The sequence below is a fragment of the Dinoponera quadriceps genome, unplaced genomic scaffold (assembly GCF_001313825.1).
Source record: "Dinoponera quadriceps isolate SergipeBrazil2010 unplaced genomic scaffold, ASM131382v1 scaffold586, whole genome shotgun sequence".
Classification (NCBI taxonomy): Eukaryota; Metazoa; Arthropoda; class Insecta; order Hymenoptera; family Formicidae; genus Dinoponera; species Dinoponera quadriceps.
Window position 1 is genome coordinate 1766814 of NW_014554764.1, and position 69745 is coordinate 1836558.

At 46.2% G+C, this 69745-nt stretch overlaps 6 protein-coding genes and 1 non-coding gene across 10 annotated transcripts in view; 5 read left to right on the forward strand and 2 right to left on the reverse strand.

The window, feature by feature from the left end:
* Window positions 1–23464: 23464 nt before the first annotated feature.
* LOC106741658 (tetratricopeptide repeat protein 17) lies at window positions 23465–32121 on the reverse strand. Of its 3 annotated transcripts, none has more exons than XM_014613887.1 (16): window positions 31657–32120; window positions 30693–30949; window positions 30485–30596; window positions 30082–30308; window positions 29440–29715; window positions 28999–29351; window positions 28427–28640; window positions 27723–27966; window positions 27406–27627; window positions 27092–27272; window positions 26266–26424; window positions 25548–25708; window positions 25126–25358; window positions 24808–25033; window positions 24158–24421; window positions 23465–24031 (listed from the first exon to the last, which is right to left on the reverse strand). In XM_014613887.1, exons 1-16 carry the CDS (start codon window positions 31765–31767, stop codon window positions 23876–23878), a joined length of 3396 nt encoding a protein of 1131 aa, XP_014469373.1. In that variant the 5' UTR covers window positions 31768–32120; the 3' UTR covers window positions 23465–23875. The 3 variants fall into 3 exon arrangements, with proteins under 3 accessions (XP_014469373.1, XP_014469375.1, XP_014469374.1); XM_014613889.1 differs by having other exon boundaries at window positions 23876–24031; window positions 27092–27229; window positions 27402–27627; window positions 31657–32121; XM_014613888.1 differs by having other exon boundaries at window positions 23876–24031; window positions 28999–29336; window positions 31657–32117.
* Window positions 32122–34237: 2116 nt separating this feature from the next.
* On the forward strand, window positions 34238–37090 carry LOC106741630 (soma ferritin-like). The gene is made up of 3 exons (XM_014613830.1): window positions 34238–34333; window positions 35013–35234; window positions 36287–37090. The coding sequence occupies exons 1-3, from the start codon at window positions 34238–34240 to the stop codon at window positions 36476–36478; spliced, it is 510 nt and encodes a 169-aa protein (XP_014469316.1). The 3' UTR covers window positions 36479–37090.
* Trnaa-cgc lies at window positions 35587–35658 on the forward strand. The gene has a single exon. It is a non-coding gene; the product is annotated as a tRNA-Ala (tRNA).
* Window positions 37091–37296: 206 nt separating the features above from the next.
* LOC106741629 (ER membrane protein complex subunit 10) lies at window positions 37297–39070 on the forward strand. Its single transcript, XM_014613829.1, has 4 exons — window positions 37297–37564; window positions 37691–37954; window positions 38342–38608; window positions 38756–39070. The coding sequence occupies exons 1-4, from the start codon at window positions 37505–37507 to the stop codon at window positions 38846–38848; spliced, it is 684 nt and encodes a 227-aa protein (XP_014469315.1). The 5' UTR covers window positions 37297–37504; the 3' UTR covers window positions 38849–39070.
* Window positions 39071–39353: 283 nt separating this feature from the next.
* On the forward strand, window positions 39354–43483 carry LOC106741627 (Bardet-Biedl syndrome 2 protein homolog). 2 transcript variants are annotated; one of them, XM_014613827.1, is made up of 11 exons: window positions 39354–39581; window positions 40145–40264; window positions 40324–40512; window positions 40825–41007; window positions 41231–41453; window positions 41595–41806; window positions 41924–42094; window positions 42357–42461; window positions 42545–42857; window positions 42941–43195; window positions 43389–43483. In XM_014613827.1, the coding sequence occupies exons 1-11, from the start codon at window positions 39354–39356 to the stop codon at window positions 43481–43483; spliced, it is 2094 nt and encodes a 697-aa protein (XP_014469313.1). The 2 variants fall into 2 exon arrangements, with proteins under 2 accessions (XP_014469313.1, XP_014469312.1); XM_014613826.1 differs by having other exon boundaries at window positions 42941–43475.
* A 13-nt stretch (window positions 43484–43496) lies between these two features.
* On the reverse strand, window positions 43497–48565 carry LOC106741628 (ras-related and estrogen-regulated growth inhibitor). The gene is made up of 4 exons (XM_014613828.1): window positions 48373–48565; window positions 46523–46745; window positions 46024–46210; window positions 43497–44184 (listed from the first exon to the last, which is right to left on the reverse strand). Exons 1-4 carry the CDS (start codon window positions 48518–48520, stop codon window positions 44002–44004), a joined length of 741 nt encoding a protein of 246 aa, XP_014469314.1. The 5' UTR covers window positions 48521–48565; the 3' UTR covers window positions 43497–44001.
* A 19047-nt stretch (window positions 48566–67612) lies between these two features.
* LOC106741669 (insulin-like growth factor I) overlaps window positions 67613–69745 on the forward strand; it is a 6091-nt gene continuing 3958 nt past the window's right edge. Inside the window, exon 1 of the mRNA XM_014613902.1 lies at window positions 67613–68324. Coding sequence (XP_014469388.1) covers window positions 68002–68324 — 323 coding nt within the window. The 5' untranslated portion in view covers window positions 67613–68001. The remainder of the gene's footprint in view (window positions 68325–69745) is intronic.

A 69745-nucleotide genomic window follows, 5' to 3' on the forward strand; every position in this document is an offset into this window, starting at 1 on the left:
GCTGTTGAACGTGCATGCATTCTCGAACCGAGACGGCGGATGACACACGATCGATGTCACTTCCCCGAGGACGCTTACCCGTCGAGCACGCGGCCCCCGTCCGTCGGGAGCGGGACGCGCTCTCGAGCGTTGAGGGTCCGCGTCGTCGATCGTTAAGACCCGACTTCTTAACTGTGTTACATCGAGCGTACTTAGCCGCCGTACGCTCGACGGTACGCGCCGGTTTATTCTTACACGCTGTCTTCCGCCCCTCCTGCCCTGGTTTCGCGCCTCTCCTCTCTCGCCGCCACCACCTTCCGCGCGACCTCGCTCTCCCTGGCGCAACTGGGTTCACTGGCCCTCCTGCCGTGTTTCCTTCTGACGTCATCGAGCCACCCGCGCGCGCGTCATCGAGCCGCCTGTGACATTGTCGTTATACACACGCGAACGTCGATAATAAATGAAAATAATCTTTCGAATAATGACGTCAAATATATCGCGCCGATGCCTCACTTCAAAGGGACGACCTCATCGTTAACGTGTCGCCGGCCAAGGAAGGATCTAACACGGTCCTCGGCCGTTATAAATACGGAAAGTGTGCGCTCTCATCCTCTCCTCCCTCCCCTCTCTTCCTTTCTCTCGATCTGTTGTCGTCGATGGTAGATAACCTCGCATCAGTCGCACTTTCCGCAGTCGGAAAACGCTCGGACGAAACTGCAGTACCGATGTGCGGGTCGGTAGAGTACTGTGCATTGGTAATTCGAGTGTCGGGGGTGGCGCACCCCTTACCGGGCGCAAAACGCGGAGCTGCTTGGCCGGGGGGTTTCCCTTCGAGGTAAAACGTTTTACTCGCCGAGTCTCCCGATCGCGTGTATGCAATTGTCCGACCAAACGCGCGGCTTCTCCACTTGGGAGACCCTGAGAGACCCTGATTTTCGTCAACTCGGGTTAAGCTGATCGACGAGTAACAGGAGGTATCGCCAACACTCATTTCTAGTTCTGCCGCTTCTCGATGCGACGATAATCGAAAGTTCGATCATTTCCCTCTGCGCCAGCAATAGATAGAGCAGATTAGAATTCGAGATGTTAATAGAGAAGCGACATTGAACGGGATCGGTTCGATTGGCTGTCTGCATTACATCACCGAGGCGCTGTTTTTTTTCACAGTGAATAAGAGCGAACGATGCGCTAGTGAGTTATCATATTTTCCTATTATTTTAGCATATCACGACTCGGGAAAACAATCTCTCTTTGACTTATAACGAGTAGTTGCAACCTGATCCACCTTTCGCGATTATCTTCCTTCTCCCACTTCCTCACTCACCTTATCCTCAGGCCTGCCAGGAAGCTGAGGCCGCCTGCGTGAAATTTCAAGCCGGCCATTTTCTCACACCGTCTTCTGCTCCTTTTGCCCTGATTTCGCCTCTCTTTCCACCACCATCTTCCGCGGCCTCGCTCACCCTGGCGCAACGAGTTCACTGGCCCTCCGGTTGCAAGGGTGTTTCCCTCTGACGTCATCGACCACTCGCGCGTCATCGAGCGCTGCTGACATTGGCTGCATCCAATGCTGCGATCGCTCGGTAGGTACCCGATGCGCTTTCGGATTTAATTAGTTTTTCGCCTTCGGATCTTCGTGAATTTTGAAAGTGCGCCCGAACGATCGATCAGCTCTTCGGTCCAATCGGCGTGTACTTTCAGATTCGATCGGGATCCAAAGGAGGCGCAAACCAATCAGTTTCAAAAGCTCACCGAGCGCTTAGCGAACGGTTGCAGCGTTAAAACGCAACGCAATTGGCTACGTTCAGAGAACGGTTACACAACGGTTAGACAACGGTTGAGTAATTCGTTAACGTAATTGGTAATTTAAGGATCTGACAGTAAGGACCAATAATCACTGATCGCTTCAGTAAGAAAATTTCTGCTTTCGGCACGGCTTATGCGAAGCTCGTCGAGAAGAAAAGTATTGCAGTCTTGAATTCGCCAACTGTGTGTACGTGTACGCGCGACGTCGATGATAAAAACATATCTTTCGAATGACGATGACGTCAAATACTTCGCCCCGATGCGTTACTTCAAGGAACAGCCTCACCGCTTCACATGCTGGCAGAGAAAAATCTATTAACACGTCTTTAACCGTTATAAATACGAAATGAGAGTTCTCTCCCTCTCTCTCTCTCTCGTTCGCTCGTTGCTTTTGAATAATTTTCAGGAAATATATTTTCCTATTGAATACGAAATGAGTTGCGAGACTCGGAAGTGCAACCTTTGCAACCCTTAATTACCTGACTGTAGATAACACCGTTGGCGTGTCAACGTCGATCGCACTTTCCGCGGAGGAGACAACGGGAAAATGTAGCCGGGGAAACGATGCTCGGACGAAACTGCAGTACCGATATGCGGGTCGATATAGTACTGTGCATTGGTAATTCGAATGTCGGGGGTGACGTGGCACACGACTACCCCTTTACCATACGCAAAGTGTCGAGGCGGTTGGCCGAGAGGTTTCCCTGCGCGCTGAAACGCCGCTGTTACTCGCCGAGAGGAAGTGGACGGTCTCAATCGCGAGCGTCGCTCGTCCGACCGAATACGCGGCTTTTTCACTTGCGAGGCCAGATCTCGGGCTCGCCATGAGGCGAAATCAACGGGATGATATTTCGCTGTGAAACTTATTAAGGACCGTCGTTGACTTGTCCGGTCGGTGATTTTACGTTGGGCAGAGGTTAAAACATTGCAACATTGATGATTGATTTAGCATCTCCTATTTAAGATATTCCTTATGAATCTCTTGTTCCTTGAGCGAAATTACTTTTCTATCAATTTATTTCTGAGTAATAAATAAATAAATGTTAATTTCAAGCAAAGTGAGATCGGTATACTTACCTTAATGAGCGTTATCGAAACGTTAAAACGATTTGAAACGTGTGTTGTGTGAAAATAGCTCAAGGTTGAGGGGGTTGATTAAATATACATGTATATAAGTAATATTATATCGATATGAAAATATTCGTTGTTTCCTGATTTTTCTCTTATTAGTGCTTCATTTGGGCGTCGATTAACCTGATGGAGATACGTAGATAATAGGAAAAGGTATATTTCAATGTTTAAAGTAGAGTAGTCGTGAGAGTAGGAATAACATTTCTCCGCGAGATGATTTGGCAAAACATTAACGTACGTAGGAGTAATCGATATTTTTCCACCGCTCACTGTACGAATATTAATCAACCGGCTTGAACTACTTTTACACGACACGTGTCTCAAATTATTTTAATGTTTCGATGACGCTTTATTAGACGTTAATTCCGCGGTAATTAGTGGTTGATTCCGCGCGCAAGTGACTATCGGTAGAGACTACAAATTTCGCATTGGCATCGGTCGTTTAATGAATCATGCGAGCACTGTGCGGGAAACGATACGTCGTTGAAAAATGAATTGATATTGACTTGAAAGGGTAATTCGTACACCTGTAATATTACGTTCACTAGCTAAAGCTCGGTCTATGTGTATTCAACGCGCTTATCCCGCTGAACACATCTAATTCTCGAGTTCCTTTGACGGACTACCCTCTGCAAATGGCAACGGAAAAACCACAGTTACCCAGACTCTCACCGGAAGTCGAAGATTCTATTTCCGAACTGAGCCCGTATTTTCGTACAATATGGAGGCTGTACTAGCAGAAAGATATTTGATAAAAATATTTTGTAATTGTAATCGTCGTAGTGATATGATTGCAATCGGGAGAATTATTTCTCTAGTAAATGTTATTACAGTGTCGGTGACGATAATCTGTACAGTAAACATTTCAGAAAGGCGCCTCGAAGACGCGTTCAGGTGTCTAAAAAATATAAGACGTCATTCATCTAAAAAACCCGTGTAACCTTACGTTAGCATATTGCTACTATTTTTATGGTCCAAGCCATAAGAAGGGTATAAGTTGAGACCGAAAGTAACTATAATTTCCATCAATAACGTATAGGGAGTTTTTTTCACGTGTGACGCTCTCTCCTCTTTTGAAAGAAGCAACAGCTATGACGGAGAATCGCGATCAGCCCGAGGTGATGTCCGAGCGACGACGAGAAAACGATCGAACATGATCGCGTCGTGACTTCACCGAGCCGACACACCGAGCATCATTACATAACACCTGTGTTATAATCTCGCGCTGAACAATGTAAACGCAATACAGCGCCGCGTGTTGTATCACGATTGCATTGCCGAGTGCGAATTTGTAAGACATAGAAATGACGCTCGGCGTGTCGACCGGCCCGGGAGCTTTTCCCCGACGATGGTGGTTCCGGGACGAGGCCGTCAATCGCAAGTCTTTCGAAATTCGTCGCATCGTGCGAGGAACCGCGCTCGATCGCGCAAGATCGCACGACGGCCGACGAGATCAGCGGGCTCAAAGACGCCCGATCGCAAACATTTTGAACAACAGAAAAGCCGCTAGTGCTGCATCCGCGTACCAGATGGCAGGGCAAACTCCGAGAAACTGGCAAATTGATCTGCCGCACGCTCGTATACGGGCAGTCGCCTCGCGACGAGCATCTGCTATGTCAATTATCTGGAAAAACCGCGCGGATCCGGCGCGATCGTCACGCGGGATCGGCCGGGCCGCGGTTCCGCCGCGATTTCGCCCGCAATTCGACGCGCCTCCGGTGAGCCCGCGCCGCGTGATCGCCGAAATCGTCGCCGCTGGTGAACGACGTGTCGCAGGTGGCCGCCGCCGTCGGACGGCGTCGCGTCGCCGTCGCTCCGCGATTCACCCCTCGGCGCTCGCTTCGCGCCTGTAAATCACGCTAAATCGACGGATCCACGATCGTTTCCCGGTACGTATCCTGCTAGACACCTGCTCGATCTCGCGCGAGTTCTCACGTTCGTCGCCGTCGAGAGAATCGCGGCACCGACGGAAATTCGGAGATCCTCGGGGAAATCTCTTTCTCTCTCTCTCTCTCTCTCTCTCTCTTGTGCGCGATCTTCGATCGCTCGATCGAGCGAGGTCGCTTTGCCCGCGATTTAAATGAGACATTTGCCGGAGAGGATGTTGACCACACAATTAATTCCCAGTGTTCGCACGAGTCGTCCTGCGCGCGCGAGATCCTCGCGAGATTCGAGATTCCGATCTTCGAATATTCTCGCGATTTTCTAATTGATCGGCCGAATCATTTACTTATTCCTTCCTTCTTATTCTCGGCCGATCGTGAACGAGGATAATTCAGAAATGAAACGATCGCCCGATCACCTCGCGCTTTTCTTCCTCGTAGTATCTTCGCGCGCAACTCGTTTCGGTATTCGATGTCTGGTTGACGAAGAAAACGCTTGTTGCTTTCGGCATGAATTTTAGGAGACGCAGGAAATAAGACGTCCTTCTTTTTTTCTCTCGTATCGAGCGTTTCCGATTTTGCATGTTGACGTTTCTAATTGTTAACTGTGAGTTGCATGGTAATTTAATTAATGCCGCATGCTGTGCTTTTGCCGGGGGAAGTGGGTTTTGTTTTGCGAAGACACGCAGTTAGCGAACGAAACGTAATTGCGGCTTTTCGAAAATAAGACGTTTCCCTTTATGTCGCAACACTGCTGAAAATCGCTTAAACGGCGTCTTCGCCGGCTCGGGTGTCGACAAATTTTATTTGACAGATGCATATCTGCCAAAGATACGCTCGAGTAATATTTTAACGCTATTCGTTTCATTATTTATACTATTTTTTGCGTATTTTTTGCGTAAACGCGGCAAAAAGAAGGTCCAACCTACGTACGAGGGCAACATGCCGAGATTCGATTCAATAATAACAATTGCATATCGAAACCAGAAGAAAATATTAATAATTTCTGAGATAAGGACTTTAACAATCAATTTTTCGGCACTTTCGATTACATTCAAGGGGAACCACAGTTGACATTTGTCGTTTCCGCATTACAGGCGATGGCAACCGACGGAGACGCATTTACTTAATAAATTTTGTTACTTTTCACTGACTTTTGCAAATTTCCTTCTGATTTTTATGTAAAAATATGCTATAAACTAAGTTTCATCCCGGTATTTGTCGAATCTCGAGCGATCGCCCCTCCCGTGTCCCTTTTTTCCAAGTACTCGCCGTACTTGACGTTTGCGCAAAATGTAAATTAGTACATTAGACTATATAAAACGTCGGGAAAAGATTGATTCAATTTTCTTCGCGAAATGTTTCACGATTGCCAAGATACGAAGCGTTTTGTTCAAGCGCGTCGCAATGCACGTAGGCCTAAAATTTACGAAGCGTTTTCCACCGCAAACGTAGGAAATCTACAACATTTCTGAACAATTTCAGCCAACAATATGGAATAATAGGAAAATGTACCTCCCGAGAATAATTAAGAGACAATTTCTCCTGTTGGGTACGGAATGCGTTGCGAAACTTATCGGGGATAGGTGTCGGCCCTTACATAAATATTTCACTGTTTTTAGCTTGCTAAAACTTTTAGTTTGGGCAGCGAAAAGCGTGCATTCGGCACTTTTCCGTAACAATGAGTGATTATAGCGAATTGCATACGAGTATATCCGAATGTTAACGTACTATCATGAGTATTTTGGAGCAGTAAATGCGTACAGTGCTGTGTAAATTTGAGGTGTGTAAAACTTGAGATAGTGTAAAATTTGAGGTGTGTAAACGTACATTCGGCTACGAGTACAAAATACGAGTACAAAACTTGTTTAACGCTCACAAAATACATTGCACATTCTCAGGTAGCACAATTAAATGCACGACTCTTTAAAGTGCTTCTTTCCATATTGAAATGCAATTGAATAAAAGAGCCCGAACTCGAAATTTCAGTTCCATATTAAGTCTACTTAGTTCTACATTAAGTCTTCAAAGGTCTTGTATTTTATTCCCTTTGATGCTACAAATAGGAATTTATTCCCGTTTCCTCCGCTTGATGACTTAACGCAGGACCAAAATTTCGACTCGAACGCCCCAAATCGAAATTTTAGTCCTACATTAAGTCTATTTAATTCTACATTAAGTCTTCAAGTGGGAAAGGCGGAAATAACTTCTTATTTGCAGCACGAAAGGAGCACTAATAGAGTCCCTTTGATGCTACAAATATGATACTACAAATTTGATGCTGCAAAGGGAATTTGGACCTTCCGGGCGGGGAATTTTAAATTCTACATTAAGTCTTCAACTGGAAAAAAAGGGAAATAACTTCCAAATTGTAGCGTGAAAGAAGTACAATATAAAATCTAACGGAAACTTAATGCAGAACCAAATAGACTGAATGCAAAATTAAAATTCCGGCTCGGTGTTACTCATGAGTTGGAAAACGACTATTAAAGACGGTCGATCTGCTCAAAAGTACTCATATATTCGCGTGTACTCGACATGTTCACTTCTTTTAATAGACTACGCATACCTGAGAGTGCAAGAAACGGGCATAGGAATTATAGAACTGGTCGTAAAAATGGGCCGAAAACTGACCACATGCGAGGAGTAAAAGCAATATTTTCGTAAAGGACGACTCTTAATCAACCAACCGGAGGGAGAATACTTAACGCGTTCGTTACCAACGTCACATATATATTAGACAGCGTTCATCTTATTTTATTATCCACACGATAAACGATGAACGATAGACGAAGCTGGCTTTACACAATTACGTAGAAAGAAGGGCAACGTGGTCCGTGGGGAGAGTTCGCCGAACGAAGCGTGGTAGCGAACGTGTTAACGATAGGCCTCGAAGACGGCACGATAGGTCGGAAAGAACAGTGTCTGAATGCGCCGATACCACGTGGAAAATGGCGATTCTGTCATCGAACGATCAATGTGTCGAGACGCATCGCGCGCTAACCGACGACCACGTTCGGCAACGACGAGCAAGGTCGAGCGTGGAAAACGGAAGAAACGTTGACTTCCAGGGAAGACGATATTTCTACGCCAATGAGATTGAGCATGGCTTCGCGTGGGGTGGACGGGATTAATCCCGTTTACCTCTTCGGCAGATTTAAGGCTTCTTATGCAACTCTCTTCGTACCTACGCACGCATGCGGCCGTCTTGCACGCTCGTGTACACACAGTCTACGAAACTACGTCCCGTTTCGGATCCCATGACAGTCCCACGAACAGTCTTTCTCCTCTCCTTCCGGCTCCTATGCGAAAACGCTGATTTCTCAGCACGGTATAATCGGTCCGGCGAATCTACCGACGAGTCCGAAGATTCTGAAGTTTAATCGTTCGAAGGGCACAGTTACCCTCTTATCGGTCGTCTCATCAGTTTTCATGCAGGAGATTCATCGTTCTTCTATTAATTTCTGCTTTGTCACAGCCGATATTAATCTTTTGGTTACCATGCTGTATAGCGTGGTCCTTCCAAACCATTTTCCGGGACCAAGCGCCGCTAAAATGGCTATCTTCTGTAAATGTCCGAAACTACTATGTATCGTTGCCAGGCAGAAATGTTTTCAATAAAATATCATAAAAATATTATGAATAGTGCAGCGATGCAGCTTTTTGCACAGTTCTGTGGTAGCTAAAGGTTTAATGATCGTTAATTGAAACTTGCCAGATTTGAATTCAGAGTTAAATGTGAGTTTCTCGGTTGAGTCGCTATGACGAATCCGTCAAAAATTGCGAAAAGTCCCGAAACTCGAAATTTGTTGCTACTTCGACGCTCTTAAGAACAGTTTGCGCTTACTTAAACGGCCTACAAACTGATAAAAATCTATCCATGACGATACCAAATTCATTAACTTCTCTCTCTCTCTCTCTCTCTCTCTTAAACCTTTAATTCCAAAGATTTTAATTTAATACTCGAAACTATAAACGCTCTCGATATTCCGATTATTAAATTCACACGAATATTCAAGACTTGACGCAAAAAACAGCAAAAATGGAAATTTAAAATATCATCCTGGTCAAAGTAGGAGTAAATTATATCATTAGGTTTGGAATCATTATTTTGCTATCTTAGCTTCTATATAGTGAAACATTTTATAAACGGTCTACCTAAAATGTTGAAGCAACGCAAAAATTTAGGTGGACAGTTTGTAACACAAATTTTTGTACTGTATATTGTGTTGCAGAATTGAAGGTTTAACATACAGCCGCAATTTCCATTCTTCCGAGGTTCGAGGACTTTGACATTTCATATGCTAAGAAACCGCGCTTCTTTCTATCGAACTGATAGAGAAGATGTGTCATTTTTCTATTAAATTCTAACTCGTAGGCTAATACACAGTCAAATGATTAAAGGTTGCTACACTTTTCCACGATGAGTTTCGCCACTTATCCTCGTGTTCAATAGGAGAATTTGTTTGTAGTAACTCTCAGAAGATACATTTTCCTATTGGATACGAGATGCATTGCGAAACTCATCGAGGAAAAGTGTCGCAACTTTTAATCGTCTAACTGCGTATGTGTGTGTGTGTGTGTGTGTGTGTGTGCAGTATAGTCGTTACTTGAAACTTGTCTCAAAATACTCGGATTTAAATTTAACGTTAGATGTTGAGTAAAAAGGAAGAAATCCGAGTAAACTACTAATTGTCGTAACATGTTAATTGTATAGCTTTAGTGCGAATGTGTGTCGCAATCGCGCGATAAAAGAGAGGATAATTTTCATCACCAGCATATTATTCGACAAACATCCCCTCTACATATTATAACCCCTCTCCAGCCTCTTCCTTACTCTGCAACTTGTAATAAAAATTTCGTTATCGTTAACGCCATTTTATCACACAATTTGCCTGCGCCAAGATTTCTAACGCGAGCGTTATGTAACGCCTACGTTAAAAGTTGCTGAATAAGAGAGCGGGCGCACAAACGATTAAGCGACGGGAGATAGATAGATAAAACAACTAATTTGAATCTAGAATGCAGCTAAATTTGAGCTGTTTGACACGCTCTTAACCACAGGTGCGAGCGAGCTTATCGTATCAGATTTAGTAAACAAAACGAGCGAATTATTATCCATTGTTCTAAGCAGACCCGGCACTCTTTGCCGATGATATTTCGCTCTGTTTGTGAGAGAGTATAATTGACACACGCTACATTGATACATTTAACAGCAGTCGTCTTCGACACAGCGGTAAACGAATGATAAGCGGGTGCGTCGAAAGGTGCAAGTTCATTACTGATTATACGCGAAATGTCATAAATTCGTTACGCAAGAGTGCATATGCGGCATAAGAGCTTTACCTCCATCCTACGACTTCTATAAGTTACATTAGATAACACGTCGCATATATAGGTGATCTAAATGTCCCCCCCCCCCCCCCCNCGACTCGATATTGTTAAATCGGGTGACGATCTATAACAGGTCATCCGACGCTACATAACTAATGACTTTTTATACTCGATGAACTTATAACACACTCGCTTGCGGCAGTCTCGTTTCACAGTGTCGCCTCGAATTTTTTTTAGACAACTTTGCCACCGCAAGTTGAGCGTTCGGCCCCTGAGCGCGATAATCTATTAATATATTCTTTCGGAGGGAACGAAACGAAATAAAGTTCAATCAAACACAACGGAAGAATGCGTCTCGGCCTTGCGACTAAATGCACGTATCCTCGACGATGTTTTTTCGATCCGCGGAAAATTCCAGCATTTTAGGGCACACTAGGAGGGAAAATTTTCCCGGAGGAGGATTCGTGAGCCAAAAGGCTATCGTACCGGCTTGTCTCGGTTAGTGTATGTAAAATATAAATATAAATTGTCCGTTAATTGCTGCGGTGTGTGTGAATTTTGGCTTTGGTACGGGCATAACCAAGTCGCATTTCACGAATATATTAATTTGCACTGTTATTGTGGCCAATAAGTTTTGTGCGTGTAGGGGATTAAGAGGCCAGGCAAAAGGATGAAAATGACGATAACGTAAGAATGATGAGAAAATAACTATGAAACTAATTTTTCGACCATTTTTCATCTATTCAATGTCATTTTCACGGCCTCGTCGTTTCTTGTTCTACTTGGGAGATGCGTGCACGGAAAAGTGTATCCTTTAAACTTGTCCAGAAAAAAAAAGTCAGATAGAAAGAACCAAGTCTCAGAGTTACGTAAATTTTGTTGCGCGAACTGCAATCCGGCAGAGAACCAAGTTGGACTCGATAATCTGACGTGGAGATTCCAATTGCAAAATTCGGCCGATAGTAAGAAGGTTAAAGAAACTGACGCGTAAATCGTATGTAATTAGTGTGCGTTATAAACGTTTCGTCAATTACCAAAGGATTGAGATGAAATTGCATAATTCCGCATAAATCGAGTAATTCTATTTCCGGCGAAGTGAATCAGCGACAAAGTGTTAGATCAGCTCGGTGATCGCCCGATTGAGCTACATTTTGAGCTCGCTTCATGCAAACAAGAGAGATCGGAAGGTTAAACATCCAAATTTCGCTGAAAGAATTAGGACAGTTGGCTCGTCATATATAACCTTGAAATTGAATTCATTTAACTCGATTCGGTGGGAACTAGTTGTTTCGCCCTGGCTTTTTTTTTCTATAGCGTAGATTCCCGCGTTTTGCGAAAAGACGTTTTGCGAAAGGATGGAACAGCGACTCTGGGCGCCGACGGAGCTGCTGAAGAGAAGAAGAAAAAACGTATATCATAGGCAAACCGTCTTATGTTTCTGTCTTATTTCATTGTACATTTGCAACATGAAATATGGCATAAACCTAAGGTGGGTGCTTATATGATCGACGCTTCTTCGACCATGACGAACATCCACGACCAACTCGGCCTATTGCAGAAAGAATCACCGGATCCGCCAAAAATCAGCCACCAAATCAGCCACGGAAAGCAAACGTCGGGAAAAAATGTCCATCGCGAGTCTCGTGACAATTAGAATTAGAATGGATTAGAAGTAACTTAGCGTGCGGTTAATTTCAAATATTGCCTGATTATTAATTTTCCCAACGATGACATGACGAACGCATCGCAGACTCGTGACTTATCACTTTCCAGGCAACATCAATACTTCAAATATGCTCTGGAAACATCCAAAAGACGTCTTATATTTTTTCGACATCTTTAAGACGTCTTTAAGACGTCTTCCAGAAATTTTCGCTGTCCGGGAAACACATATCGCTGGTACATATAGTCAAACCTTATACTTAAGATAGTTTTAAGTTCATCTTCAAGTACTGTACAGATCGTTTCATTATGGCCGACATTCATGATCGGATTTTATATATAAGACCGTCTTAAGTTCATCTACAGATGCTTCGCAGCGAATGAAATGAAGCGTACAGCATCTGAAGACGAACTTAAGACGGTCTTAAATATAAGATCTGACTATGAATATCAGACGTAGAGGCAGTAAGACTCAAGCAATAAGCGAATTGGCCAGTCACACTCGAGAACGTGGTAATCTTAAAGCCTAGCCGGACAAACTTGCACAATCGTATACTGTGTGTGCACGAGGAAATCGACCGATCATTATCCGATATAACATAATATAATAAAAAGATATCTTTTACACTAGATAGATGACTGGGCAAGTTTTCATGTGCGTTATGCGACTATGCAGGTTTGTCTGGACAGCCCTTTAAGCACGGTCTACAACAGGTGTAGTAATCCTTTAGCCTTTTGTTCTAACGTAATTCCTAGCAAAAAGCGTTTCAGACAAAATTCGCTCGCGCTGCTTAACTTTTACCGCTTGCGTTCTCTCCCGGGTGCCACCGGCGTTATCGATACGAGCAATCTGTCCGTGCGGATCATCACGAAGCAATAATTGCGAGACACAGAGAGAGAGAGAGAGAGAGAGAGAGTAGGACGAAATCACTCCGATCGGGGGGTAACGTGAGCGCGTGAGGCGTAAGGTAAGAAGTCCCCGGCATAGAATGACTCGGTGCTGTCCGAGTCAGTGGAGGAGGCCCGCCTCGGGCCAGGCAGACGTGAAGCCTAAGGAGCCGGGGGTGCTCTAAGCCGTGAATCCTGACAAGTGTCCGGAGCTTACTCGGCTAGTGTTACCCGCGGCGCCGTTTCTGCCCTCGCGACTCGCTCGTGCCCCTTTCCCCCCCTGCCACCTCCGTTGTCCCCTTCGCAACGCGAGAATGCACTGACACCCGGCGACGCAAGGGCGTAAGGTTGTGCCGGCCGAGCCTCCTCGTTTCTCCGTTTTCCGTTCGTCGAGTTCTTCACGTTCTCGTTACGTTTCGTCCGGTCGCCATCAGTCTCGGATCTCAGCCGAGAAAGGGCCGAGAAGAGTCCTCGACATTGTTGCCCGAACAGCGCCCGAAATTTCGAACGTTAAACCTTGAATTCTAAAACACAGTAGGAGCTAAGACAATAAAATAGGTTGAATTTCTGTTCTGATAGTATATTGATTGTTTGCTATTCTGATAATTTACTTCTGCTCTGTTCCTGAAGACGTCACAAATTTCCGTTTCCGTCGCTCAATCTGTACACGGAGAAAATGTCCGGTGGAATTTTACCTGACATTTAGCGACCACAATGCGTTCGGTTTGTTCATTTTTCCACGTCAATTCAACCGAACTTTCTCTTTCCACGTAGAATTAAAGATTCAAGAAAGAAGTCAATAAATGTCGATGGATCTAATTAGGTTTCTCTCAGTCTATAAAGCATTCAAGTAGGCGCGAACTGTCCTTAAGAGCGTGAAAGTAACATTAAAATGTCGAGCGTTCAAACTTGAAAGGGATGGATCTCGGTTCTGTTGAACGAAAGGGAAAGTTTGACAGGGAAATTTTTACCTCGTCATCTCGTTGACGGTTATTCGTCGACATTTAACAATTCTTATTTGTGCTGACAATTTTCCACGGGGAAATAATGCAAGTTAATTGATTGATTTCAAAGAAAAATCGGCCTCCGGGGTTTTCATTTCATTTCGGCTCGCTCTTTCTGAATTTCACACACGAATGCCTTACGCAGGATACTCCTGTTGCACCGCCGAGTGCAGGAGAGCGGCCGGAGAGCCTTGCTGTCTCAACCTTGCATCGATGTTCCTTGCGAAGGTCTCACGGTTCAGCGTCTCTTCGTGTAGAGCCACGAAAATTTTCGTCCCGCATTTCGCAACCACTGATTCGCGCCGATTGCAGGAAATCACGCAATTCTCGGCCCAACGACGGCCATCTGTTTTCATCCTATTGTGTTTCCTCCGCACAAAGCGACAACGTCGCGATCGCAACGTAATTACGTGGCGCGATAATAACAATTTCAAATGCACGACTGATTGACACTATTGTAAAAAAACGAATAAAACAAAATGCGTGTGTCGTTTTCGTATCATAAGTACTGAAAGTGAATTACCATAGAAGGGCCGAGTCTCAAGATTATGCAATTTTCGGCGCGCAAATTGCGATCGAATCGAATTACGTAAACATCAGGTCAGATCAACAGCCCAGGAATTCGCATTTCGTGGCCGACGTGGTGGAAGGTTAACGAAACTGAAACGTAGTTGTGCGTACACGACATAGATGCTTTTTCAACTGCATAACGAAAAGTTTGCCGCATAATACATTCCACCTCCGGAGTGGAAGATTAAATGAGTCAGACGATAAATACGATCAATAATGCGGTTGTTCGGTCGGCTTTTAAATCGCCTCATTGAACTCAATTTCCAGCTTGTTTTGTACAAGGAGTGAAAAAAAAAATATAGAGATCTCGCTGACAGAATTGGGACAGTTCGCCGTATATACAACTCTGAGATTAAGTTTGTTTAACACATTGGCTGCTAAATATGAGTTATCCCGTGTATCCGGCGTGCGAAAAGAATTCAATTCGCCAACTACGAGTTAAGATTTTTCCTCGTGAGTTTTACTAAACGATAAATATAATTAATGAGAACGTTAAAATATTGGATTTACGCGCGAAACTTCATCCCTTTGTTTTTTTTTTAATGAAGGTATATAGTACACGGTAACATTTATTTCGTTTAAAATACAATCAAACAATTAATGCGCCATTTTGTTCGATGACCCGCCATTTTTCCGGCAGCTCCGTGACTCTCGGCGCTCGTGGAAATGAATTCTGGGATTTCCGAGCGAGGTACCAATTGAAGAAAGGGACGAACTTTTGCATCATCCAAGTAATAACACGCTGATTGATGAAAATGGCGTGGGCAACAGAGTTCCCGTATGTCACCGGGACGGTCGACGTGTTAACACGATTCCAATTGCCTCGATAAATCTTTTTATATAGTTCATAGTATATCGTTTATAGTGTAAAGTGTACAGTTTGTGTGTGTGTGTGTATGTGTGTGTGTAGTTATTTTAATACGTAGCGAATATATACGAAAAGAAAGCAATTCCATGTCCGTGTAAGTTTTTCCGTTGCCGGGGAACCGGACGAAAACTCGGTTGCAGGAACGGGGAGATTCCTGATTCGAAATTAAGTCTACTTAGTTCTGTATTAAGTCTTCAAGTGGAGGAAACGGAAGTAACTTTCCATTTGTAGCATCAAAGGAGCACTAATAGTGCCACACAGGAAATTTAGACCTCCCGGGGGGAAATTTTCAATTCTACACTGTCTTCAAGCAGAAAATGAAAATATCTTCCCATTTATAACACCAAAGGGACTACAATATACAAGACTTTTGAAGACGTAACGTAGAACTGAAATTTCGACTTAGGTTCCCGCAGGAAATTTCCGCCCAGTTAATCGCCCTCAGTCGTCTCAATCGAGTTCAACGCAGCCGAATGCTCACGCGAGTATTTTTAGTCACAGTAACAAAAATAGTTTCACCGTGAGTTTCCATCTGATCCCTGCATTCAATTGCAGAAACTGAGTTTTTCCTCCCGTGTACACACACACACACACACACACAGAGGTGATAATTTTTTTCTATTCTCGCACTATTTTGTACGATGAATGCAGCAAACACGATTTCGTTTTCGCCAGATCCTCCGAAGTGTCGCGTCCAGGACGAAGTCGAAGTCTCACACCCTTCATCCCGAAGGAATCCGCCAGGCGTGCGAGATCGTCCTTCGCCCTGGCGTTCGCCAGGTCGAAGAGAAGCCGCGCACCGGAAAGGAACGCGCAAATTAGGTCGACCTAATGTCGGATCCCACTATTTATCGAACGTAGTACTTGCTTCACGTCGATATATACGTGAGATACGTTTTAGGGATTCACCTCTCTGCAACATCATTAAAACGCCACCACCACCACCACCACCACCACCACCACCACCATCACCACTTGCACCTGCACCGTTACCACCGCCACTAACATCATCACCACCACCACCGCCATCACCACCGCCACCACCACCACCACCACCACCACCGTCGCCGCTGTCGGCGGAATACCAACGCCGTCGTCGACTGCGACGAACGGCAGCGGGGCCAGGTCGGAGCCTAACTCTTACGTAAGTCCTCGGACGGGCTTTTGTGCAATCGGCAGAAACAATACGACGCCATGTCCCGGAAATAAGGGGACCCTCCGTCGCCTTCGCACTGAGAAAAGAGTTTGGTTGAATTAACGCGACAAAGAACGAACCGAACGCGTCTCGTTCGCCGAAGGAAACAGAATTTCTGGCTGTTGTAAACCAAATTCGGTTCTTACAACCGGGAATTTTGTTCCCTTCTACCAAAATGCGTTTGGTTGTCAGATAGTCAGCTGACTCCGCCCAGACTCATTTTTTTGTGCGATGATCTGAAGAAGACTCGAAAAGGAAGTACTCAGTGCTCTCTCTGTCTCTCTCTCTTTCTCTCTCCCTCCCTCCCTCCTTCCCTCTCTCTTCGATTTTATTGCTTTCGTGAGCCAAATTTGATTCTTGTAACCGGAAATAATGTCTTCTTTAGCCAAAACTCATTTAATTGCCCATCGTCAAATAGACCAGATTCGTCTTTCAACGTGCAAGGAGGACTCGAGGAGAAAGTGCCCTCCCTCCCTCTCTCCTCCCCAAACGTATAACACGATTCAACCACGAGTCCGTTGATCTGGATGTTCCTACACGAAGGAAAGGATTTAGTTGAACGAGCGAACGAAACGCGTGTTGGCCGAAGGAAGCATAACCTCTGCTTCTTGCGAAATCCGACCAAACTTGGTTCCCACTGCGAGAAATTTCGTTTCCTCTCAGCGGCACGCGTTTGGTTCGTTCATCGTCACGTTAATTCAACTAATCTTTCTTTCCCGTGCATTCGAAATCTCAATAGCTAACAATCTCACGGCTGAAGTAATATTCGCGTGGGAAATCGACGCGTTAAATATAATAACCGCTCGTTAAGGGCGCGGGGAGCTCCCGGATCCGATTGACTTGTAATTTCAGATCTCGGTCAGATCGGAAGAAGATGCACACCGGCCAGATTTCAGTATCGAGCACACGCGATATATCGCTCTTTCTTCATTCGAATCGTTAACCTGGCGGCAATTTCGAACGACGGGTTTCCCGGCCTTCGGGGCCGGTAGTCAGATCTTCCATCGTAAGACCGTCTTAACCCTTTCCCACAGATATTATATAATATCCTTGCTCATTCCGTATAATTTTCGCTTCTTCCTCGCTTGAATCAAACGGAATGCATATTCATATAATTGTATCGCTCATGACCCCACCTTTCCGTTCGCGTCTCTTTCTATTCCGCTTCCCCTCGCGAGGATCCAGTTCACCTTAGCCGATGAAACGACCCGTAGAGCGCCGGAAGACGAATCTAAAACCTAAGACGAATCGTGAGCGTACGAGCCCGACTGTTACCAGCGGCCTTGGAGAGGGGGGATATAATCCTCCGGGATAAAATCGCGGCGAAATCGCGCGTCGAGATCGCGAAACGCGGACGACGAGGCGTTCGACGTACGTACGGCGGCCATTCGATCGGGCAACTTCGGTAACGCAAATACGATTTCGCTCGTAATTCCTGTGCCCTTATTTCCCCCAAGAAACACGTGTCTTGCAGGCTTAAAGCGGAGCGTCCATTGGCCGTAGCCGTCTAAAGCCACCCTACCATTGGCCGATGGATTAGATGACCACGTGGTGCCTTGCTATATAAACCAAGGGTGAACGACGAAGGTATCGGCAGTTGTGGCTCGGCGAGCGATGACGGACGGAAAGAAACGCGAGAGACCCTTTTACGATCGACTCGCGCGCATCCAGACTGTATCGCGAGCTACGCGCTTCGACACCGCCGCGGCTCCGAGGAGACCTCCCGACAGTGCGATTCGCGCGCGCGATCTTACGAATTCCGAGCCCTTCGTCGTCGACGAGCTCCGAGAGCTTCGCGAACTCGTCGCGAAGAATCTCCGACGGGGACGCGCTCACTCCGGCGGGAGCGGCTCGAAGTGGATAAAAGGAGAGGAGACTTCTCGGTCGTCCACGTGAGGACTCCGAGCTTCCGGACGGAGCTTCCTGAGGATCGCCTCGGGATCACTCGGGGAAACGGACGAGCTTCAGCGTGAGAAATCCGTGAGTAAGCCGGCGATTTCGGCACCTTCCGAAATTCGCCCGGCGACTCGCGCTTCCCCGGGGATTATTTCGAACGTCGTGTCCGACAATTTCCCGCTGGAAATCGCGAGCGGATACTCTCTCCGCTCGGCCCGGCATTGGGAACGAGTCGGACGCGAGCTAAAACGGCAGTAGGTCTGTCGTAAGCGCGCGGTGGTTAGGCGGTTAGATCGAACGCGATGAATTTTGCATTCGAGTTGAACTGTCCTACCGGCCTATAGAACCGACAGATGTCCAGTCCCCACAGCTTACTTCGCGCGCGCCATCGACGTTCCCCGCCGTCGTCGGGGAATAATCGCGGCCCTCTTCCTCGTGAATCCCCCGCGCGAAATCCCCCCGGCGGAATATTCGGCCGCACGCGCGCCTCGACCGGGTCGGAACTCGCGAACTCCGCTCCGCTCGCGATGTTGCTCGTCGAAATTGCGCGGATATGTCTCAGAACGTATCGAAAAAGTCGGTAGGATTGACTCGGACGCCTGAAACCGGGAGAAATCCGTCGAAACGTGTCAACAGAGAACTCGGCTGGATTCACCCGACAACGAACGAGTCAAACCGAGGTTCCGGCCGGAGGAGAATTTCCGATTGCGAGAAGCGAATTTGACTCGTGAGAAAGCGGAAATTCCGTCCAGCATTTCCTCCAATCGATTGTTCGTCGCGCGTTCATCGCCGGATAAATGCCGTCACACTTTTCTGCATGCGCGCGGAAAAAAAAATCAGTCTTAACTTAAGACAGATATTTTCGTACTTAAGCGAGAACGTTGCGATATCCTCGGATATCCTTTTTAGTCTCGAATCAAGTTCGAGTAATACTTGCGTCAATTCAATCGAGTCAAGACTAAACGTTTTCGAAGAAGATTATAATGGTTTTCCTTATATATGAGAATATCCATTCTTGATTCAAGACTTATTTCTTTTCTGTGTGATGACTTTGGGACATCCGTGCTGTCTGGGACGTGCTTCTACGACGATACCTTCTTGAGCAAAGCTCGATAATACACGAAGAAAAAGCTCGGTTGAATTAACACGACCGGACGAACGAATCGGACGCGTCTCAGTTCGGGGAAACGGAATTTCTAATTATAAAAACCGAATACGGTTTAAACAAGAACGAGAAATTCCCGTTTTCCCCCGGTCGAAGCGTGTTCGTTCGTTGCCGATAGAATGAACATTTTCTCCCCGTGTACGATTTCCGGGGGAAGTTTCCGAAGGTCTCACTCCCGTCTCGAATTATCGCGACTGCGAGGGAATATTGAACTCTCGTGCGCGCCTTCGCTCACGACTCTCGTGTGCCGGCATGCGACTTTCATAAGCTTTATTTATTCATCCACGACGCTTATACATCCTTGACTACTACTGTTCAGCCTTTTTCTAACGATTACATGGATGACGGAAACGATGACAAACACGCATCGGACTTGATGTTGAACGCGGCCGGGAGGTACGCGTTAAATGCCACATCGGGAATATTTTGTTGCCGCGCGATTATGAGACGATCGTGTCGTACGAAGCCTGATGAGATGTCAAGGAGAGCCGGGAACTTGTTGTCGCGCGAATCCGAGGAACGTTGCTTCTTTTCAGCGGCCACGTGTTCGTCAGACGGCGCATCCCGCCGTAGTTTAGCCGCGCCTCGCTGTTTTCTTCGTTTCCGGTGGAGGATCGATGGAATCGCAGCGATCTGTAATAAATCGGTTACAATATTACTGGTAATGTCGATCGTCCTAATGCCTGTGGACTGAGAAAGAAAGAAAGAGAACGAGAGAGAGGGTGAGAAAGAGAGAGGGAGGGAGAGGGGAGGAGAAAGAGAAAACGTGTGTTCTTGCATAGATTGTATTCCTGCATTGAGAAAAAGAACGACCAATCTCATTGCATATCATAATAATTTTTGGCACTGGCCGTATCTTTGCGTCGTTTGAAGACGAGAAATAATAGCGTCAATGTATACAAGGTCAACAGCAGTCAACAATGTGAAATTATTATCAATAATACCACGGTAATATTTACTGTAAAAATAACTCTGATCCGACTATAATTACACTTCACGCGATTATCAGTAATAATTACTTAAAATTATTGCCTGCAATTGATATTTATTTGCAATTATAATTTTTGTTCGTGCAACCGGTATTTATATATAATATTTATGATTGGTATTCATAAGTTTAATTATTCTAATAAATATTTCATGCAATTGCAGCCGCAAATATTGAAAACGCTTCTCCTCGGCGGGCACATCGGCGCGGAGAAGGCAATCGTAAGGAATCGTTGAATATTGTAACAAACCTTTCGAATTGTTTCCGCTCTATCGCTCGTTCGATGAATGCACCGCGTGGCGTGCCATAAACGCGTGTCTTCAACGCGTCGAGTCACATCAATCTAAATCATACCGTGATGAGCGAATCGTGTCTTAAAGCGGCGCGAATTTCGCGCGTCGAAATATTTTGCACACTCTGTGACTATTTTAGTCTTTCCTTTCAGTTTCTCTGACTTTAGACTGAAAAAAAAAAGAAACGCTTCATCTGGTTCGTTCGTTGTTGCCGTTAGCGTTGCGACATCGTGATTTTAAGATTCCACTAATGATTCCAGTCGATTTCATTTTTTTTTCATGAAGATCGGGAGATTCCTCGGCACGTGCAATATTTCGTCGATGTTATTACATTGAAAGAAATCCCACGAAAATTATCGACCTCGGTTATTTCTTCTGGTCTTAAACCGAAAAAATTATAGCAACAGCAATATGCGTGTAAGACTATTATCACTGGTGCGCTATACGCTGAGAGACCAATTTGGCCGAATCAATTTGAAGACGAGAACAACCAGGCGCGTTTTGGTCGAAGGAAATACAATTTCTGATTATAGAAGCCAAATTTAGTTACGGTATGTACGTAAAATGTTTTTAAGAACATTTGGCTCTCTAAGCGGAAATTCTGGTTCCTTCTATCAAAACACGCCCGGTTGTTCATTTACAGATAGATTCGATCAAACTGGTTTCTCAGCGCAACGCTTAACACTTGCTAAGAAAATTGTTCTCTCGACTTGTAATTCTTACTTATGCGATTATGGTCAAAAATACGAAAAAATTTTTTTCTCACGAACATTAAAAGGCGCGAAAAGAAATCACTCGTAAAGTATCTCATGCGAGTTTAGGCATGTGGATCGGGTCCAATCGAGCGGCAGCAAGCGGAATCCCGTGCAGCACGATGCAACGTTGGACCCCAACGCAGCTGCTGGCCACTGCACAAGATTAGATATAACACTCTTGTGCGTGTGACAGCGACTATTATGGGGCTTCCATGACACATCACATCTCGGCGGCCGAAGAGCATCGCGAGGGGCGCGCGAAGGAAACCCCGAAACGAGAGAGTTGTTCTAATCGGACAGGTGAACATTCCAAACATCGTACATTCCGAGAAATCCCACGAAAATTATAGCGATTTTCGGCCCATCTTCTTCTGGTCTCAACTGAAAATATAGCAGTAACGATAATATGTATAATGTTATTTAATTATGTTATTTAATTATATTAAACAAATACGTGAAGGATGAACGACGAGAATTTTTGCGGAAGCAAAGTTCCACTCCGACTAGAATATGATTGTACGTTCGGAGAAGAATTTGTTAATTTCACTATAAATTGTAATAATTTTCAACCTCTCAATACCTCTTCGTATTGTTTTAACGTAAAAATAGCGGTATGCATATGAGATTATTATCGGCAACATTATTGTAGCGTTTACTACAGAAATGAATTTCCTGACTAGAATTACTTCACCGTTTTACTATAGTTACAAATATCACACACTTTCTTCTCAATATAATGTTGAACAAATGTCAAGGAATAATTTTACACTGTTGTATGAGAGAAGATAATTGAATAAACTAATAATTAATTTCTGCGCTGTATAAACTTTAATGTAAATACGTAGCCCACAGTCGCATTAAAATAAACATTTCAGCCCATTGTCATTTTTGCATTATTATTCTTCCTTGTCATTATTTTACTGCTACTCTACTCTAATTTTCTGATATCATTTCTTTCCTAGGAAATACACATATTTCAAGGACAATATTTTATTTTAATGTTTTAATTTTATTCGGACGACGGAACGCGCACACCTGACGCTTTTTGACGCCTCTTTTTTGAAAAGGTTATCATATACAGTAGATTGATGAATAGTTGCAATCTTTCCTTGATGAGATTCGCAACGCATCCTATATCCGATAGGAAAATGTATTTCCTGAGAGTAACTAAAAAACAAATTCTCCTATCGCATACAAGATGCGTTGCGAGACTCGTCGAGGAAGAATGTCGCGACCTTCAATCATCTGACTGTACGTGTGGACCGGATGAAGAGGAACAAGATATATTTCTTCATTGTAGCAGTCGGTGTTAAATGAATTAAACTTCCCGTAAAAGGATTTCCGCTATTTGACGTTGGAAACGATAGATAAAAAAATTACGGAATAGGCATGCAGCAAGTGTATTGATCACTCTTCCGACGGAATTGTCTGGGCCTTTTGTGCGCTACCGATAACTTATCTCTGTATTTATGTTTATTAACGCGGCGACTTTACGTGTTTGCACTTACGAAGATAAAGCAATAGCTACAGGTGAGTATCCACATCGACGAGGTAAGAGTAAAGACCGCCCTCAGCTTTACGGGACTCAACATGATATGAGAAATCTTGCTGTTTAATAACCTCCGGTCGGTAAAGTTTGTGTCGAATCAACGTGGACGATAAATGTCGAAATACATAGTTACATAGTTTTACAAAAATATCTAACATTCCTTAGTGTAGATCAGTACACATATTGATCAAACATCGAGCTAATAGTATCTTATAAGATCAATATTTATTATACCACAAAATCCAGATATTTATATCTGGTGGCCAAAAACAGCCGATAATGTCACCCTTCTTCAATTACCTCTTGGCTAAATTTACGATTTCTCAACGCGAACGAGTAATAAAAACTGTTTTTTCTGAGGGACTTTAAACTTCTTTATTATGTAATAATTATGTAAGAATTATATATACAAAATAACAATTATATTCCAGATTTTTATCATGGTAAAGACACTTTACGAATCCAACGTGTAAGCTGAGGGGAAAGAACGTCGCACAGGATTGCTGTAAAATTTCTTTTTATTCAATTTACCACATATCCTAACAACATATCGACTTATAATCAGTAGACGAAGAAGGAGAAATGATCACATTCATGAAAGAAACGCGCGATATCTACGAATAAATAAATAAACAGTTCGTGTGAATTCGAAAGTTTGCATGATTCTAATCTCATCTATTCCAGACGTAGGATAAACTTTGAGTTTTGAGATGAGAAAAAAGACAAATGTTCCCCGAATTACAGAAAAGAAAAACAAAAAAAACATACACAAGTGTCACGGCCATATTTTTCTCGTCTTCTCGACGTAACGTGTATCTCGTAAAATTCATACATGTACGAATAGTAAGAAGGCACTTTTAACAACCCCCGTCCGATTCCCGCGAACTGATCGTCCACGATGGGCGCGTAGCATCACAAGATATTCCTCAGTATCTCGCTCATGGCCGATCTCTTGTCGTCGAACAGCAAAAAGCACAGTATCACCTGCAGCCTCGTGATGGCCGGCTCGAAGTTCGGGTCGAGTTCGAGCGAGGATCTGTAAAAACTCGCAGCGGTCTCGAAGTCACCCTACGACAGACGGACGGAGCGCTTTTGCTTCATCTGAATGTAAATCTTGCGCATTGTACGTCGCGATATCCGACCGTGGATATCCGATTTCTCTCTCTCTCTCTCTCTCTCTCTCTCTCGATTTACCAGGGCGGCGTGAAGATTAGCGAGGACGTAGTGATTCACTATGAAGTCCGGACCGATGGAGAGGGCGATCTGGGCGACCTCGAGGGCCTCGTGGAAATAATTCTGCGAGCTGAGCAGAGACGCCAGGCTCAGGAGGAGTATGTCCTGCGTGTCCTTCGGGGTGTTCTCCAGGCCTTGCCAAACGCAGTCCAGCGCCTTGCGGCTGTCGCCCGCCACGCGCCAATAAAACGACGCGGCTATCGCCAAGGTCCAAGAGGCGTAATGCTGCAGCATCGAGACGATCGAGGGTCAATCGGGACACCAAGGTGAATCGTGAATACGATGACGGCACTCGGTAGGGTTAAGGTAAACCGTTTCCACCAACACCAACTAAACCTTCATCTTAGCTCAAATCTTTGTCCAAGGACAGTTTAAACTCAGGTTGAGGTACAATCGATGTTGGAAGGAACATTGAGGTGAACTAAGAGATTCCTGCCGATCAATTTGCTCTCGAATGTTACCTGCTTCATCTTATTAACACAAGTTACGAAATTGGAAATTGCTCTTGGCGATTCTTCTGATTTATTCGTCGAATAATTTCATCGGAATTTAAACGTCATTCTTGTTATTATAACGTTTCATGCCTGACAACCAGGAAACTTTTACCTTACCTTCCGCAACGCGAACGCGATTTTAGTCCCGAGCCCTTGCAGCGTATCGGTTTGCGTTCCGGTGATCATCATCAGCCACTCGGCCACGTCGAGCTCGGCTTTGCGCCGGAGCGATTGCGAGAATTGCACCACCTCGGTGATCCGACTCATCTCGGAACTACCTTTGTCGCAGGTCGGCTGTAAAGCCGGCACGTCGTCGCCCAACGACTCCAGCTCGTCCTCGATGCTGAAACCGAGAGAAACGTCGATCGAGGAATTGCCGTTAGCTTTCTTCACGCCCGAAACGAACTCTCTCATCGCGGTTCGCCGATCACATACGTCACGTTTCGCCGTATAAACTTGTGGAATACGAATAACGAGGCGGCCCAGTCCTCGTGTTTAAGCTCGTCGCACTCGTCCTTGCTCGGGTAATACGATTCTTTCTGATTATCGGACATTTTGCCGAACGGCCAGTCGGCATAGCTGTGCGGCGTGTCCTTCGGTAAGAATGTGTAGAAGTTGTTTGCGCGAGCCACTTCGTATTGATTGGTCAGTAAATTCATACGAAAGACCTGCGAACCAAACGGTAAGTGACTGGGTTGTTTCGGTCACGGTGAAAGCAATATTCCATTCCGGGAAAAGAAAAATTCGATTCCCGCGACTGGACCAGATGAAAACTCAGTGATATGAAATGAAAATTCCAGTTGCTCCGACGGAATCGTTTTTCCCGACTTGGAAGTGATTCAGAATCGTTCGCTTACGCTGTTCGGAACCTTGCCGGCGTCAACGCGCGGTTCGTGGAGTTCGGTAGCGCTGTTGGGGAGCAACAACGATTGTATCAGACCCTGGCGGGTGTTTTCCCTCTTGTATCGCGGCAGGTTGTCCGCCAACTCGAGCCTGCGCTCGCTCCAACAATTCGTCCCTACAATAATATCCTTCCACTATCGCTCGCACTAGATTCAGCAGTAACAAAACTCGAATGTCGAGATGTCTCGAGGAAAAAAAAAAAAGAGACCAAGCTCGGCCGATCTCGATTTCGAGAGAATGCCCGTTCGGAAACTTCGACGTTGCGTTTTTCGCGTTGAAACTAAATATACATAAACCGCGCGAAGATAAAGAAAAATTGCGAATGACGACACGACACGTTCGCACAAATTAGGTAAAGCAATAAAAAGAGACGCAAAGTAAGAGAGAGAGTAAGAACGATCTTTATTATTTGTACTATTTTATGTACAAAGAGAAATAAGCAACAAATAACAAGACAAGAATTACAACGTAAAGTGTATCAATTCGCCTCCCGGGCCGGAAATATCGAATACGTGCTGTTCAAGAGCGCGGTATTCAAACATAAACTCAAATTTACGTGTACGTAAAATTTCGCACATAAAAGTATAAATCTAAAATAGATTCACGTCTAGGTGTTTTTTTTTCTTCTTTTTTTGTTTCTTTTAAGGCACACACACGTGCGAAGATACGCACCTGTTACCTCCGGTTTCCGGCAGTGAGGGCGTTTACAGTTCTTGACTTGTCGTTGGCGCGTCGAAGGCGCGTCGCTCGCTTGCAAATTGTACTTAGTAAGTAATACGGTAGGTAGGCTCACAGAACGTTTGCGTAAATTAATCCCTCGTTTCTCACAGCCTGTGATTATGACAACACGGTTCTCGTTATTCATCACAATAATCTGCTCGTTTTTCTTTTTTATTTATTTTTTTTAAGAACACACAGCGTCGTCAACAGCGTGTACGGAACTAATCAACTGAAAAGAGAAGGGAAAAGAAAAGAAGGGTGAATTCTGTGCGAACGCAGCCGCGTGTGATGAAGGGAGAAACCGAGTCTTCGACCTTCGCGCGAGTTCCTTCGCAGGGCAGAAGCATGAATGGGTTGCAGCGATCGTGCAAATGAAGCATTGTGTTGAACAAGAAGAGAAATACCAATCCATACTTCCTTATTCCTCTACTTGTTCGTTTATCTTTCAATTTCTACCATCTACGTAATTCGACGAGAAACGACTGTACGTGTTTCACGAGAATCCGCGTAAATACACGTAACGGGAACTCAACAGAAAATAACACAAAAACACGCGTTTCACATCTCTACTGCACTTTTGTGATACACAGAAGATCATAAGATCGGGCCGGACAACACGAATGTCTGAGATACGCCGTGAAGATGTTTAAAAGACTTCTTTAGAAAGAAAAAGGCACTCGACATTCCCGTTGACCGAAGATCGTGCGGAGTGCGTCGATTGATTTCGAAGAAGAAAATGCGAGAATATGTTGATCATTATTACGTCTACGGCACATACCTGCGTGATCGCCGGTGATAACATCAAATTTCTCACGGCAGGCTAACGTTTTCAACATCATTAGCGCTTTACCGTCGTACAGGTGCAAATCCACTCTCAACGCTTGCTTTAAGTAATGCATTGCGCCCGTGTGATTTCCTTTTACATTCAATAATATACCAAACAAAAGATTAGTCATTGGCTGAAATATATTATGACAAAATGACTCTTCCTATCGGTACGTAGCGACAAACGAGGTGGTCCCGATGCGGCGGAAATACGCGAGCGGTTACTCTATTGCGATGCGAGCTTCGCTCGCGCTCATACACACCTACCTCCGCGACATTGACGCGCAAGGCTTCCCTCGTGATCCGCAAAGCGTCATCGATCGAGCCCACTTTGTGGTGTATCGAGGCGATGCTGACTAGAGGCACGTCCCTGAATTCCTCGGGGACTCCGTCCAACGCCAATTGGAGGCAATCCAAGGCGAAACGAGGCTTCCCCACAGTCCGCCAATGCAAAGACGCGAGCACAGACAACACCCAGGGGGCTATTTTCTGTTTTGATTCACACACGCGCACAGTCAGTATCTTCCCGAGCGTAAGGTAGCGCAAGGGCTGTTTTCGGTATAATAAATAAGAAGAAATCGCACCGCCTCGATCGCCGTCAAGATCCTCTGGCCGATCTCCGCGGAATCCGCACTTTGTACCAGACTGTGTAGGAACGGATTGAGAGACGCGTCCGGCGTGTGCTGCCGCGCCGTCGCGTCCAGCAACGCGCGCGTCATGTATCTCTCGTCGAACGACCCGGGCGCCTGGCACAACGGCGGATGCCACGGCAGCGGGTGCTTCTTCCCCGGTTCTATATCGATCAATTCGTTTACGAACAAATGTATTCTAATGACACACAGAAAAATCGACTTCGTTAGGTTACGCACGAGGGAACACACGCTCGGAGATATTAGCGCTGTCAATCTTGGACTATCCGGCTCGACCGGGATGTTTTTATAACCCCGGGTCTTCGGGGTTATCCGGATACCCTGAATAAATCATTCGATTCATTTCGGACGCTACAAATAACTGATTTTCCTAACGGTGCATCGGACGGACGGAATATAGAGGGAAAATCAATGCATATACTCGTCTAAGTACGGGTAGCCAGCTATCCGAAATACCGACAGCACTAATAGGAATGTCGCACGCTTGGTTTCAATGCAGTCTGAACTCGTTTCCTGATTCGGAATACAGCCGATGGTCCGATGAGGCCCGTCCGCTCATCTGCCGGGAAATCGCTCCGAAACAAGTTCTCCTCCACCGTGTTGAAAACAAGCGCACGCGTTTTGCGATCAATACTTACGCATAGCCTTTGTTCTCGGGAGACAGATATACGGGCAAATATTGCTTTCCATCCCCGAACATTAGCATAGAGCCGTCGCAATCGGATATCCTCGGCCAATGATCGGCCTCGAAATCCTCGTTTCCTTTCTTAATTTCCACATTGTGGTACTTGGGGCTCTTGGTCGGTGCCGCGAACGCATGTGTATGTTCCACATTCAGCTCCATCAACATGTCTGTGAAGCAAACGCAGGGTTCGAAGTGAGGCCTCTCACCGGTCGCAGCGTGCGAAAGTAAATACAGCTCAGGCTCAGAGCTGGGAAGTGAAGGGTTGCTGTTCGTAACGAGTTTCTACAATGAGTAACTAGCAAAGGCAACAAGTTACATCGAAAGAGCAAGACCTGATCCACAATAAGTGTGCGATAAGCCTTTGGCTGTTCGCTCTGAGCACTAAGTCGCAACGTAATATCTAGCAAGAAGCGTTCCCAGCGCTACCAGACGGTCGCGATTCCCGAGCGTTCTGGCAACGCAGGAGAGAAAGAGAAAGGCCTCTCGTCTCTCCCAACCTTGCTCTTAAGCCTGTTACCAAACTACCTTGTGCGATATGATTGCGTTCTTTCACCGGTTGCTGCAGATTCTTCAGTATATGGAGACTTAGATGCACATGCTGCAGCATATTCTCGGCCACCTTCTTCCTGTCTCCCAGATCCATGTAAGACAGAATGACGTTGTCGCCGAGATGGTGGTTAATGGACTTCTCGATCGGATTAACAGCGAGGAGGTCCAGATTCTGCTCGCGCGCGAAGGCGAGCTTGATCTCTCTCGTGGTGGACTTGACGTTCTGTTCCCAGAGCATGTGCTCGTACAGCTTCAGCCACTCCTCCTTCCAGTCGTGATACGAGTGTATCTCCGACAGCACATCTCGCAGACGCCTGTGACGATAAACACTGCGCGTTCGTCGATTTGCCCTTTTCTGAATGACCAGACCCGGCCGGTATTCGCTCACTGATCGGACTTACTGCATCGGAAACTTACAGCAGCGTCGTCTCCAGCAAACGATGGCACAGTATGGCGTACTTCATCTGCCTGGCCTCCGCAGTCTCGGGCGCCAGTTTCAAGCAATTGTCGTAGCACGCCGCGGACCGGTCGAAGTCGCCGAGAGACGTGTAAATGTGGCCCAACGCCAAGTGGTGGTAACTCTCCAACGGATTGTAGTCGATCGCCGTGTGCAAAACGATTGCGGCCTCGCCGGAGTACCTCGCGGCATGAAAAATGCCGGCGGTGGTCAGCAGTGGGATATCACGGTATTGCCTGGACCACAAGCACAATGTTCTCGTTTTAGAAGAGAGGTAAACTACGAGCTGAGGCACCTCCATCCGACATCTCCCTTCGCGATGCATCGACTGCCAAATTTATTTCATACTTCTGTCGCGCGAAAAGAAGTTCTCTGTGCGAGCCAACTCAGGATCGCTTCCCTTTCTTTGCGGGAATAAATTTCTCTTTTAACGCGAGTCTCTCGCCGAGCAATTAATTACTTATTAATTTACCTTTTTATTGTCTTATTAATTACTTTCGTTTATTATGCCAATAAATTAACTGGCATATCGAAATAACACGAAATTCCTTAAATGGCGTGTACGTGGCAGTCAACGTGTTAACGAGTTTCTTTGCAATTACTTTGGGGCACGCTCGATCGCCCTGCGACTGCATTCTAAAGCGTTGTAAGCGTTCCCTTTGATCCGCCAATAAAGTGACGCCAGATTCAAGTAGATCCAGGACGTCCTGTTGCGCGACAGACTGTGAGCAAGCTGATCGCCAAATTGGTAGAGATCAGTATTCGGCGGCAGGTACTTCATCAGGCTGGGCTCTTCGCGCTGAGTAAGATTCTGTCGATTCTGCATCGCCTGAATACAAGAAGCAGAGCTTGCAAGTGCGCCTTCATTTTCATTCTTATCATATCATATTTGTGTATATATAAATATGATTGCACACATCATCTTATCATATCCATTACGATCTTACTTCTACGCCATATTTCTATTTCACTCTTTTAATGAAAGAGAGATAATGTACTACTCACCTTAAGATGGTCAAATGTGAATACGCTAAACTCCAGTGGAAATGTCTTCTCACAATTTGGCTCGGTTTGTTTACCATTGGCCCCTTTATTGTACAACATATAATCCTTTTTGCTGCAACAAAGTTTGATCGACGCACAATATATGACTGCTTAACGTATCGCTGAATTTACATAAATGTGACATCTTGTTATACAAGGAAGCATTTACCTTATTCCATCTCTGTGCTTGAGGTCGATCATTATGCTAGCATGTACATCGATATCGGCTAGTGACTTGTCCCATAAAAAACAATCCAAATTTGCACTTTCTGTATCAGCCACGCCTAAATCTGCGAATTGATTGTCAATGGATACCTCTTTCCGCGAAATTCTCTTGTATATGGCATTGGCCGTTTCCCTGCGTTTCTCCTGTTCCAAAAATGCCAGGAGATCGTAGGGTCGACGCATATCAAAGACACTGTCATGCTGAAATACAAACATAAGATCACAATAGAGATATAATAAAATCACATAAGATGATATAATCATATATATGTGATAGAAATAAAAATGCAAATAAATACAACAACAAGAGAATCAAGGATAAGCTATAATTATATTATATTGTTGAATCATCTCAAATAATAATTTAATATTTACCTTCAGTCACAGAATACTAATATATATGTCTACTAACATGTGTATTTACTAATTTACTAATAAATATGTAAAAATATACTGATACATGTATCGAAGACATTGTTATGATGAGAGGTAATTACCGAAATAAAAATAGAAAAGAATGCAACAAAAAAAAATCGAAATAAGAATCAATTACAATACAATCGTACAACTCTCTTTGAGTCATCCAAAGATAATGAATCTTTCTCTCTTAATCTCTCTTTGAGTCATCCAAAGATAATTTATCCTTTAACTTCAACCACACAATATAGAACACTAATATACATAAGAACGATGTGTTAACGTGACTCGTGTAATCTGTTCTCCTTCAGGAGACAAGTAAAAGAAACATCGCGTTCCCCTGAGCTTCCGAAAATTCTCCTAACTGCAGAGTGACGATGTGTATTTTCACATGTCACTGTTGATTCGGCATTTGTCGACGGCGAATTCTCGTGTTTTGAGGTTAAAATACAGAGCAGTCTGAGAGAGAAAGATAGAGAGAGGAGGAATACCTGCGGCTGAATTTTCCCATTTTCAGTGACGATCCAGTGTTTAGTCGCCGAGATTTCGAGTATCAGTGCGAACACCGCGACGATTCTGCGAGACACGCGGTTTCCTAGCATCTTTCGCGATATAACCCCATACGCGATATTATTCGGGCTTCACCGATTTTGCGTCTTCTTCACCGAAGGAAACGCGACGGCGTGGAGCATCGCTGCGAAAGCACGAGCCGTTTTTTTTTTTCACTCGGACGTGTCGCGCGAAGTTCGCTGGAAACGCGCACGAAAACACTTATTGTGTCACCTATTTCCCTTCGGGGTGATTTGGAACGACTCGAGACGCGACGTCACTGTAACCTTAGAGAGAGAGAGAGAGAGAGAGAGGGAAAAACGACGGTCGAACACGAGTCGACAACCACGAGAGCCAATCATCGTAGCCAAATTTCTTCTTGTGCTTGACATAACATGTAGAACAGACCAGTCTGATGGTACACTTATATTTATTATTAATATTGATACGCATCGAGAAAAATTACGAGATCAATTCTGGAGAGATTTTTAAATACAAAACGATTTCTCAATCGGAACGTCGTGTCTTAAAACATGGCTACATCGGACGCGAGTAGGTTTCGATTTGAAAGAATAAATACTTTATCACGCAATATTCGTGTAATTTCTTTTAAAAGTACTTATCTTTTAATTATTTATTCTTGTAGCCGAGCCGACTTACAGAGTTATTTGCTCGGCAAAATTACCCGAGGATATCTTTTGAGCGTTTTTGCGCCGTTCGTCTAGGCTCGTGTCATCACGTGTCGCGAAATGGACGCTTTATTGACTATCTTCCAAGATAAGTTAAATGAACGCAACTTCAGGGTTGTACGTGGCGAACAGCTGTCCCAGTTTTTCGAATAAAATTTTGGCTCTCTTCGTCTCTTGTTTGTGCGTATAAGACTCGAAATTTGGTTCAATATAGCATCTAATTCTCAATTCGCTTGAATAAGTCGCAAGTGACTTGTTGAAATCTTTCGGTTAAGAATTTCCCTTTGTTGTGTCACAGATGGATAAACCGTACAGAAATCCGACGAAACGAAAAGACGAAGCAGCCTCGAAGAGACGCGTGTTTACACACCGATTCGCAGTGATCGTCGTCCAACAATCCAACGACCTGTTTGAACGTTTCGTACAAAAGAAAAAACAGTAAATACTACCGTGCTTATCGTATTACGTATGTCGTTTCCCGCGGAATGTTATTGCCGAAAATTCACTTACACAAATAGCGATTATCAATATTAATGTTGTCTAAATTTTGCAAGTTAAATTCCCACGTCAGATTGCCGATCCGACAGGATTTTTATTTAATTCGGCCGATATTCTGACTAATTCTACCGATAAAAATACTTCTAAGAATGGCTCAGAGGCTATCTGATTGGCCGAGAATCCATATTTAGGGCACTTTTATCGATAAAAGTAAGCTCAAAGTGTGGACCTTTGATTCGATTGCGATTTATATCACAAAACTTGCACAACCCTGAGTTCTCTTTTCGGTGTGTGCTACGGGCTTTCAGTACCGCCGGTACATTTCGCAACACGCCCATTATCGCATTGATCGTTTTCAAAGAGTTTGCAGCTGCAGATCGTTCCGAAATATCGTGAACAACCGATATTAGGAGGCGTTGCGAAGCATTACGATAACTCATTGTTATCTGCTAAACGATACGTCGCAAACACATGCGTCGTAACATACTTTTGCACGTCGCAAAAATCCACGTCAAGTGAACTCGCCTCGGACAAAATCTTGAAGTTTAGGACCTCGGCAGAATGGCCCGTAATTAAAAAAAAAAACATTCTGTGCTCCAAATCTTGGTCGAAATAATCATATTTTTAAATTACACCGCGATTTATATCACCGGTCACGAACGGAACAGCTTTTCTCATTTAAGTATCCGGATACGAGATGTTTCATTGCGCGTTATTAAGACAAGGACTCAAAGCTACATGAAAATTAATACCTCTACATTATGATTTTAACATTTTCATATCTCATTCCCGATTCCCTGCATTTCATTCCTCCCTCCCCCTTATTTCCTTTCATCATCTCTGAGCCCGCCATCGAGCGTACGATCCTTCCGGGCGAGTCGGCGCACCGAGAGCGATCAATCACTCATCCATCGATCGAACGTCGACCGATCGTTCGGATCCACCAATCGGATCCTTCCTCGCGCTGGCTTCCGCTCCTGCGGGCCTTCCTTCAGCCCGGCGCTTTTTTCCCTGGTCAAGGCCGCAGGCTTTTCCTGCCGACCGGGGGGACCTCGCGCTTGCGTGCAGTCTCTCGCGCCGACTATCCGTCGCGCGTTATACGTCGGCTCGCAGAATGTTTTGAAAGCTCGTGCGCGACAGACTCTCGCGGTGACACCGTGCTTCGCGTGTTTTCCTCGCGGAAGAAACGAACGGACGGGGTGATCGGGCCCGGCAATCGATCGGCCGTCGACGCGCAGTGATACTCGCTCGTACCTCCAGAGCTGTTTTTCCTTCTTTCTTTCACCCTCACACACATATACATATATACGCATAACTCCGTTTCGTTGATATAACCATGAGCGTGCGGCAGAACTTCCATAAGGAGTGCGAGGAGGCGCTAAACCAGCAAATCAATCTGGAATTATACGCCAGCTACGTCTATCTGTCTATGGTCAGTCGGCGTATCGATCAGACTCGCTGCTATTTTTAACCCTTCGTCTGCACCCCGCAACCTCTCTCGCACCTGTGCACTCCTCACCCCCGATTGCCGTTTCGTAACGTATAATCCTTGTGGGACCTGAGCAGCTTACTTGGAACAATAACATGTGACCCTTTCTGTGTCTCTCTCTCTCTCTCTCTCTCTATCTTTCTCTCTCTCTCTCTCTCTTTCTCTCTATTTTCTCGACACCGCTCCTCTCAGCCTTCGCGGCCCGCGTTGCTCGTCCTGCGTTGTTGCCATCAGAGCGATTGGAGCGAACGGGGACACCTTCGCTCTTGCGACATCGGCGCGGAGCGTGAAGCCTCGCGAAAGTCACTGCAACTTCGGCGGATGCTGGGTTGATCGAGTTATTATGTCGAGAAATGAGTTTCCTCCTTTGCTTGTTATGACGTAATCGAGATTTTCCGCCTGGACCCTTTTTCATCCGGTCCTGACCGAGTAAACAGCCTTCGATAAGCTCGTCACGATGATCACGCGAATTTTCCGAAAACGGAGAAGAAATCCTTCACCCGGAGCGTCGAAACACGTTATTATCCCTTTACTCTCTCATTTCCCTTCCTTTCTCTCCCTCTCTCTCTCTCTCTCTCTCTCTTTCATTGTCAATGCATCGTCCGCATGCGTCTTGTTGCAGGCGTACTACTTCGATAGGAGCGACGTCGCTCTGCCGGGCCTCTTCAAGTACTTCAAGAAGGCGTCGGACGAGGAGCGCGAGCATGCCATGAAATTTCTGACTTATCAGAACAAGCGGGGCGGCGATATCGCCCTGCCGATGATCAAAGAGCCGCCGACGGACTGGCAAAGCGCGCAGAATGCGATGATGGAGGCCCTGAAGCTGGAGAAGCTGGTGAACGAGGTGCGTACGCGGCGCCATTGTGCGCGTAATCGATTCCGCTGAGGAGCGGAATAAACGAGAGAGAGAGAGAGAGGCAAAATTATATATCGCCAACTCACACGTTCGAGGCGAAAAATTCGTGCGGTGAAATGACGTTCCACTTGCGCGACACCGCTCGGAACAGTCGATTGTAATGTCATTTTTCGTTCGCTTGTTTAACGCGCGGTATTCGCGCATATCCGAGCTCGCGTTAAATGCCTTTCGAGGTCGCCGTCTCGTCTCACAGCGCTAATTGAATTATCACAACATACGTAACTCGCTAACGGAGCACGCTCGCTGAGGTACTACAACTTTAAACGGTGTTCTACCAATCGGGGGTGTAACTCAGTGGTAGAGTGTCCGCTTCGCATGCGGAAAGTCCTGGGTTCAAATCCCAGCTCCTCCAGCCGATCTTTTTTTTTTTCCTCGAACGTCGCACACACTCGCGCACGTATACATTGGATAGAAATATCTTATTAAAATTATTATGTAATCGGTGCAAAATGAAGTGAAAATTATTGAAAAATTGAAACTGAGTACACTTCAAAATGAATCATAATTTCTTTTATGAAACTTAATGTAATACTGTGAAATATAAGGAAAGTTAAATTTTTGCTGTCGAGAAGTAATAACGAATTTTTGGAAATATTGAATATCGTGAAATTTACTGAATTTAGCTGACAAGTAAATTTTTACTGAAATATTGATGGAATAATAATGAAATTGGGGCAATTGAGAGAGAGAGAGAGAGAAAACTTCAAACACATTTCAGTAAAATTTCATTATATTTTCAGTCATATATTTCTATCATGGTACTCTCACATCTCGCACACACACATACACACATACACACGTTCAGTTTTGCACGATCTGACTCCCCAGGTGGAACTTTTCCATATATAATTATATATTTTTTATATATGAACATATTCTATATATAATTATATATGAGGAATTTTTGCCATAGATCGTCTCATGCCAAAAAAAAAAAAAAAAAACCAACGCGAATTCATTCCGTTTTCTGGTTCTCGCAGAATCTGCTGCAGCTGCACGGGATCGCTTCGACGCACAACGATCCCAACTTCATGGACTACCTGGAGACTGAATTCCTGCAGGAGCAAGTGGACTCGATAAAAGAGATCGCCGACCACGTGACGAATCTGGTGAGAGTCGGGGAAGGCCTCGGGGTCCACATCTTCGACAAGGAGCTGCAAGATCAAGACTGATCGAGTAAAGTCAGCCGAATCGAAGTTGTATTTTAGGCCAATATCGTGGAATCGCGCCGTACTATTTATATCGCATCAACGAAGCGCCGTACGCGATAAATAGATAAGGGAAGAAGCAGATGTCTAGGCATGTTGTTCTTTGTGAGGTGTATCCAAGATCCCTCGAAGGCAACGTCGTAGCCAATTCAATTCAATTTCTCGTATCAAAGTGACTTTATCGTGCAATTAATGATGTTTAACGGCTAACTTTTTCAAAGGTACACGTATATCGTATTCCTATAGTACATCGAGAAAGAAATGTTTGCTATTACTATAATCGTACATTGTGATGAAGAATTTTAATCGGGATAGCCATTTTTGTATATAATGAGCGTTACTATAGTATTTGTTATTAATCATAATTACTAATATTATATGCACATTGCTATTACTACTTTTTTGTTAAAACGGCGAGAAGATTTTGTTGGTGCCGAAAATAATTGTAATTTTAGCGATATATTAACCGTCCTCCTTTTCTTTCAGTGTATCTGTGCGAAATATCGTGTAACTTGCACGTCGTTGTATCGTTCGAAATCGAATAATAACAATTGAAAACATTAATTACAATCGCAACACGACGGTCTCCTTCAATCCCGAATAATAAAACGTTATATAGTCAATATATTAAGCGATAACATTACGTTCAAAAAATTACAGCCGAATACAAAAGTAAAAAAATAGACGTTCAGCTGTGCGAAAGAGGGAAAAAGAGAGAAAGAGAGAGAGAGGTAAGGTGCAGAAAGTGCAGCTGTCCGCACTCACAGCTCCTTTATCCACGGCATGACCACCACGTTGCAACCTTTGTAGCGCAGTAGGAGTCGCTTCCTACCGTCGGTCAACGTCATCGAAGTCGTGCGTGTTCTGCGATTTGGCATGAGCATGGTGGTAAACATCGGCAGCCTGGGGATCACCGTTGTACGATGAGACGTGGCCCTATGTCGGTGGCTTCGTAATTATCCTCGACGTATTATTCGTTCGCGCAACAAGATGTATTTGTCGCATGTCATCGTGGGCACGTTGCTCTGTGTGTTTTCGTTCGTTCACGGGGTTAGTATCTCTCTCTCTCTTTGTCCCCCTTACGATTTAATTCTCGTTGATCGTCGGATCGTGTCTTCCGTCGATCGTTGAGATTATCCCGACGGTCACTCGCATTCGCGGAAAATCACGTTGCAGAGCGAGCTCGACTACGACGGCTGGCTGCAGTTGAGGTTATGGCACGCGTTCAACGACGAACCGGTGGCCGTGTTCACGGAGCGCGGCAACGTCACGGTGTCCAGCGTGCGTAGCGGCATGTCCGTCGTCGGGCAGAACGGCTTGCTGCCGCTCGAGATAAACGCGCTGAAGACTCTCGCCAAGAGCGACGGCAAGTACAGACTGAAGGCATTGGCGCGTACCTCCTCCGGCAGCGAGATCACCTTCCTCACCTCGGTGCCAGCGGTAATGCACGTCGGACAGACGCGGGGGAAATCATTCGGAGGGACGGCAAATTTCTCTCACGCTCTTGTGGCGAAATACATACACAGGGTGCCGTGCAATGTTTCCGGATAGTTCACTCCCGACGTTGTCTCACAAAGAGAAAAGTTCGAACACGAATCAATTCCCAAAATACCGAACGATATTCGAGGAGCGGCCTGTATTCCTGTATTGGTTCCCCAGGCCGTGAAACTTGCCGTCGCTCTGAATGACTTTCCTCCGTGAACTTCCAAGAACCGACAGCTTCCGGCCAAAGATCGGATGGTTCTCGGATGTCTGTCTCGTTTAGTAATACATCACGTCTCATGTAACATATTCCGATGTACTGATTACGCCGATACCGATTTATAGTGCTACCTGCTTGGCTCCGACCTGGAGGATGTCGTGACGATATGGCTGGACAGCGCAGCGGAGCCAGTGGCTGTGAGCATATCATCCTCGGGCCCTTGTATATTCGATAATCCTTTCACAAATATGTGGACCACCAACGTCGTGGTGAAATACCCGGACGGCGGTCCGATCCCGGACACGGCTACGTACATTCAGAAGCTCGAACGAGAACGGGAGGCCAGAGAGAGAGGGGAGACCAAAGATAATCGTTCGTTCCTCGCGAAATATGTGAGCGCCTTTCCGTCGATCTATTTATCTTATTCATTACACAGCATATCCATCGAGTGATGGTCGATTCAAATAAGTTCCACTCAATTGGCAGCCACACCACGGAATGTATCGGCAGGATAAAATGGCGTTTTCTCTGTTTTCCAGTGGATGTACATTGTACCGGCGTTGATCTTTCTACTCCTGTCATCCGCGACGAACCCGGAAGCCGCCGCAGGGGCAAGTGCACAAAGACAATGATTTGCTAAACAGAGATAATTTTCATTGTACCTGCATGTGCATTGTGTCCCAGTGTCGAAGGGTGATCTTACGGAGAAGTTGTCCAAATTTATAGTATAATTTCATAATCAGATATATAGCGATATATGATATAATATAATATTATTAATAATACAATTATATTGCTATGATAATTACACTTCTATGATAAAAGAATAAACTGAATAAAATAGTTTAAGATAATCGTTTGGGTGACACCGCACTTTTTCTTTTTTTTCCGACGCAAGCCACGTCCACTTTTCGCACCGGTGGAAACTAGACATTTTCTTCGAGGATTCGTGACATTTCTTTCATTTATTTGAGAGAACCGTTCGCTCCGACGTTGAGGCCGCGTCGTTCGTTGTATCTCTATATGCGACGGTAACACGTGTATAGCGTTGTAGCTGTGGAAAATCAATAGTCCATCACCGTGCCAATGGTAGAGGCACAACATTAGCGGGATATCGTGGCAACCTGACGTTCGGGAATGGCAGAGTTCTCGTTGAACATCCAGAAACACGTGAAAGCGGGCCTCGTCGTGAGTGGGAAATTCGACGGGTCGCACGCGTGCCTCGCGGCCGCCACGCCCGGCGGCACCATTTTGGTGCACAGCCCGCACAGGCAGCCGCAGAACGTCAACTTCACCGATGACAAACAGCCCAACAAGAGATTATCGTGGAGCGGGGAACTGGCGGAGCTTCAAATCGGCACCGAGGTCCGGATCTGTCAGAACCGAAGTTCCGTTAATCGCGAAAGGTGTTCACGCAGACCGGCATTGCAGTGCTAACACGCGAAGTTCAACTCTTCTAGAATGTACAATGCACTTCCTTCCTTATGGCAAGCTCTGCAACACAAGCTTCAGTTTATAAGATTAAAAAATCAGCGATATGAAGGTGGTATCGAGTATAAAGTGTAGAAACATGAGGTGTGGATTAAGCTTTGAAGTGTAATTTGTTCTGTTGCTGTTTACTCTTACCCTCACTAATTTATACTTGAGCTGTGGGGTGTATAAATTGTATTTCCCCATGCGCGCTACTTGAGTAAAATATTTCATTTATTATGTCATTGAGCAAAAAAAGAATAGAAGCTCTATCTGTAAACTTTTAAATGCGTTTCTCGTTTCGGGATATTTATGGATTATACTCACGGGTGTTCCGGATATAAAGCTATTATGCCGGTCTGTGCACATCGAAAGCAGTTGATGTCGTCTGCAAGTTGGTTTCACCAAACCGACGTATTTTCCTCCTGTATTTGTCATCCGCAAGAACCCGGATTTAGGTGAAGTCTCTGTGCACCGGTCGCCTCGGGGAAGACGAGAGGGAGATTCTCCTGGTCGGGACCATTACTCACGTACTCGCTTACCACGTCGAGGACAACGCCGATGTCTTTTACAAAGAGGTACTGGCCGTACGTCTGAGGGAATACGCGGCTTCTGACGATTCCAATGATTACTTCAGATGTCGGACGGCGCTAATTGCATGATCGTCGCGAAAGTCGGCTGGTTGCCGCATCAGGTTGTCGTGGTGGGCGGCAATTGTTCGGTGACCGTCCTGGACGCTCGGGGCACGGAAATATTTTGGATGGTGATGGGCGGCATCGTCACCTCGCTGGCGGTGTACGATTTCGACGGGGACGGAGAGAACGAGGTGAATGTTGCACGGCACACCCTGCCGCGCGTGTGGGAGAGAAATCGGTCGGTTCCTGCGATCGGACAGGAATCGGATGGAAACTCGGCGACGATAAGTGTTATCCCGATCATTGAGGACACTCGATCGGGACAGCCGAGAGCGATTGACCGAGTGACGATTTCGTACAAGGATATATTTTGATCCCTGTAAAACCGAGTCTCTCTCGTCCGCTTCTCGGGCGACGGAAACTTCGATCACACTGGCGGAGCTGTTTCTTCCGCGTGCTTCTCTCGCGGGGTGTCTGCCTGCTGATTGATTTAACTTTCTCAGTTACTGACCGGCACGACGGATTACGAAATCAGAGTGCAGAAGGAGGATGTGATGCTTTGGGAGACCAAGGAAACGGCGGCGATCGTCGCTCTGACCGATCTGCCGAACAGGCAGTTCGCTTACGCGGTTGACAACGGCACCATCGGCGTCTACGAAGCGGGACAAAGACTGTGGCGAGTCAAGGTAGAACCTCAATCGTCTCAATCACGCGTGTAAACTTTCACTCGAAATCACATTTTGCACCGATATCAATCTTATCGCTCTGTTACTTCCTCCGCTTGATATCTCTTCAGTTCTTCCACACAATCTTTCCACAGTCCCTTCCGATCCCTCTTTCATCCCGAAGTTGTAAATACCGACGTCACTTGAGACGATAGCAATCACACTTCTTCAATCTGTCTCGCAGTCGAAGCACAAGGTCGCCTCCATTGGGACTTTCGACGTAAACGGCGACGGCGTGCCAGAGCTGATCACCGGCTGGAGTACCGGGAAAGTGGATGCAAGGACGTACAACACCGGCGAAGTGATATTTAAGATTCAGTTGTCCTCCGGTGTGGCGGGTATAGTGGAAGCCGATTATCGGAGGACCGGCAAACCCGACTTGGTGGTAGCTTCTGTTAACGGTGAAGGTAACCTATTCAGTAACAATCCTGGAAATTAGTTAGTTGTCAGTTGACTATGAGCGACTCGGCTGTCACTCTGCTTTTCGAGATTGGGATTTGACGAATTTCCGCCGACGTACTCGTTGCCTCTTACTCGTCGTCTTCCAGTACGCGGATACAGTGCTGGCTCCGCGACGCAGGCTCCAGAGCCTGGTGAGATAGTGCGCGAATTGCTGGCGAAGAAGCAGGCGCTCCAAATGGAACTGCGCCAGAGATCGGCGGCGGGCTCCAGTTTGTACCACGGGTCCAGATTGGCGATCAGCTTGCTGACGAAGAGAGGAGCGGCTCGCGTTGCATTGGCCGCCGGACCGGGACTTTTGGTAACTCTTTACGCTTACGTAACTTCAACTCTCGCCGAAATGATGGAAGTTAATCGACTATTTGAAGCCGAAGTCGCGAGATTTCGCGAGTGCCTGAGATATGACACTTTCATCCAGGTTCATTGCGCCATAGTGTTCGCCGAGGGTGTCTTCGAGGGTGAAACCCTGGTGACGCATCCCACCCACCCTCAGGGCGAACTGGAGATCGCGCTCTACCCGGCTAAAAACGATCCTGTGGATATCCACGTGAAGGTGTACGTGGGACCCTACGGCGCCGATTTGATGCAGGTATACCCGGCCTTGATTTTGCAATCAATATTCGTGTAACTTCCGACATTCCTTGTTCTTTGTTGCGATCGTCAGGCTTGAAGAAGACCTTCGATCCCTCCTATTTCCACCGTCCAAGTCCGGATCCGCGACAGGCGTGACAAGGCCTTCAGTTTTTCCCTGTAAACTAAACTATCGCGCTGCATCTTTCGATCAATACAAATCGATTCTTTCATTCTTTTTCTTCATTCTGCAACGTCTCAGATTTCTGACCGTCCGACAGGTGTTCGAGGTGACGCGGCAATTGCCGAGATTCTGCATGTACGAGCTGGTGCCGAGGCCGCAACAGATCCCGGAGGGATTGTTGAGTAACGGCGTCGTGGCGGACGTGAGTAAAACGCGTCTCGAGTTTCAGCTCGGCCGTAGCCGAGGAGGGAAAGCCGGACACGTGACGTGCGAACACGTGCACAGGTCGCCGAGAGGCCGCAGCGTATCGCCATCTGGCTGAACCAGAGTCTCATCTTGGGCGAAGAGCTGGAGGTCGCGGAGAGCGGCCCGAAGGCCGGCTGCATCGAGGTGTGGCTGCGCGGCATGCGGGACGACAAAGTGCACTGCTTCAAGTCGAACGCCAGCGGGAAGGTGACCATCCAGACGGACGACCCGACCCTCGCCGGCGACGTCATTCAGTCTCTCGCCATGTACCTCGGAGTTAGGGAACTGAACTCGGAGGCGACGTTCCCGGCGGAGGAAAGCAGGATGCTGGACGCGCTGGAACGTGTCAAGGGTATGCTAAGGGTTCTTCCTGCTGGTGTCAGTTATAATATTTCAGTTATACAGTCGTATTGTAACTGACCGGGTGTGTCTCAGGTTTAAGAGAGGTCGACGCGCGACTTCAAGCGGAAGCCGCGGGCGGCGCGGCACTCCTGAAGAGTATCGTGATTCGCTTGGAGGACGCGAGGATCCTCGAAAACGTGGACGACATGCGGAGGAGACTGACGCAGTTGAAGAACATCAACGGCGATCTGATCCGCGAACACGAGATTCGGCTGAACAGCCATCGGGAACTGGCGGCCAGCTTGAAGGAACTGAATGTCGGTGTGCAGCGCGCAGCCAGACTCCGAGGTAGATCCCAAGGATTTGTGTTTCAGGTCACAGCTTATGCGATATGCTTGCGGATATACGAAATTGCAGCAAGAACATTTCATCGAATGCGGTATTTTCTGTGTATATCCTGAAAGATCGTAACATTTTCGACTCGGAGAGGACTTCCGAATCAACGATGTCGCATAGGGCTGATATTGTTCTGTTCTTATAGTCGGGAAAGCCGCTTCCAACACGGTGGCACGTTGCAGAGCGGCGATACAGGACGAAAACCCGAAGGCCTTGGCGCTGGCGATAAGACACGGATAACTTCCGTACGAGAGATTCATCGTCCGTTTTCTCCTCTTCACCTATTTCCTCGATGGAAATTCAGTTCGCACCGCAGTGCGTCGCGACGTTATCGTGGAAGGGACACCGCGACTCAATCGAAGAATACGCGCCCGATAATCAGCAACCAACAATAACACACATCGGTGTCAGAATTGTTCACCCAACAATACGAATGCAGTGTATGCTACGTATATAACGATTACACTACATTGTCAAGTAGGAAATAATAGCATTGTTATAATGTTACTTTTAATCGATATTTACCGGACGGTGAGGAGGGTGACTTAGTGATACATTCTGTATATATTTGTGTTATCGATGAGAACCAAAAGACGCGGGTAGCTGTTTCTCTTATTTTTTTTTTTTATAAATACAGTTTTATTAAAACGGCTAAAATCGCATGTGGTGTTTTCCTCTATTTCTAGCGGGATAAGTTGTCATGATGAAGTAGTAGTTACGAAGTACACATCGCGCCTGCCGGGAGAAGAATTAGACGATTACAGTAAAGTGCCACGTGCGGAAATGCTGAACCTTCTTCTCGTCGGTGGGGGAGACGACCGGCGATACGTGGTGATGGAGCCGTCTGTGCAGGCTCTCGTTCTGAAAGACGTCGGCTGGTTTCCCGGAATGGCCGGCAATTCCGTCAATAGTCTTAATATGTTCATAAATACGGCCATGACCTGTCGAATAGAAATAATCGGGGAGGCCCGTTGTTAGATAAAGGCCACGGATTATCACGCCATGCTTGTTACGTCGAAAGGAAAACAAAAAGGAATATCTTTTCGTCGGAGATCATCGGCGCCGGGGGGCTGTTATTGTTCACGTCATCGCATTTCTGCGTCTCTTCTCTTCCATTCTCGTTGCACCGTGAATGGGGCTCTTCGTTATTCAACGGTTTTTACGTGGCTCTTCGATAATCAACGGATAAGAGATAATAAACCGGAGAACCAAATCGCACATTTGGCCGTATGATCTTAAATTATCGGTTAGTATCGAAAATAAGTTCATTTATTAATTTCAGTTTAGAGTTGAATTTTGAGGCGAGTGTAGTGGGTATTTTTATCTAAAAGGTTCTCGGCCTATGTCGTCTATGTTCTGAACTTTTCAGACCCCAGCCTTTTAGCGTTGCAAAGGATACCGTCTCAGCGAGACATCGAGCTTCCTTGAATAATTATTTCGTGTCCTTCTTCTTTTTACACCGCAGAAAGGTCTGTCATTTCAGACCGCATGAGCGGAAATGGAGCGTCGTGTTTCGCGTTTCGACTATCCTTCGAGGGGTTCGCTTCGAAATTGAGGATTCCATCGCTCCGCGAAATTATCCGGGCGTGAAGACACGCCGATACGCTCCTGATCGTTATTACAATGTGCGTAGATAATCACTCGAAAATACACTCGCATACCGCGCGCGCGCCTTGAGAAGCGAGCGATATAGATTTTGTTTACGCCTCGCGATCACGCGTAAACGCCATGACTGGATTCCCCGCGGAGTAAACAATCGTTTAGGAAAATAACTCTCTCTCTCTCTCTTTTTCCCTCTTGCCAGGCGATTAGGCCGATCGAGGGCTGACTTTATATCCTTATTCATATTTTATCTTGTCGCTCTTATTTATTTTTATATCTCCGTTTATCGGATATTCCGTCCACTTATAGCCAGCCGATCACTTAAAAACGACATTATTCAGATTACGCTATTTTTAAGTGATCGAAACGGCACGACAGTATTATCGAAGTTCGATTATTAGCCCGGACCAATCGCGGACGCTCGTTTCGTTCGTTTTATCCGGAATTTTGCATTTAATCGGGACCCTGTCGCCCTCTCGGAGCCGCATTCTGCACGTTTTGTAACAAGCATTAAATAAATGTAGATAACGTTGATATAAAAAAATGGACAGTTTATAAAATCAACGAGAAAATATTGCACAGATTCATTTCGAACAGAATCAGTGCAAAAAACACCAGAATAAATAGAATAGACGAGTTTCGAAAATTGCAAAAGAAGCCTATCGTACTTGGAGAAGCAACTCGAGTTCGAAGATGGACAAAGATTATTCGCAGCCCACGAAATAATGAATAAATGTAAAAGTACAGTAAAAATGTACGCGGCATTAATGAAAGCATTATCGATTTATCTTTTTTTCTTTTCAAATGAAAATTTCCAGTTCAGAATTTCATTTTGTAAATTGTCCTTTTTCTTCCTTTCCTCACTTTTACTTCTGCGTATTTCACTGAAGACTTCCTTCTTTTACATTTTCTTCATAGGCGTTAATAATTCATACGCGTTAGACAAAAGAAGTGATTCCTTCGTAAATAAACAAGTAAATAAATAAATCAATATCAATAATACGCCTCTGTAGAGGCCTTTATTTCTTAGCGGAGCTTGGAGATCAAACGGTCAGGTTGAACAGCAAGCATGCGTTCGGAAACGCGTTGAGATGAAAAAGGCGAACGGAGACGAGTGGCCGCGATCGGCGCCGATTAAATCGGCCCGGATTAACTGTTTGCCACACGCCGACGCTCACCTGGTCAACCGATTCCCTCGCGGAAACCTCGTGGAAAGCGTGAGCCTCGATTTCTTTTGCCCTTTTCTGGCCTTCCAGGGCGGACACCATGCGCTCGCCGGGGGAGCCAGAGAGATCGGCCTTGTTTCCCACAAGCAGTACGACCGGCGGCACCTTTCTACCTCGTCTCGCGTGCGACACCAGGAACCTGGACAACGACGATGCAGCCGATTGACTTTTGACGTACGTGAATATATGTATCGGAGGATCCCTTTGTACAGTCTCGCGCCTTTTCTCTCCTCCCGATGGGAAAAAATGCGCTTTCTCACGCGTGCTCGAACATTCGACCCGTATCTGTCACTTCTCCATTGAGACGCGAACGGATCGCGCGCGGCGATACGCCGGATGCGATTAGGGAAGAAAAATGTCACTCTCTTTCTCTCTCTCGCGAGGCTGTTGACCCATCCCAGTTTCACGGACACTTCGGGGGACACGTGGACAAGACACGCACAAGACATACCTCAACCGGGACGTCTCCTCGAAGCTGACTCGGTCGGTCACGGAGTAAACGAGAACTATCGCGTCGGCCCATCGTAATTTCGGCTCCGTCGACGCCGCCGGGTAACCCGGCGGATCCGCTATTTCCCACGAGCATCCCAGCTGATTGTCCACCCGATAAATCCTCTCCGTGGTGCAGTCATATTCGCCGATGTAGCGCCTCGTGGCGAACCGCACCGCTAAAGCTGACCGAGAGAGAGAGAGAGAGAGAGAGATTGCGGGTGTGAGAATAAACGACGGTCCGGAACGTGTCGATCTCGCGGCGACAACCGGCCTAATTCTTCCACTTTCCGATGTCGGCGGATATATTGGCTTGGAGGTGTGCCCGGGCGCACGGAAACATCGACGCGAGGTAAGAACGATCCAATCGCCGGACGCATCTAACGACCGCTTAATTATTCAGGAGAATACACGATATTTAATGATCTGATTATATAATTGACCGGCAAATCTTGAAATATGCAAAATTTTCATTAGTATAAAAAAACGTATTTAAGTTTATACGTTACTTCGAAGATGACAGAAATTTTAAACGACCCAAAATGCTTTTCCAAGTTTGCCCCAAGCTCTCCCGAATCAATGCGTTCAGGTGTGATCGTCATGAAAGTAAAATTATTGATTAACTATTTACGTGATGATTCCATGATTGTGATTATAATTACGATAGTTTATACGTATACGGAAAATTGTAAATAAATGACCAAATGCTGGTCTTGTAGCGGGGGAAAACAATTTAACAATTTATATATTCAATATATTAAAGCAAAGTTTGTTATTGAACCAATTCGATTTTCTTGAAATACATCTCTGAGAAAAATGTCGCAGTTTTGCATTACACTTTTTAATCAGTCTTGATGTTATCGGAGAAAGGAGTACTCAGACAACGGTCAGATCAAGCTGAAAGCACCAGTTCTCGTCCGATCACTGAAGTTAAGCAGCTTTGAGCGCGTTTAGTACTTAGATGGGTGACCACTTGGGAACACCGCGTACCGTTGGCTTAATTTTTTAATTTTTCTACATTTTTGCGTTTCCTCCTCCATATTGACCGATATTTTTCTAAATTCTGTTATTGCGTACCGCTGGCAACAATTTTACGGCCACATTTTTAAATCGTTGCTAAACAATACGGTAGTACCGCGACGTATCATACATGAATGTTTAGATGAAGTGATATACAAATAACCTAATTAAAACATTGATAAAATTATAATAAAAATAGAAATAGAAACTTTTAATAATTATAAGTTTCCGTACACGTCCAGATATAGTGGCCTGTCCGACAATCGAAACTTTTACTTTAACTGCCCATATAATAAAATAAAAATAAACAAAATAATATATATAAAAATAATAAATATAATAATAACTATATAATAAAATAATAACACAAAATAACGAGATATGATAATGATATAATATCGGAGAGGTAAAGACAAGAGTGGGTTTTGAATAAAAAATAACAGGTGAAAGTTTTCACTGTCCTATAATTTTATAAACAACCACTTATACGTACAACGAAACATTCTATTTATGTAGATTTCATCGTACGATAATTAAACACGCGATTAATCACGAGACATGACCGGCAATTGGTCGGGTAATCAGTTCGATTGAGAGAAAAAAAATGTCAACAGTTCACTATATCGAGAATCACTTTTGGCTGTTGTAACTTTGTTTTTTCAAACGGAAGGGTTGAAGCGCCGAACGGTCTGATTCAGGCGCTTCGTGATCGTCGGCCCGCGTCGTTCGTTAAAGAAATATCGAAGGAGAAAGGTAAGAGAGGATAAAGAGAGGAAAATACTGTCTGCTCACCTGACTTGCCGACACCCGATTGGCCCATTAGGATCACTTTAACCGTCTTAAAAGTGTCCCTGTTGACGAGACCGAGGCCCCAGCAGATCGGAGGGCTGATTCTCTTCTTGGTGGACACCATCGCCGGCGGCGGACCGTTGCCGTCCATGTCTTAATCGGCACTGCTCCCTCGCCAGGTCGTCCCATCGATTATGAACCCTCATCGTGTGCCCGTGTGATATTTAATGGATGCATTATTCATGGCGATCTGTCCGCACGCTTCTCAAAGGGTGCGCACGTAATGGATAACAATGTGTGACGACAACGTGTGCGTCATTAACTATTATTAGAATAATTACGTAGGGTCTCGCTAGTCATGAAGAAAAAAAGGAAAAAAAAACAAGAAGAACGGCAACGACGACACGTAACAGTCACCAAAGCGGCGTGAAAAGTTCTATTTCAGGATACGCCCACCGGTATTCCCTCCCCTCCCCCGCGCGTATTATTAGTTACGGTATTTCTGGAGAAACAAAAAACAAATTCGTCCCGTACGCGTGTTAATTTCGCGCGTGATCTTTCGCGATTATCGCGATTAAAACGCGCGCGCGCGTTAAACGAACACAGGACGTAGGACGCGCGACCGAGGATGATTTTAATTATATACAGATGCGCGTTAATTAATAAAGATACATCCCTCCTCCTCCTCCTCGGAGGCTAAATGCACTCCGCGTACGTACGTGTGAGCGCACTGCCGATAAGAGATCGCTGGCTCATCTGGTTATTTTCTCTCTTGCAACGATCTCCGATTTGAAAAGAACGCACGAATTACATAGCTAGCGAAAGGATATCGTGCGATTAATTACCGACAACATTAATTGCACCGTATTAATTGCTGACAGTATTAATTGCGTCATATATTAGTCGCCGAGCCGGAGTATGTGTGTGGTATGTCGCGACGCCACGCGACGAGACGCGACGAAGTAGTTATTAATTTTACGTAAGTCTTAAGGCGAGAGAAAGAGAGAAAGAGAGAAAGTGTTGTGTGTGTGTGTGTATGCGCGGCTTCGACGTTTCTTTTATCACTTTATTACGCGCTACGGCTTCTTAATGCGCGTCTTCCGCAGATACGGCGGTCGCCGACTCGTCGCGCCGCGTCGTCCAGGGTTTCAATCGCAGTTCGATGCACTTATCACCGAGGCGCACCGCGTTTCGACTCCGTTCCGAATGCGGTTCTCTTTTGTTTTTTCTTTTTTTCCCTCTTCTATGGGTGCAACTCGTTTGGCACTCTCAAACATTCCGAACGCTTTAGCTTACGATCCCAGGCGGGACCCCAAGCGGGTGCTGTGTAACCTTTTGCCCACCGACTGGACATGGGGACCGCTAAATCGGTCGTCGCGGGAAAAAGGCCGACTTCTCCGACGAGGCTCCCTAATGAAGCTAAATTAATCGTGGAAATCGTGATAGCGGCCGATTCGTAGAAAATATCCGAGATAGATCAGAACACGCGTCGACGTGTCCTCCCTCTCTCGTCAAGGGACGATCGGAAGTATGTCGATGACACGAAACACTTACCACATTTCACGTGACTAGATATCGTTGAGATATCACCGATGGAGAGGGAAGGGAGGGGGAAGGAAACGCACGTGCACACGTCGTGAACATGTATCTCGGCGTTCCCGCTTCTCGAGGGTGGTGTATATGCAGAACATGCGCGTCCTTTTCCTTCAGCCTTGAGCAAAGAACGATGTGCCTCTGAGGGAGGACTATATTTAGTTTATTCACCTGGCCCTTGGCTGTCCGATTATGAGATATAGGAGAGAAACCGAGGAACAGGCGGAAATTTATCGTCCGTCGAGAGACAAGGGTTACGTCGGGAGAGGGTGGCAGGTTCGCGAACTTTACCGAGTTTCGCTGTTAGTGGAACTTCCCGGGCAACCAATCGTCGTGATTGACCGCACGAAGATGATAGACACAACCTTCTAAACTTTTATGCCGGGAACTGTGCTGTAAAATGTATATTTTTTCCGTAATTATTGAAGTGACGGGCGATGCTGCCGTGAAATGTTTCGTCGTCTAATCGGATATCACGCGCATGATATGAGCCTTTTTTAGTTAAATATTGTTAAATATAAATGAAATAATTGATAAATGTAGTTAATTAAATATTGTTAAATAATATTATAGTTAAATACTAATCCGACCTATTATTCGTTCATATATTCGATTTCAGTCATTTCATTTGGTAAAAGAAAATTCCTCCTGTCGTACAAAACAGTATCATATACAACTGCAGAAAATTGTGCTCCAACTAATACAAAAATATTTCATCGAAATTTACTCGCTTACGGTAGAGGATATTAACGTGAGATGTGGAAACGCTTGGAAATCTAATCGGCCGCTCTTAAATCGGCCTTTTTCTTCTCAAATTGCAAAATATGTTTTCATAATTCTAAAGAAACTCGGGAAACGGTATTTAACTTTTACAGAGGACGTTTTGCATTTTTTCTCGCACTGTTTCTCCCTCTCATAATAAATACATAAACGCGAAACGCATGACTAATCAGCGCCAGTCCCCCCCCCCCCCCNATTACGTCGCGATTAACAGATGAACGCCGGAACGATCGTTCTTTCTTTTTCCAATACAGATCCTTCAGCTCGACTTCTCGGTTGATCTTTCGTCGATAGAACATCCCGCTTTTCCTTTTTTTCTTTCTAATATAGGTTACTTGACCGGACGGACCGGCATGCTATAATTAATGGAATATGCGCGTTACTTTTTTGTTTAAAGGCGGCTTAACCCTTGCAATTTCAAGCCGCGTTAAGTTCCATTATTATTACACAGGCGAGAGAGAATAAGGTCGGCAGAGGGTACTTTAAGAACGCCCTGAGCGAAAGCTCAGTTTCTCATTACTAAAGCACACTATAACCCTATTAATGCTCGCGAATACTCGCTACCACTATCTTCATCTCGATTTGCATTAGTAACGCGCGATATAAGGACGTTCAAATATCATCGGAGAATTTTCGAGCGGTCTCCGCCGCGTGATGAACTCGAAACGAGAAAATTCAACGAATATTTCAGCGGGAATATATCTCTCGCCAAAAATAAAAATATAGGTCTCCCGTTGTTCCTCAGATATATTACTGATATCGGATCACCGACAGTTCACACGGAAATAGAAGCTGATCGTCGATTGGCCCACAAATCAAGAAAAGACTATTCGAAATATCAACGATAAATTTGCCCTAAAGATCCCCCGGGACGATAAGCTCTCTCTCTCTCTCTCTCTCTTTCTTTCGTTATCTACTATTATATACTTTTCCTTTCCGACTTTGTGTAAACACTTGCTTATTAGTCTTTAGAGGGCATGCCCTAGGACTGAAATCAACGCTCTCAACGATTATTTTAACCTACTTTCCACCGTGTACACATTATCTTAATTATCTCTGTTCTCGTTCTGCTTTCTGAAATATTGCCCTTTCCTTGTCACAACTTTGAGTATATTTCTGCTATTACTTGCCTGCTGATATTGCATCTCTTTCCACCGTCTACTATTATTCTACTATTCTACCATTTATTACGACCATATTGTTATTTTAACTTTACTATACTCTCTCATCCGGTCGCTACGTTACTACGTTATCGTCACTGTTGTTTTTTCCGTCTGCATATTTCGCACCGACATTATTTCGCACAGCCGCATTTGTTTGCCACGTATCTAAAGGGATGCTTGTATCCCATAGAATAATAAATTCTACTCTCTCTCTCTCTCTCTCTTTCTCTCTCCCAGGTCTCTTCGTCCCATCGTCAACGAACGAGCGGCGGGGTCGGCGGGCGCGTAACGCATTATCACGGACCGTTATTCAATTTTTCCGACACGCAACCGGATTTCTATTTTTGTGTTGCAGACGTCCGCCCGCCCGTAAAATTGATAACAAGCCCCGGCCGGACGCCGAACACACCGTGTCAACGTCTTAATCAGACACGGGTGGCCCGCCCGAAAATTCCGTCCCCGCTTTCCCCCCTTCGGAATTCCTTCGGCGATTTCTTGTGGAGTGCACGCGTTTCCTGGTATCCGGTTCGATTGATAATCTAAATATAGAACGGCTCGATCAACTCGCCGCCGTTGTCGCCGCCGCGGGTAGGAGAATAGCGAGCTACTCTTTGACCACGAGTTTTGCGGGGTTATCGTCTGGACGGGTTCCACTTATCACTTATCGTGGCCGGGTCTTCACGAAACTACTCGCTCGAAAAGAAAAAAAAAAGAAACCTCGGCGAGAGGCGCCTGCGGCGCGGATCGAGCCGGGGAGTAAAAAATGCACGAAAATAAGGGGGAGAGGTGTCTCAAAAGGCGATCGGGACGTGTTAAACATGGATAAGATAACGAGGGAGATCCTCGGCGCGAAAGAAAATGATAGAGAGAGAGAGAGAGAGAAAACGCAGGGTGGAGAGGTCATTAATTTTCTTTCTTTTTTTCTACATTGTTTTCGTAACGAACGTCGCCGTCCAGCTCGTATACGGCCCGTGCACGAGGTCGGCAGATGATACGAGTTCACGGTGCGCGAGCTCATGTGACATCCAAAGGGTGTTCGGAGAGCATTTTTCCTCGTGGCGCATCGATAACGTTAGCGGCGGGAAATTCGATCGGCCATCGTCAGAGGCTCGCGGAATCGCCGAGAGTCTCGCTCTCCTTCCCTGATGCGACGATCAGACGGGAGGCGAAGGAGCAACCGTTCCACCTTTAGATAACCGAGCTCTCCTCATGTGCTCTCTAAATTTAATTTAGATACAATAGAGATTTTAAGCGTTTTTCCCTTATTTTTTGTCGCATTATTCTCCATTTCGAAAACTTTGAAAAACTCCTAACAATGTGAGATTTAAAAGAAATTATAGTCTCTCTCGACAGTATGAAAAACACGAAGGTAAGAAATTATGGTAAAAAATGTGCTCTGTTGCTTTATTTTCGTATCTCTCTCTCTCTCTCTCTCTCTCTCTCTCTCTCTCTCTCTTCCATAGAACTGATTTCAAAAAATTAAAATATAGTCTATATTTTTTTCACCAAAGCTAAATAATTTTTTGTTGCCCCTTTTTGCCAAGCACGATGCAAAATTTGTTGATTAGTAATAACGGTTTCACGAGTATGCACTGCGTACCGCATATGTGAGGTCCGTTTACGACACCCAGTAGTTGGCGAATTAACAGCCAATAAACAGATTTAATTGGCTTTGTGCTAAATTTGGGAACCGGCGAGCGAACAGCTGATACCGCTGATGCACTGTTTACGAGCCGAGAAGGGAGAAGCCGTTACTGTCGCCGTTGCTGTCGTGGGAATATTAATAAACGTATAGCCGACGTATAGCCAGATGGATTCGGCACTTTTTTTACAATGTCGGCATAAACCGCGAGCATTTTTATACCCGATAGCATCCGTGTGCCAAAACCCGCTACTTAGAACCGAAAAGTTTTTCTTTTTTTTAATAACACATATGTTTTTACGCAAATAGAGGAGAAGGTGGTATTATGGTCCTTATAAGTATCTCTCATCAATCTGCGCATAAAATCGACAGGATGTGTGTGGTTACTTTGCCAGACATTACAATATTTTATTTTATTTTTGTAATATTTTAATACAATACCTTTAATTTTGTCATTTTTATATCTTGCATATTTCAAATCCTCACATAAAAACTATTAATCTGAGTCGGGAAAAAAAACGAAATTTCTCAAAGTACATATATTTAATTGCTACAACACTCTAATGATTAATTATCGAAGCACCTTCCGTTTATTTTGCCACTCACCTTGATACTATTGTGCACAGAATGGGGGAATAAATCAGAAGAAGCAATAAGAATAAATCACTGGGGTACTCGAATATTCTCGGGCGCCTAAATATATCCGAGTAACTTGAGAATAATAATACCCGGACGTTGCCCGAAAAACTCGCACACTCTCCAGTTAACAACCAGGATACTCGGTTAGCCACGATCGACACCACCAGTCGTGGTTTCACATCGCGGCAAGAACATGCCCGGAAACGTAGTCATGACGCGTGTGAGGTGCCACGTTTTATGGATCTGTTTTGACGCGCACGACCGTGTAAAATCGGTTTATTGCCCGTCGTAATGTCGGGCCACCCCAGGCGGTGCGAGACGAGATATACTGCCGCTCGTTTTACGGGCGTGACTGATGAGCCATATTTCGCCTCTTAAACCGTCGAATCCGGGTCGACGTCGGGGCTCGGCGCGATTAAAGCCGCCTTCGGCTGCCCTTTCCGCGCAGGGAGAACAGGGCGGATTTAATTACGGTTATAATTCATTCGATTATTAACGGAGGCGCGGGGAATAATTCAATAAGCATGTGGGACGCAACCAAAATAACGTAACCCAAAGTGAGCCCCGCCGGTGACGTTTTATCATTTTTAACTGGATCGCTTAAAAGGCTCCCTCGTAAAATAATCCGAGCTTTATCGATGGGCCTTCGGACGCCTTCGTCCTTAGAGGAGCTCGTCGGCTCGTTACTTACACGGAGAGAATATTCCGTCTTTGATGGATAAGTATCTTTTCAATTTGATCGTGTTTCCTAATAATGCAGACATTATAGTTTTGAAGACTCGAGGAAAAGCCGGGTTTAATTATCCCATATTGTATAGTTATAATTATTATGCTTCAGTTAAATGCACGCTATTATCTCTGCGGAAAGAAGTAAATGCGGCAGGTCTTAGCCGAACGCAAGTGTATTTTTCTAAACGAAATTGTCTACCCTTAGGAAAGAAAACTTCGCGCAAAGGTGGGGAAAGCCGATTTCTTTTTTTAAACTACAGCAGAAATGGACTGTCAATGGACGACAGTTTACCTCGCCAAACAACACGGCAAATTTGATTTATTTCAGCTCGCAGATTTAAATTTCTAAGATATAAAGAAAACACGATACAAATCGAGAGGCGGAATGTCGATACATGTCGCTCGCTTCGAAAATTCCGTGACGATTTTTATCACAAAATTCTCGCCGTATATTTCCACTCGCTACGACGTATCTGGTGCGTTTTTATTTTCCCTTCCTTTTTTCTTTCGTTGTTTTATCCGAACGTACGATTGCGTTTCGGCGATTGCGGACGGTCGGTTTCCTGTTTACGCGCGATGCCCTCACCGACGTGCTGAGTCGCGTCGCAGTTATTTCTGGTAAGGATCGCGAGAGCTGCGAGTGTCGCAAGCGTCCGCGCGGCTGCATCCCCCTTGCCTGTCGTTGTTTTCCGCGAACGCACCATGCCTGTGACCTGACACGATTTTTCCCCGTTATAAAAGACGAGCCACTTGCGCGGCTGCGTGCGTGCGGGAGCGCGAGAAAATCTGCGGGCGCGACGGCCGAGGGAAGGGAGAGGAGGGGACGGCCGGTCTCTATTAATAAGCGACCGGTTTGCGAAAAGAGCCGGCCGGCGAGTTCGCGTTACCAGGAACAATGTTAACCAATCAGGCAACAATGTTGATTGTGCTCTCAATTATGAGCTACTCGGGGTATTAAAATGTCGTTAGCGTTCCGTTTCTTCTATCACCATCCATTAACCCCCGTCGGCCATCAACACGCCGGATGGCGTGTCCGAGTCGTTGCGCCCGCTTACGCACCTTGCGTCCAGCAAGGCTGATCCCGTTGTCTCACAATGCGCAGCGTTTATTCGCAACCGTAAGGAAGAGCTAAGTTATTAACACACAGTTATCAACGGACCGTTCGACTGTATCTGACCGTTCCATGATTCATGCATTGAACGAGCAAACCCACCGCGTATACCTCTGAATAATGAAATATATCATAATGAAACACCTTTTCGAGAGTCTGCGGACGAAGTTGTGATTTTTTCATCAATGACGTAAAAAAGTTGATTACCTTCGTTACAAATAGCGATATATTTACCCGAGTAACGGTAAACGGGCTGATGGGTTACTTTTCAAAAATCACTTTCCCAACCTCGCCTAATGAACAATCGGGTATATCGAAACGCATTTTAAAGTCTATAAATGAAGCTTTTATATTTTTCATCAATGATATAATAAATTTACCCAGAGAGAGAGAGAGAGAGAGACCATTATATCGTCTTCGGAGAATAATTTCCGCGACGGGAAACAATCTCTCGTTCCCGTTCGAAAGGTGAAATCGTCGGATCGCGGGCGAGTCGAATGCCGCGTTACATATCGTCGCGCGCAGCTCGTATCATCGATATCTTTCGCGCTGTACTCGCGTGTCCGAGTGATCCCGGCCGGTTAGTTAGCCGAGAAGAGCCGAGAACTTTTAGACGACGATGGCTATCGCGTGCCGTCGTAAAGTACCTTTCATTTATCTCTCTGTGTTTCGCGATGAACCCGGCCGTGCGTTAACGAGCGCGCGCTCGGAGCTGTAACTGGTGTCGACGATAAGAAAAAGGCGTTGAGATTCCATTGCTTCCTCGATTACATACGAAGAGCCAGGTCCGACGACGAACGAGTGAACTTTTGGACCCTATGAAGTAAATGACACGGACGAAACAACAGCTCTCTCTCTCTCTCTCCCTCCGTCTCCCTTCGTCGCTCCTCCGGCCGCGCCAACCGCGGCGCCATTCTTAATTTATCAATGACACAGATGTCGGAATTTCCCGGCGCGATATCGCCCGATCCTGCGGCGCTCCCGATCGACGAGATAAATTTGGTAAACATGTTATTAGGTGCACACGTGCACGTGAGAGCGCGCGCGCTTATGTTACATCGTCATTAAAACAGCTGACGCAAGCTCAGTACGCGTGTGCCGTTCCACCCGTTAGCGTGACACCCGTTAATGGCCGGAGTTTTATGAGAACATTTTGAGGGGGGAATCCTAATCACGAAGATGTCGTGGCTGTAATAGCCGCCGAATGGTGAGCGTGTTGAAGATGATCGATCAAACTGTCAAAAGTTCGAGGGCTCGATCCGTCGCGGGCGGAAGTGAAGTTTGTCCCGGAACTTGAATCGTTTAAACGCGATATTGACGTGATTATCTGGATATAATGGCTAAACCGAATAAAGCTTTCCTTGGATTCCTTATTTCCTTGGATAATAAGCGTTTGTTTCGGTAAAAGAAACATTTATTTTATCATATGTTAAATATCGTTCCGCTGAAGCAAAAGAAGTTCTTCGATACTCTTTAGTGTCTTTAATATTTTTCTAACATAGTGTTACCTCTTTCAAATAATTTATCGCTTGTGAATACCATCGTAATGTTCGGATGAACGTATGAAAGAGATACGCTAGTTGTAAAGGGATATTTATGTTGTTTGAGAAACCAAACGAGTCTGTTTGTTGAAACAAACATTCGTCTGTTCGCTCCATTCCAAAAGACAGATTTGTTTCAATTAAAGACATTTTATTAATCATTGAATCGTTGCTTTTCTTAAAGCAGCCTTCGTCTGATTTGTAAAACTGACCTGTTAAATAATCGGATAATTAATTCGTTATATTTTGCGCTAACAATACTAATTGTATAAAAATTTCACAGTATATCGACGAATGGAGATGTTAAAATGGTCACATGGAGTTTCAGACATCTTTAGCATATGTAGGGAGAAATCATCCCGTGTAAGGACGATATTCATAGCCGGCGTGCGAGCGCGCGATCTTATATTTAAGATTCTTAAGTTCATGTTGAGATGAACTTTTGAGACAATTTTAAATATAAAATCGGACTATGAATATCGCCGTAAGGGCCGCCTCGTGTGGCAGCTTTGACATTTCTGCACGCATCGCGCCATATCCTGTGAGATTTTTACATCGTTATTTTTTATTATCAGAATAAATGCCGACGGATTAATTATTCATATTTACATATAAACTTCTTATTTAAGAAATATCATATCCTCGATATCCTTTGGTTATTAACATTTATATTGTAAGATTATCAGGGGATTTATTTCTAGCTTATTATATAATTAATATTAGTTTATTATTAGGATTTCCGTCCGGAAATCTTTTCAAGAATCCGCAATCGACCGGTGGAAATCACAGCGGGGAAATCACAGCGCCCTGTAAGCATATACATATGGCTGTCACAACAAGTGTTCACGAAGATATCAGGTAAATTCGCAAGATCGATTTTCGATATCGAGCTGAGGACTCGCAGACGGCCGCCGATAAACCTGGATCCTCTTCGGAGGATTTGTCGTTTTGCGAGGCTTTTTCCAGTGGCATGTGCGTGCCTCGCGATAAATGATAATCCCTCTTTATTGATTCAATGAGGAACGGGGGCGCAATTTGTATCCTAATTTCGTATCGATCAAGTTGGCGCGGAAGGAGACGCTCGCCGTCCTCGTAGATAAAGATCAGCGGTGTGGCGAGCAAATTGGAAGATAGACGTAACCGATTGACTCATCTGCGCGATAAGTGTCATTGCTTCAAATATAACCGCTCGTTTCTTACCGTTCGTTGATTGAGTCGTTGTAGCAGCATCTCGACTGTAGCGCGAATGTAGTACGTTGGCTTCGCCGACCTAATCGGCCGACCATTTCGAAAAACCCGCACAAACCCGCGAAAGACGCGTGCGAATTGCTGCTGTACGCGCGAAAAGTAAGACGCGAAAGATGCCTGCAATAATCAATTGGAAATAATTGTATACCAATTAGGGATGTTTGTGTCATGAATGAAATTAAAAGAGATTCTTCCTCGGAATCGGCGCCGTTGTAAGAAACCTGAAAACGAATTGGTGATTGTCAAATCCTGAAATCCTGGAATTAGCGCGCTTTTGGCAACATATAAGGAGATCGTTAGAAGATGCGAGATCGACAGCAGCGATTGAGAAGGAAAAGAAGAAAGAGGGATACAGGAGAGAGTCGCAAGTACGTTCGAGTGTGTGAGAAAATAAGACCGATGACAAATGATAAGCAAAGTGGAGACGGAAGTACGCCGGGAGAAAAAATATCTAAACAATAATGAGAAATATTCATTTGGCGGTTAATAATAAGACGATTACTCGGATATAAATATTTTTACAACGGGAGGTAATTTTCTCGAAAATACACACATTTTCGTAAGCTTGTAGTTTTTCACGAGAACAATTATTTACATTATTTAAATAAAAGGATTTAGAGAGATTTAAATAAATATGTTATCAGTACCCACCGAGTAAATGTTTTCTCATTTTTCCTCCCGGTGTATAAAATCATATGTACATTTCAGAAAAGCTCAATCGCGACTCTTACGTTGGCCGCTCCTCTTGACGTCCGATTCCATTTGTTCCCGAAATCGAGGGAAGTTCGACCAAAGTCGAACCACGTATGCGTATTCCCGACGCATACATTCGTCAGCTGGTATCATTAGCTCCCCGTCGCTCGCGTGCTTAATTCGTTAGGTGCAATCAGTCACGCGCTATGCGTAAATTAGTTACCACGACGGAGTCATAGCGCCGGTGACCCCCTCCCCTCTTCACGGCAGTCAACGTGTTAAATAAATTGATTAGCCGGCCGAAGATTCTATTACACCATTGACCTCGATACACTTTCCTCCGCGAGTAACGATGCGAAGCTGTTCGATTTCTTTCCTCTCGGAAGAGACTCTCGGTTTCGTCACTCCTCAATTATCCCCCATGGGACTTGATAGGCAGAACACGACGCGGTGCGTGCACGTCGACCCGGTAATTTCGATTTCCCGCGAAGCCGCGGACTCGCGCTCTCTTGCCTCTCGGCGAGTGCGATAGCTCGAGATACGCCCCCCCGCGAACGCGCCGTCGCCGCACAGAGAGAGACTCACTTATGTCAAAGTGCAGCCAACGTGCGTGCACGTGATAGCCTGTGGCAAATCGGACCTACATTCGGTTGCCAGCTGCACGACCGAGTTTCTCGCCCGTTTCGGAAAAATCGCCGGGAAAACAGCCGATACGGTGGGANTCGAACTTAACCCCGTTTGTTGACGCTCCCCGCCTTCAGCCGCTGCGAGTCTGAGCGATTTTCCGCCGACGTCGCTCGACGTCGCGTCACTCCTCTCGCCGTTAGTCCGGCTGCACAATAGGTACGGCGATAAGCCTTCAGCTTTTTGCTCCGCAGCCTCTGTAAAATATCACGTAATTTCCGGCGAACAATGCTCGAATCTTAGGAATTGCGTCGTCTGATCGCGCCGGGGACGCTTTTCACTTTCAAGAAGCCCTTAAATCAATTAACATCGCGCGCCGAATGATTTAAGTAATAACGGCTTCAATTACACGTCCTCGGCAACCCTCAAATCTGCTATTACGAAAGGTTTCCATACGTAAATTCTCACACCTGCGACCAATTATTATGTATCCTTCCACCAGAGGGATGCGATTCCCGTAAATAAATGAAACGAAGTCGCGTCCCAATTTAATACTTAAAGCCGGAGGCTAAAGCTAAATTTACGACAAGTGTTGTAAGCCTTTAGGCATTTTCTCTCAACACAAAACTGTAGTGTAATTTCAAGGAAAAAGCGTCTGCAACGTTACCAGTCGTCATAATCCCTTAGAGTCAGCGAGCGTTGGTTATTTTCGATATCGCAGGAAACACCTTTCGTCGGAGAATGACATTTCATCACTCGGAGCAAGAAAGGCTCACTATTTACTTGTTACAGGATCCGGATTTGCATTCGTACGCGCGCCGAGCTTTCGCTCTCCACGCCACTTGGAAACGGAAACGGCTCGCAGTTCGCGACGAGATCAACTGAAATGTCCACTTTCCTGCGTCCACTTGGCGGTATCCGTCTCCTGATCCGGCTCTCGATTAGCCTCCGACTGGACGCGTGATTCCAGCGGATCGAGTGAATCGATAAGGCCAGACGGCGCCACATACTTCTATATATAACTAGACTGCCGACTCCCTTATATGCCACATATCGAGGAATGGATACTCGAAAAAAGCGGGTCCCGAAGAACATACGCGTTGCACGCGCGACATAAATAGTAGAGAAGCGGTGGTGGATAAGTGTAAATCAATATGGCCGATGCCTGCAACCGATCGGACCGAACAAACGAATACCCAACTATTTGTACGATACGTAGATTCCATACATATGTTTCTATATATTTCGTATGAATTGGCGGCCCGGTGATACATAAAAGTCTGTGGACGGCGCTCGTCGGAAGGAAGAAGCGAGTCGTTTCGTTGCGTTGAGGAAGAGAGAAGGGAAGGAAACGTTCGGCTATCGTTAGACAAACCGAACGGCGTATTTTTCACACGAGGGACTTTATCTCGAAATGGTCAAGGTGAGAAAAAGTATCACGAACTAGGAAAACAAGCCAACCGGCCCTCTCACCCTCTCTTTCTCTCGTTCTTTCTCTCTCTCGTGTGCGCGCCCATAGTCAACTTTGATCCGCCTTTCTCTGCATTGCGCGTTACGGCCGATAATTTATTAAAACTCCCAATGAGAGTGAAGAAGAGGTCCGACGGAGAGCGCGCTTATCGCGATCTTTCTCTCTCGCTCCTTCTCGCGGAAAACACGCGGCGAGCCGGGGTTGATGAGACGCAGCATTGTGCCGGATATAGCGCGAACTTTCGGAGCCCCGCGCGGCTCCGCCGTACACATTTCTCTACAACATTGTTGCGCGCGGGCGTAACAAACGCTATCTCTCGTTGTTAATAATAGACGACGACCGATGCCCGCGCGCCCCCGTAACGCTTATTTTCCAACGCGGCGATTACTTATCGGCAGTGCGTTTCCTTTTTGCAGCGGCGACGGCGGCGGCCGGTCGGCCGACGTGGAATTTTCATCCCTCTCGCGGCGACACAATAATCGGCCGCGCGCGCGAACCAGCGCGAGCGAGCGCCAATTAGCGTAAGGCCGCCTGCAATTCTCTCCCCCTTAATTAATTTGCGTTCTTTCCCCTTAATCTCTTAATTGTTATTGGAGCGCTTATTGTACGCGCCGCGCGGCGCGGCTAAATATATATTCGCCGCAAACATTTCTGCGTAAGTGACGGAAAGAAGTTGTCGACGGTGTATTTGCGAGCGCAATTGCGCGCCCAGCGAAAGTAATTGTAATCGGGAGGACTATTTCCGCGCCAGCGGTAACAGTTTTACGTCGCATACTACGTTGCTACTTTTCTTTTACGACGAACTGCTACTTCGGGATTAATAAAAAATGCGCTGGGAAATAGAACTATCTCAAAGAGCAAGGTGCGCCGGGAGAGATCACGGTTATTCGCGGTCTCGGCGAAAATAGTAAAATAAAGTTAGAAATTATATGTGAAATTTCATACATTTCACGTTCCAAACGGTTCGCGCGAGTTTCCGTGTCCATTCAACGCATGGTGAGTACGTTGAAAGGTAACGCAGATGTGACGTCTAGAAATTCGCATGAAATTACCCACATGTTAATTGACACTGAAGTATAAATTTTAACGCTCGCGAACGTTAAAATGACACATCGAAAATAGAAGATCGAAGTAGCATGAACACAGTGTGTGTGACATTAACGCGGAAATATAGCAACGCTTATTAGAAAAACGCTTCGCCTAGGATTCCTTTACAATGGCGTATAATACAGTAATACGGTGACAAAATGCCAAATATTTTTCTCTGAGTACGCCGTCGAACAAGTTGGTGCCGACTTGCGTAAACGTATGCGCGCACAATCGGAGAAGGAAAGATTGCAACAGTCGGCTCGGCTGAGCTTTGGAACACATCCGATAGGAAAATTTCTCTCCCGTTATTACCGAGAAAGCAAATTCTATTATCTGACACGGATACGTAGCTCGTTGAGAAAAAGGAGGTGTCGCAACTTTTCTTCTCCTCCGGCTGCGCCATAACACTGGTCTAATTTTACACACTCGCGGCTGATAATTCCCACATATCTCCCTATGCGGTGCTATTTTCGCGAGGCTATCCTTGCAAATATACATACCCAAGGGACATGGAAATTCTTTTATCGGCGCGAGCGGGTTCAAATGTTTTCCTAGTTCTTCCTCCTTGCCGAGACTCCTTTCCCGTTATCTCCTGCGATTCCCTTGCCTTTCGCGCGTACACACGCGCGTCGATAATTCGCCTCTAAAAATACACGAATACACGGCTCGCGCTTGTACGCTCCAAGCGCGATCTCTCTCGGCCCCCGGCAATTACGCGGTCACTGCCACGCGACGATTTGTGAAGAAAAGAGAGAAAAGTCCGATCGACGTGGCGGGCGATCATTTCTCGCCGCGGCGTCAATAATAACGCTCGTGTCGCGGCTCGATCAATCTCCCTCTGGGGGTAAACAATCAATCGCGGATACAATGTCTTTCGCGAAGACGGCGCGCGCGACACGCTGTCTTGAAAATTCCGAAGCCCCCTCTCAATCTCCCGTTACGTTTCTCCCGAATTCGAGATTCACACCCCAGTCGCCGATAGAGGGGGCAAAGGAATGGAAGAAAACTGAAAGGAAGGAAGAAAGAAAGAAGATAAAGATCCTCTCGGCTAAGAGGATCGCCGACGGCACGCTAACGGCCGCTATTTCCTCATGATTATCCCGCGGCGCGAATCGCGCGGAACGCGAGTCGCGCGTGGCGGCTCCACGTGTGACACCACTTGAGGCTAGTTTTCCACGAGTTTTCTAAAGTGGACGCACCTCCCGCGGTCGCGCAGGCGGTTCACTTAGGCTCAATCATCGGGTCCGGTAAGTGGCCGCTATTACAACGTCGTGCACTCGAGAATCACGTGTGTGCGCCCGCGCGCTACCCCCGTCCCGCGGCCCGCCATTGTCACCGCGCGCGGCCGACCGCGGCTGACTCGCGCGAGTGCATCGCCACGTAGCTGCAGCACGTGGCGAGCGCGTCCTTGGCGCGTCGAGCGCAACGAGTACACGCGTCGAGATCCTTCGACGGCCGCGAGCGCGCCAACCACCCGCGGCATCGCCTGCCTTCCACTTGAGAAAGTTAGCGAATGGTTAGAAGCACCGACACACCCATGCTTTTCGGCTATAAGGCAGAGGAAGGTCGCGGTTCTCCATTTTGTCCAAATCTCCGCATCACACGGAAGGCGCGTAATTCACGAAAGTTTCGCCCGTGTATTTAGGGCGGGCCGATCCCTCGAGCACCTTCGCCAGTCGTTGACTCATCGCCCGCCGACCCGCTCTAAGCGCGCTCGTCTCTCTATCGTCGACGAATATCCACGAGGAGCGAACGCTTGTGATTCACACGCGAATGCGGGATGACTTATACCGGAGAATAGATAGGTAACCGAGCCGATTTACCTAGTGCGAAAAAATGTGTGGATAAGTACACCGTGCGTTCAAGTAAATATTACTTGTTTCTGGTATTTCGCAGGTCGATCTGACCTTATCATTTTTCTGTTAGTAAGCTTGCAGCCCCGCGCGGAAAACGAGCTCGGTCGGATTTACCCGACGACGAGGCAACTTTTGCCTCGAACGAGATACGGCGCTTCTCTTCCGGTGAGAAGAATCGAATTTGGAAGCTCGGATACTCCGTTCTTTCAAAACAAGCCCCTGCCCGCGACGTTACTTTAGGACGTAAGCGATCGGTCAATTAGTTTACCGCCCACGTCTTACCGCACGCGCTTTACGGCTATCGCAGACGACCTTTAGAGATGGGGAAAGCCGGTCTACGTGGAACCGTGCAAAGTGCGATTCAAATTTGCAGACTCGAGCATTCCGAAAAGATCTCACTGACGCAGGGCGCGCGGTCTTGATATCGGCGCGGACTCTGGAACGACGGACCTTCGACTTCGGGCCGGCCGATGAATCAGTAGATGAGAAAGGTGGCGGTCGCTGTGCGTATTTACGTGCGAAGATGCGCTCGCCGGCGGCTCGCTATCGCCGCGTCGATACTTTTCCACATCCCTCCCGCCGTCGAAAAACAGCCGTCGTTATCCACGAGAACGAAATCCACCGACGAAGAAGTAATTGTAAATTGGCGCTGTTTACAGCCGGCCCGACGGGGCCCACGATGGCAGAAGAAGGGGAGGGGGGTAGGGGGACTATCGGACGGGACACTCTCGCGCGCATTCGTCGAAAGATATCGAAAGCGCCGCGAGATCAAAGTGGAAATAAACGAGGGTAGGAGGTCGCGAGCGCGCCTCCCTATCTGCGGAAAAACGCGGCCGATTTATCGCGGGCGCTGGGAGAGTGAGACAAAACAGGCGGTGATTAATTAAAACCGGCCGATAGCGGGGCTACCGTCCACCCTTCGTCGTCGTCTCGCCGCTCCGATCGGAATCGGCCGCGGAGAGAGGGGGAGCCGCCTCACTTGATGATCCTTCCGCGTTTTTGCGCACACGGGGTATCGCGATACCGGCCGGCCCGATCGACCAACACGTCGTCGTTACGCCGGCTCCCCCGTCGGCCTCCGATAAGTCATTCGGCGATAACGGCTGTCTCATTGATGCCGAACCGCAGCCGGATAGTTCCCACAATTGCATATCCCACTTTCGCTCGGCTTTTGTGCGGCGCACGTGATCGATCGGTCGAACGCGCGCGGCACTGCAGAAGCGCACCGCGGGAGATTCCGCCCGACTTCGCCAGAATTTCGAACAAATTGGCGGAGTTCCGACGACCCCCTTCCGAAAGGACCTAAAGTTCCTATGTCGGTTTTAAGAAGGGAATCCGTCGATTACAGCGGTATCATAATATCGTGAAAGTACGGAGCGGGCTGACTTTGTGTGGCTTCAGTGCAGCAACTTTGTCCCTTCACCTGAAAATTTCGCGTTTCGATTGTGAGAACGACATTTCGCGAGGAATGTAAATAATTAATTTCGTTTGTGATCTTACGGCCCGCTACATCGGGCCCTTACAGTCGCGTCGTGCAGACTCACAGCACGGTATTTGTAATAATGAGGCCGCTGCTATAAATACCGCGCTATAAAATGCGCTTGTAAAATCCCATCTCTCTCTCTCTCTCTCTCTCTGTCTCTGCAATAAATCATAATGCAAGATCGTAGTGAAAATAATTTACATCAGGCCTATTAACAATTCATGCAATGACACACCTCTACACGCTTCTTAGAGCCGCACATTTACATAGACATCGTGGAATGGCCTTAACGTGACTGGATATCTGATTGGATATTTTCGACGTCACTCCGCTTATGGAATGAGACCGCATTAATAGAGTCTCCTGCGAGACACGTGCACTCGAACGACCCACGGCAACGTTCCGCGAAGCTGTAACGCGAAACGTGATCTATTTCCGTTACATTCGATCCCGAAGTGCATTCCGCCGCCGTCGCCGCCCCCGACGCAGATCAATAGCCCCTGGTGTATGGTCTTTCGATTCGCTTTCGCGACGTAGCGAATCGCGTGGAACTATTCGTTATTAGCTAGAATTTCGCTATGCTCCAATTTACCTGCGTTATTTATCGCGACGAGGTCATGAAGAAAGAGAGAGAGAGAGAGAGAGCGAGATGAGAGAAAACGGCGAATTCGAAACGAGGGCCGCGACGAGAGAGGCTAATCCTCTCCCCGGTCCCCTCTCTTCCGATTAACCGCTGCATCGAGCACGGTTACAATAGCATAATGCGGAATCGTCTAGCCGTCTAGCGTCTGGCCTTGGCGCGGAGAGAAGACCGGGCCCTTCGTTGCGCGAGGGGCACCCGAGCGAGCGAGACGGGGGGGGGGCCAGAAGGAGAAAGGGAGATAGACGGAAAGGGACACTCGTCGATAAAGAGAGAAAGGGAAAAAAAGGAAAGAAAAGAGGAAAGGAGAAAAACGAGAGAGAGAGAGAGAGAGAGCTTTGTTCGCTCTGGTCGCCGGCCGGATCGTCCTCGGCGGTCGAAGACACGAAGGATGAAGTACTCGGAGAGTGTACGACAAAGGAATAGGAGAGTGGAGGGGGGATAGAGAGAGAGAACGACCTCTGGTCTTGGTGCGGGCCAGACAGGCCCGCCGACACAAAAAGAAGAGCGCGAAGTTCGGCCAACAAAGGAATACGTTACGGGGACTTCGACCGGCGAACTCCACGAAGTGCGCGCTAATTGCCGAAGTAAGGGGTGAATCTTCACGGCCCTTCACCCCTCTCTCTCTCTCTCTCTCTCTTTTCTTCTCTCGTCCCTCTCTGCTTCACGAGCGCGGCCGGCACGAAAAAGCGAATTCGAGCCATCGGCTCGCGCGTCTGGCCGCTAACGACCCCTTCTACCGTGTCGTGTCGCCGGTCGTGGCAACCGGCGGGAGTCCGTCTACCACTGAGTTTCACCTCCTCCTCCTGCTACTGCTGCTCTTCCTCCTCCTCTTTCTACCTCTGCCGCCGCTTCTCCCTCCTTATCGTGCCTCTCTCTCCCCTTGGTCCCCTGAAATCTGGAACAAGAACCGCGTGGCGAGGCGGCCCGATACCAGTGGCACCGTGGAACTCGGTACCAACGGAGGTCTCTCTCGAGGAGGAGGAGGACGCAGGCTGTCGCCGGATCATCTTCGACTTGGATGTCTCGAGGATATCGGGCAAGCGAGGGGAAAAGGGAGCGGGAGAGACAGAGAGGAAGCGAAGTGACGTTCACTTTGGGGAATCGTCCCGGCGACGACGAAGAGAGACGCGACTGCCTCTCCGGGAGAAACGTCAGACGTCGGGGTTGAGAGGAGACGAGTTTGGAAGTATTATTTCCGGACTTCCGAGAGACTTCCACGGCGACGACGTTCCCTCGGAGGGACCGGATCTCGAGGAGATCCGCCGGCTGGGACTCGAGGAAGAAGAGATCAGGATTTCCACACCGCCGGGTGTCGAGGAGCGTCAAAATGGTACAGCGCGCGAGCAAAGCCGTGCTACTGGCAGCGTTTCTCCTCCTGAACGTGCTGAGCATCGTCGACTCGGTGCCCCTCAACAAATCCCTCCGCGGCACGCTGAGACTCTGCTCGAGGAGCCTGAGCGACGCACTGTACATAGTGTGCCGGGAACGCGGCTACAACGGGTACTCGTACGGCGACGACGACGAGCCGCGGGCCGACAACGGCCAGGGCCTCGTCGACGAGTGCTGTTACCACCCGTGCACCTACGAGCAGCTTGAGCAGTACTGCAAGCCGATACCGGGGGAGAAGCGGGACGAATCGAGGGACGTCATGTGAGTGGATGTTAGTCTCTCTTTTATTTTCATCATTCACTCTCTCCTCTCTTTCTCTCTCTTTTTTTCTCTTTCTCTCTCTCTCTCTTTTTCTCCTCGCGTCTGTTCTCACTTTGAACCCGGATACGCGCGTCAACCCCTTGTCTAATCCCCGATCATCGTCCTTCGGTCCTATTCCGGGCGCACGTTTGACGTTAACGCGCCGACTGCCGCGCTTATTTCCGTCGTTTCCGCGCGGAAGCTAAGAAAACCGGTGATCGAATTACTGAGGATACAGTAAAAACATGCGATTTGAAATGTATATATATATATATATATATATATATATGTGTGTGTATAGTCTGTCTAACGAGAGAGCGTGACCGACATAATTTCAAAACTATTCTGTGACAATCCCGCTCGTCAGTTCCTATTGCTGCACACTCACGTGCACTTACTTTCGTGTGACGATGACCGATAGGACATATACACTTGAGTCTCTCGTGCTGATAAGTAACAATTATTTGAACGAGGATTTCCAAGGATCTACCGTCTATCACGCTTGCACCTCCGGTCTCTCTTTCTTTCTCTCTTTCTCTTTCTCACAAACGTCTATTGATATCCGCACGACTGTTCGCTACTTTTCACTCTTATAATTGTTCGCATTTCTTCCCGGCATCTCCATATTTCCCATCAAGTTGACAACGTGTTCCGTGCTCCGATTGTTCGGATAACAATCTCTGTACCTCATGAATCCGACGAAAACGGATTTTATCGGGAAAGTGACCGGAGGGAAAATTCGTCGGGGAAAATGATATCGACCCAATTGCGATCGATACTTTCTTGCGCGTCCGAACGTTTCTTTTCTCAAGTTCTCAAATTTCGTTAAAGCACGAATTCAGCGCCTGAAACGTGTTTAGAAATGTTTTTATCCTTGTTGTCCTTGTGAAACGTTCTCCTAAACGAAATGTTTAAGATATCAACAATCCTATTGGCACAACCAATTCCCTAGATAGCAATTAATTACTCAATGAGACGCGGTAATATCATAGTACCGATCATACCAGTGACAATATCTCTCTTTCTCTCTCACACATACACACATCACGGCACTCAACCGTGTCAAACCAGGTCGTTTGTTGCCAGGTCTTTCTTATACGCTTTTTGTTATACGAACGTCACGTGTAACGTTGTTTGAAAATCAGCTAGCTGTGTTTAACATCGCACCCAAAACATGGGGCCCTCTGTTTAGTCCCGACTATCTTCTTTTCTCCTTTCGCGCGTTTTCTTCCAAGTGTCAAAGGCTGTCTCACATCTCCCCCTCTCCCCTTTCCTCTTTTCTCTCTCTCTCTCTCTCTCTTTCGTTTATTTAATTTAATTATACGATCGCTCTCGCGATCGTGCGTTAACGTTACTTTTATTTTTCCTATTTTTCTCTCTCT

What these genes read in the sequence shown, in the direction of transcription:
- LOC106741630 (XM_014613830.1), top strand. Translation starts at nt 34,238, where the DNA reads ATGAGCGTGCGGCAGAACTTCCATAAGGAGTGCGAGGAGGCGCTAAAC. An exon ending in GCTACGTCTATCTGTCTATG is followed by an intron (nt 34,334 to 35,012) that starts GTCAGTCGGCGT and finishes GTCTTGTTGCAG; the next exon opens with GCGTACTACTTCGATAGGAG. An exon ending in TGGAGAAGCTGGTGAACGAG is followed by an intron (nt 35,235 to 36,286) that starts GTGCGTACGCGG and finishes TGGTTCTCGCAG; the next exon opens with AATCTGCTGCAGCTGCACGG.
- LOC106741628 (XM_014613828.1), bottom strand. Translation starts at nt 48,520, where the DNA reads ATGGACGGCAACGGTCCGCCGCCGGCGATGGTGTCCACCAAGAAGAGA. An exon ending in ATCGGGTGTCGGCAAGTCAG is followed by an intron (nt 46,746 to 48,372) that starts GTGAGCAGACAG and finishes TCTCTCGGTCAG; the next exon opens with CTTTAGCGGTGCGGTTCGCC. An exon ending in CGAGGGAATCGGTTGACCAG is followed by an intron (nt 44,185 to 46,023) that starts GTGAGCGTCGGC and finishes TCTATTCGACAG; the next exon opens with GTCATGGCCGTATTTATGAA.
- LOC106741658 (XM_014613887.1), bottom strand. Translation starts at nt 31,767, where the DNA reads ATGCTAGGAAACCGCGTGTCTCGCAGAATCGTCGCGGTGTTCGCACTG. An exon ending in TTGCTGGAGACGACGCTGCT is followed by an intron (nt 29,352 to 29,439) that starts GTAAGTTTCCGA and finishes ACGAACGCGCAG; the next exon opens with TGTTTATCGTCACAGGCGTC. An exon ending in TCTTGACGGCGATCGAGGCG is followed by an intron (nt 27,628 to 27,722) that starts GTGCGATTTCTT and finishes GAATCAAAACAG; the next exon opens with AAAATAGCCCCCTGGGTGTT.
- LOC106741629 (XM_014613829.1), top strand. Translation starts at nt 37,505, where the DNA reads ATGTATTTGTCGCATGTCATCGTGGGCACGTTGCTCTGTGTGTTTTCG. An exon ending in TGTTTTCGTTCGTTCACGGG is followed by an intron (nt 37,565 to 37,690) that starts GTTAGTATCTCT and finishes ATCACGTTGCAG; the next exon opens with AGCGAGCTCGACTACGACGG. An exon ending in GTTCGTTCCTCGCGAAATAT is followed by an intron (nt 38,609 to 38,755) that starts GTGAGCGCCTTT and finishes TCTGTTTTCCAG; the next exon opens with TGGATGTACATTGTACCGGC.
- LOC106741627 (XM_014613826.1), top strand. Translation starts at nt 39,354, where the DNA reads ATGGCAGAGTTCTCGTTGAACATCCAGAAACACGTGAAAGCGGGCCTC. An exon ending in CCGATGTCTTTTACAAAGAG is followed by an intron (nt 40,265 to 40,323) that starts GTACTGGCCGTA and finishes TGATTACTTCAG; the next exon opens with ATGTCGGACGGCGCTAATTG. An exon ending in GTAACGGCGTCGTGGCGGAC is followed by an intron (nt 42,462 to 42,544) that starts GTGAGTAAAACG and finishes ACACGTGCACAG; the next exon opens with GTCGCCGAGAGGCCGCAGCG.